Raw genomic sequence first — 72089 nt, forward strand, 5'->3', positions numbered from 1 at the left:
TCGAATGAGTGATGCCACTCCGTTCCGGGAACGTTCTCGTCGCATCGCCCCTCGGGATGTGGACGATGTGAGGAACGCCATACAAGACATGGAAACCGCTGGGATTGTGACGGAATCTCGAGGACCTTACGCGTCGCTCATAGTGGTGGTGCGGAAAAAGAACGGGTCCGTACGACTGTGTGTCGACTATCGAATTCTGAACAATCGCACGATCCCGGATCAGTACAACCTTCCGCGCATTGAAGAGATCCTGAATGCGCTGAATGGAAGTCACTGGTTTACCGTGCTCGATCTCCGATCGGGGTACTATCAGGTGCCTATGAATGCGGAAGACCAGGAGAAAACAGCTTTCGTCTGCCCCCTGGGATTCTATCAATTTACCCGTATGCCCCAAGGTATATGTGGGGCGCCTGCTACGTTCCAAAGGTTGATGGAAAAGACTATCGGGGACATGATTCCACGGGAGTGTCTGGTATACCTAGATGATATTATCGTCTTCGGAAGGACTCTGGAAGAGCACAAAGAGCGATTGTGTAAGGCGATCGACCGTCTGGGGAACGAAGGTTTGAAATTATCCCTAGACAAGTGCCGATTTTGCCATACCTCGGTGACCTACGTGGGGCACATATTGTCCGCCAGAGGGATCGCCACCGACCCTGCCAAGGTAGAGGCCGTAGTGAACTGGCCTCGCCCAGAGAACGTCACAGAGTTGCGATCCTTCCCGGGGTTCTGTGGGTATTACCGCCGCTTCGTGGAAGGGTACTCGAGCAAGGCTAAACCCCTGAACAATCTGTTGAAAATATACCCTTCAGAGACCGGGAAGAAGGCTGTATCGGCCCGCCAACCGTTCGGTGACAAATGGACATCTGAGTGTGAGCAGGCCTTCCTGAAACTGAAGAAGTGTCTGACCGAAGCGCCCGTGCTTGCATATGCGGATCCCGAACAGCCATACGTCCTGCATGTGGATGCCAGTATAAATGGACTAGGCGCCATCCTGCACCAGAAGCACCCGGAGGGTCTGCGGCCTGTAGCTTACATCAGCCGCAGCTTGACACCCAGTGAGCAGAGATACCCCGTCCACAAGTTGGAGTTTCTGGCTCTCAAGTGGGCTATCACCGAGAAGCTCCACGATTACCTGTACGGTGTCACCTTCGAGGTAAGGACGGATAACAATCCCCTCACATACATCAATACGTCGGCCAAATTAGATGCAGCAGGCCACCGATGGCAGGCCGCCCTCAGCAACTACAGCTTCTCCTTGAAGTATAAGCCGGGACCATTGAATATCTGGGCGGACGCCCTCTCCCGAAGGCCCGGACTACTTGCTACCCCAGATGATGAGGAATGGGAAGAACTCCCAGGACCCGGAGTGCGGGCTATGTGTAAAACTGCCGCCATAGTTAATGACCAAGTGGCCTTCTCAGAATTACGAGTGGATGATTCCTTGGGATGCCAGTCGCAGGCTGTCCCAGCCGCCTACTGCGACCCAAAAGGGATGCACCTCACGCACGACAAGGTGTTCCGGTGGAAAGATCTGGTAGACTACCAAATACGAGATCCGGTCGTTAGTATCATCCGGCACGCCGTTGAAAAGAAGAACCCAGCCCTTCTGAAACGCGCACCCAATGACTTGGTGGCCTTGCTCATGCGGGAATGGGACAAATTCAAAATAGACAATTGCTTGCTCTATCGGGTGGTGCAATACCACAACCAGCCGGATAGGCGACAACTAGTCCTCCCTAAGAACTTACAATACCTGGTGTTGAAGTCCCTACATGATGATCATGGACATCTTGGTATAGACAAGACTTTTGGGTTAGTCAGAGATCGATTTTTCTGGCCCAAGATGCGAGAGGCCGTTGAACATCACTGTCGCCGCTGTACTAGGTGTATTCAGCGCAAGACCCTACCTACCCGAGCCGCCCCCATGGGCCATCTAAAAAGTTCTGGTCCCATGGACCTCGTGTGTATGGACTTTCTGTGTATTGAGCCTGATAGCCGGGGAATATGCAACGTGCTGGTCATCACAGACCATTACACTCGGTATGCTCAAGCCTTCCCTACTAAAGACCAGAAAGCCATCGTGTGGCGAAGATATTATGGGAAAAGTACTTTGTACATTACGGCCTTCCCAACCGCCTTCACTCTGACCAAGGACGGGATTTCGAGAGTACATTGATCAGGGAACTGCTCAAAATGCTGAACATTGCCAAATCCCGAACGACCCCGTATCACCCCGAAGGGGATGCACTACCCGAACGTTTTAATCGGACATTACTAGACATGCTCGGAACACTACAGAGTGCTCAGAAATCGGAGTGGAGTCGACACGTGGAAGCCTTGGTGCATGCGTACAATTGCACCAGACACGAGTCAACTGGATTCTCCCCATACTTCCTCATGTTTGGGCGAGAGGCGAGATTGCCAGTGGATGTGCGTCTTAGAGTCTCAACGGATGGGATACATAATGCTACCCACTTCAAATATGTGCAACGACTCAAAGACAGCTTGCAGCAGGCGTACCAGCAGGCAGAGAAATCCACCACTAAGCTAAATGCTGACAATAAGAGGCGATACGACCATAAGGTCAGATATCGGGAACTTTGGCCAGGAGATGCTGTGTTGCTTCGGAACTTGGGCGTACCAGGCAAAAACAAATTGGCCAATCGATGGAGAGACGGAGTATATGAAATAGAATCCCAGATGCCTGGCCTCCCGGTCTATCGCATCAAAGACACTGACGGCCGGGTAAAGGTATGGCACCGCAATCATCTTCTCCCCATTCAACAAGTGGAAGATGAAGAGACAGAGATACTGGCTACACCGCTCAACGGTGAGCCTGACTTATCAGAGCTGGGTCAAGAGACTGTCAATAACGAGACCCACTCTGAAACTCCTGAAGATCCTATGGAAGGACCCTCTCAAAGGGACTGCTCCACAGAAGGGGCATCTCCCGGAGGAGCTACGGGTAAAGGGCCCCGTAGGCCAACGCCTACTAAGGTGGCACAAACAGGCCAGCCTTTGGATCCACAGAGCATGAGCTTTGTGCCTAACAGAGACTGTGCAGAGACATTTCTCCCCTCAAGGGAAGAGGCTCAGCATCAGGACTGTGCTTATTACTCCCCCGAGGGAGTTGCAGAAGAACAACTCCGACGGAGCCACAGAATCAGGTACCCTCCAACTCGGGTAACCTATGATCAGATGGGGGCACCCCATTATGAGGCTCAGCAGTGCTCTCGGAGCAAGATACAATCTGTGATTGTGATGCTCACAGAATGTGTAATATTGTGTAGAGTCAAGCATGTGTTAAGTTATGTTTTCAAATGCATTTTCATTATATAACTGCTGTATATAGTTGTATTTCATGGTGTCCCAAGCGAGGACGTTGGGGATTTTACCAGGGGGAGGATGTAGCCAGGTCCCCCCTTTGCGCACTCACCCCCTCCTTCTGATACGCGAGCCGCGCGTTGTTGGTAGTTGCGGCCGGTTGCTAGGGACGCGGTCGGGCCGGTTGCCGGGGACGCGAGCGGGCCGGTTGCCGGGGACGCGATTGGGCCGGTTGCCGAGGCCGCGATCGCGTTGCTGGGGTCTCAGCGGTCCGCGGAGCAGGGCGCCGCCATTGCAAGACAGCTTGCGCATGCGCAGTTAGAGCAGGTGCGGGAGAACGCTAGTCAGCTCGTGCATGCGCAGAGGTAAGCCCGCGAAGCCCTAGCCTACCAGGGAAGGTATTGGCCAGGGACTACAGATCCCATGAGCCTTAGGGAACCCCATGTGACGCCAGGGAGCCAATAGGGCTGTAGGAGCTCCCTGCTTGCAGGGAAAGGATACATTTCGCGGGGTTTTTGCACACGGCAGTTGGTGACAGAAGCAGCTAGGGGAAGGAGGTAGGGTGCAGGAGTCAGTGACTCTCTGCACTAGGCCAGTAATTCCCCTAGGCCCCAGATAGCCCTGAGTCACACTAGTTGAGTGTTGTAGGGACAGGCCCTAGGTTAGGGACCCTGCCCCATTAGCTATTCGCTAGTTAGGGATCCAGCGGACGCTGTGTTTCCCGCCACGAGGCTTGGGCTCAAACCCTAGCCTTAAAGAGAGCTGGACTATCTGCACGGAGGTCGAGCAAGCAGTGACTGCGGCCTGCGGGCAGCAGACAGATCCTCGCCAAGGTACAGACGGTGCGGAGCTGCGGTGATATTATCCACGCTGGAATTCACCCCACGCGTAGGAGGATATCCCGGCGGATCCAACCCCAGTGGTATAGCGGCACCCGTGGCTGGAGCCCGGGCAGGTAACCCACAAACTCACGTGCACCAACAAGGCCTATCACCAGACATAGTGGCTGCGCAGTCACACACACACATTGGTATATGACTTGGGAGTGCGAGACATTGGGTTGGGGTTACTGGACACAGGGTGGGATCACTCTTTGGAAGGTTAGTGTCTGCCATGACGCATATGGTGTTAGCGTCCGCCGTGACGCATAAAGTGTGGGCACCCGCCGTGGTGCAGAGGTAGAGTGGTGTGGTATACTGTGATTAGTGTCTCCTCTATAGAGGGACATGTGTTATATGAAGTGTGATATATCTGTGTTATTGTGTTCTCAACTAAAAGCTCTTTGGTTATATCACGTATGTGTATTTGGTTATTGGGATTGTCCTGCGAGGAACCACTCCCCCTCTGGTGGGAGCCATCGCAGGTGGAGGCGCTACATTGTTGTAAGTGAGTACCCCTAGTATAATTGCCCCAGGTTCCCCGTGGCGGAAGCTCAGCCTCCTGCGAGCCAACAGGTAATTCACCACACCTATGGTAACCTTGTATATTCCCTTGCACCCCACACTATATCTGCGATTGGGGGAGGGGGGAATACCCGTTACACCTATATACACCAATACGCTCGCTTTGCCATATACAAGGCTCTAACAGTCATACTATGTATGTATTGAAGATCCTAAAAGTCTCAAAAACATCTAGTTACTATGGAAATATTAAAAGCCTTATTTTCAAAATACCTATGCCTACGTTTCTAAAACGGAGCTACATTTAACCTATTATACATGTCACTGCTATTCTTTCACTTTGGTCCTACCAAGGACTGCCCATTTAAATGCAGTTTTTTTCCAAACCTAAAGCAGCAGTGAAGAGAAAACGCTGTTCGTGTACCGTACATCATAATTGCCTCACACCTGCTGGCTTTTAGCAACAGTCTGTTCCTCAAACCACTTGGTGCCACTGCCAATGACCCAATCATTGTGACCAATTATTGTTGTAATTGTTCATGGTATCATAACAAACACACCTCTGTGTGGGAAATGGCACGGATTCCTGTATCAGTTCGGGCAAAAAGGTATGACAGCACTATTTTTTTTTTTAATAAGTTAAACATTCTCTGCAGTGTAGTACAGTATTTGCACTTACTTTCTATTAAATAAACCCATTTTCCAAATGCCGTACATAATGCAACGTTCAAATTCCAAACATTTGGTTGTGGTTAATGCTTTACAGTTAAATGAACAAGAAAAAGTGAACACATAAAAATGAAAATGTCTCGAAATGGAAACTATTTCACATTCATGAACTGAACTACTAAAGACAATGCTTTTAGTTGTATATTCCAATACCCACTTTTATTTGTAGGTAAAGGAACAATACAGAAATTTCTTCATTTGAGCTCAACGATAAATCAAGTTCATTCTGTTTTATAAGTCTTTTAAGACAGCCACTGATACATTAAGCTAAAAACATATTAATCTCCAGAGACAGTCATCTTCTTGGACACTGTAATTACAGTGAAAGATGGTGAGCCCAAAACATCCATTTACTTGCAACAAAAAGCGTGATATTAGTAAGCTACAGGGTCACAACACATTTGTGAAGTGCTGAGATCAGTGGAGATAAACACCTTCATGTCTTTTCTACCTGTTTTCACAGTCATCTTTCTCTATCATCCTTTACATGCACAATAGCTTCTGCATCATTTTCTTGGGTTTCATTTTGCACCTAAACATGTCTATGTAATTCACACCTTATACATCACTCCTTTTCTTGTTTTTCTTTTAACTTGCAGTCCTACCCTTATCACAGAGACTCAGATCAAGTCTTGCGGAGTCCCATCTGGCTATTACTGTGGACACCAGAATTGTATATATGAGTAGTGAGTTATCTGTCTTTTCTCAAAATTAATAATCAAAGAAATTTGGAAGATTTTCTATGACAATTTGACAGTGTGTGGCTTAAGATATACAAAGTTGTTTGCTTCGTGAAAGTCCATTAAAAAAAATGTTTAAGTCATTCCCAAAACATTGACTTTTTTATTCAATGTTTATACTGTTTTACCCATAAGTTCCTATTTTGTCATTCATTCTACAATGCCTTAAACTCAAAAAAGATTTCAATGGAAGATGTATCAGTATTCAAAGACTATTGTATCAGTATTGCAAAGTATTTATTGAAGATGTTAAAATGCGGCAACAGGTAAATATTTTGGGGGCCTTCCTTTAACTTTTTTTGCTAAACTTTCTCTAAATATTGATTTAATTTTTATACTTTGAGTGCCCCAAAAATGTCTTTATACAGTAGATATAGTAATGTGTACAGAGAATATGAAACCTCACAGGCTGTGTGGTTTTAAAAGCCTTAATGCATCCCAAATTTTGACTAATCTACATTACTCCAGGACCAATACACTTCTTCATAAATATCAGATGAACATGATTTAGGTAATAAATAGCATATTATCATCCCTTAACATTGTACGTAACATTGCAATGCAGGTATTAATATGAATGCATAGTAAAACCCCTCTATTTCTTGGCCCCAGACAGAGGTTGGGGCCTGAGTCCTTATGGTCTAAGTCAGCGGTGCGCATGGGGAGGGGCGCTGGATTTGTCTGGGGTGGGCGGTTGTAGAGGCAGTGCGCTCTTCCCCGAGGCATTTAAATTAAATGCCGGGGGATCGCATGAGGCCCATGCAACTCTAAAACGTACCTGGACTCTGCTGGCGTCACTCGTGTCCATGGCAACGCGGCGTCAAATGACGTGACGTCACACGCGTCAAATGACGTCGCAGGGTCATGTGATGTGACGTCACACACGTCAAATGATACTGCAGGTAATGTCACGTGACCCCACAGCGTCATTTGACGCCGCGCGAGGTAAGGAGGGGGGCTCAGAATATAGAGGAGCAGACAGGGTGTGGTGCAGCAAAAAAAAAATTGTGCATCCCGGGTCTCGGTGATATGCCACATGTGGTTTGAGGTCAGACAACAGGAAACGACTGCAAGGTGGGTGTGATATATAACCAATTTTACATAGATACAATATTGATACTTTGGAACCTGGTGATCCTTAACAAAGGATCACCACCATCACATTACAGCACATCAATATAACATTACACATAGACAGGTGTATGTCTGTTTCAATGAGGAAGCGGTCACCCAATCCTGGGTATCTAGGCCTTTGTGATGGTGACGGCCCATCTTTGGAGATCTTTAATGCAACACAGTGTAGCAGGCTTGTACTTCACAAAATACTTCAGTACCACTTTAAATGCACCTGGTGAAAGTCCCCTCAATGGCAATCGCTACTCCGTTCAACTCCCCGGCAATGATCTGCTGGGCCTCTCTGCCTGCTGTGTCGCTCGCCGTCCTGTCGATGTCCGCCCTTGCTTGGCAGGACAAAGACTGGCCCCAGGTCACACTCGATCAAGCCTGAAGTCACCCAGGCTTGTGCAGCTCTCATCTCACGTGCCCTGCTAACCCTCTAACAGTCTCCTCTCTCCTAACTCCCGCCTCCCTCACAGCCTTAGTCATTGGCTGATCCTACCATATGTACTGTACATCATAAGTCACATGTCCATGGCAACTGGAGAGGAAGCTGTCGGAGCAGTGTGAGTGGGTTTGCTTGCATCATATAGGGGGTTACACTTACATTTGATAAGATAATGTATGTTCATTTGCAAAGTCTATTCTAAGACACATGTCTATTGACTGCTTTCACTAAACTGCACATTAGTTTGTGAAAACACCATCCATTTCAATCACATAAATGGAACCCTGCATTTAATTGATATTTCATTGCAGGTTTATTTGGTCTTGAAATTTGTTAAAACCTGTTACAGATCTTATTTACTAATCAGAGCACAGGGGGCTAATAATTTGTACAGTACATAACTAAACTGGACAAAAGTAATCTACTGAGCATAGGCATCTAAAGGTATCTTAACATAGTGTTTAGGACAAGAGAGGCCCTCCTTTATGAGACTACATTTTATTTTGATCACATACACATGCACAAGCTTGAAATCAAATAGAAGAAAGAGTTCTGAACAATCAGAGACAAAATGCTGTCAAATGATATTGTCATTCTTTCTGTATTACCTCTATCATTGTTTAACTTGCTTAAAATTTAAATACAGCATATACTGTAAATGATTGGCATGGGAAGCTAAAACAATTCTTTTATTTGATACCAGAAATAAAAAAATAAAAATTGGGGCTCTTATTTTCTAATCTATTTTTTGTCATCATCTTAGGGCAGCTCACTAATTTGTATTATTTTGCATAGTTACATCTTCATGTTTAACATGTCAGTATACAACATTAATTCACGGTTTTTCCAGTTTGTGTGAATTATTACAATTTACTAAACTCCCAATAGTTTACTTATATACGAGTATTCAATATCTGTAACACCTGCTGGATTACTTTATTGGGGGCCTTAAAGCAGCAATACGACATCCCCCCCCCCACACACACAATTTTCTTCTTATTTGTATATGTAAATCATGGACAATGTATAATTCTACATTCTTACCTACACTGGAAATCGTTTGCTGCTCCTGTTATAAATCCGTAAAAATCCGGATTGTGTGCCTAACATCATGGCATCTTTAGTCAGTGCAACTCAGCAGCTACAATGCATCCTTATATTACTAAGGTAACATTATCAATTGTTACAGTTTGCAGCTGAAACTGCTGGGAATATTGGCAACAAATTATCACAACCAGGAAAGTGTTATAAAGATCTTGTACTGCTGGGGAGGTGGGTTAAAAAGCTGCTATAGAAATCAAAGGAGGCTGTAAAACTCATTAAAAATGGCATTAAGAGTTGAATAAAAGAAAAAACAGTCACTATTATCTAATGCTACAGAACTGCTTTATTTAAAAAAAAAACCATATAAGATTTCACATGTTTTGCTACTTTAACTACATACGCATGAATCTGTACCAGCTCCCAACTAGAGTAGAATAAGGGGCAGCAACTTTCCATGGGGTCTACTTCTGGTTTTGATATATACCGAATGCCACCTCCGAAAAGGTCCCCTAAATCCGTTCCCATATACCACCTGTCATGAACAGCACACAAGTGGGCACGTGACTTAGATATGCATTCACATTTAATACACATGGCTACTCTAGCCAACTCACCTTTCTCCTCCACAAAGGTACCTCCAATTAATATTAACCCCTTACTCATTGCAATCATATCTATACGCTTCCACCACTCCAGAGATGCAAAAATATGTCATTTTTAAATCTGCCGGGGTCTCGGGTCCCTATTTATAATAGAAAAAACTATGCACTTAAGACACATAAATCAGGTGTAGCAAAATGTGTCCAAAAATGTAAATACTCTCTCCAGGGCGTGCAATAAGTTCATTCAGAGCTCAAAGCATCACTTATTAATTTTTGATTAATATATATAAAAATACAGTGCTTAGATTACAGTAAAAAGAATTACAAGAACATACTGTACAATTACAGTAAATGTAGAACAGTTTCTTAAAATTAAAGCATTAAACAGAAAACAGAAAACCCAATACATTACCATATGCCATAGATTTTCCTTAGAAAGATCACTGGCGCAGAAAATGGGACTTCATATGTTTGGTTCATACACACCACTGTTGAAATCTGATTTTCATAACCCTTGCTAAGCTTTAAGTACAATTTTTCCTCATTGAAACAACATAAACCCACCCCAGTCATTAATCAGCTATTAGATTGACAGTTTTACGACAGAGTACAAAAAACCTTACAAACATTGTTTAAATGTGTCCTCAATATTTAAACGCACTCATAATTTTCTTTATGTAATACTTACACACACGTGTGCTACATCAATAGTTTCAGGCGGTCATTACGGATGCAAAGAGACTAATCACGACTGTCTTAATCCTAAATTTGAGAGATAAATGGATATCTGTCCCTAAGTACCCTAAGTCCCTACTAAGCCTGACATGTCTGTTATCATTATATGCAGTGGTCAACAAGTCACCCAAAAATCTACTCGCCAAACCAAAAAATCTACTTGCCACTTAGCCCCGCCCCCAGCCGCCCTTAGCTCCGCCACCAGCCTTGCTTTTAAAAAAAGAAATTGAATAAATTCCTAGTAAGAACTAAAAACATTCGTTTTTGATAACAGTTTATTTATTGTATTACATTTATACTTTACTACAATTAGTCCTTGTTACATAATTACGTGTGTGTATATGTGTGTGTGTATATGTATGTATGTGTGTGTGTGTTTAAATGTCGGATCTAGAAAAAAAAGCCAGATGTGAATGACTAGTTTCCTGAACCCCTTAACCAGAGCCTTGATGCCCCTGCTTCACAATATCTAATGCAGCAATCCCGCCTGGGATCTTACCTGATCCGCAGTCCCTCAATACCCAGGTACCCTCATTCCCACAATGTTATAGATTGGAGGTGATGTTTTCCCTACCTGTCTTCTGGGTTAGGGGGGATTCTGATGTCTCCCGTGTGAAGCTTGAGAGTTAGATCTGGAAGAAAGCAGTATAGGTTATTTCGGTGTAGGTATAGGGCAGTTAAGATATCAGGGTAAATAAGATATCCAGATCCAGAGTGTGAATGACAGAGAGTGAGAGTGTGGGTAACAGAGAGGAGAGAGAGTGTGGGTGCGACAGAGAAAGATAAAGTGTGGGGGAGAGAGAGTGTATGGGTGACAGAGAGAGAGGCAGAGAGAGAGGCAGAGAGAGAGGGTGGGTGGGTGACTGGGTGGGTGACTTTTGATTTGGGTGGGTGACCTTGACTTGGGTGGGTGGGTGACTTGACTCGGTGGGTGACTTGACACTTGACTTTACTGGGTAGGTGACTTGACTGGGTGGTTGATTTGACTGGGTGACTTGACTGGGTGGGTGGGTGACTTTACTGGGTGGGTGACTTTACTGGGTGGGTGACTTGACTGGGTGGGTGACTTGACTGGGTGGGTGTATTCACTCTATACACACACACACACACACACACATGCACGCACGCACGCACACACACACACACACACACACACACTCACACACACTCACACACACACTCACACACACTCACACACACTCACACACACACTCACACACACACTCACACACACTCACACTCAGATAGACACAGGCACACATTCACAGACACACACACACTCACAGGCACATACACGCTCACAGGCACACACACACTCACAGGCACACACACACTCACAGACACACATACACAGACACACACACAGACACATACACAGACAAACACACACACACACACACAGACACGCACTCACACTCACAGACACACACTCACAATCACAGACACACACTCACAGACACACACACACAATACAAGGAATGTCGCACATGAGATAGGTACCGAGGGTTTGATCTCCCCCGGGGGCCCCGCTGTAATTACCTACCCGGGGCTCTCCTCTCTCCCCTTGTCCTCCTCCTCGGCAGCAGCACTTTCACCTGCCTGTGTGACGCACGCTGGCTGCCTGATGGGTGCGACAGGGGAGGGTGCTGCTCAGAGAGGCAGGGGAGGAGGGAAAGTGCTGCACAGGGAGCCGGAGGCAGGGTAATCTCCTGCAGCAACATGAACGCGCCTCCGGCTTTTTTTCCCCCCCTTCCTTCAGTACGAGCGGGGGAAATTAAACAGCAATACGTGCAATTTCGGGTCACCCAAGGGGACCGGTGCCAGGATAAACACATGCAACTCCCAGCATTTTCAGCAGATGACATCACATTTTATTCTCATTTTTAATAAAGTCACTCTTTGGTTGAATACTTTCTTAGCCATGCCCCCTAAACCTTGCAGAAACCTCCAGAGAATGCCTTTGAAGCAAGCTCTAAAAGGATCATGTTTATAAAGTTGCCAAAAGGGCCAAATTTTATTCTCATCTCTGTCAAAACAACTGCCCTTATCTTGAGTCTCTATCAGCTTTATACAACCCATCTAGTACTTTTAGTGGGCCATACATGCAGCAACAGATTTCTAGATCCGCCGCCCCTAGGCACTTACATATGCCGGCCGCCTTCTTTCTGCCGCCGTCCTCATTCCGATTCACAGCGTTAAATGATGTTGCAACATCATGAAATCATTGGACGCCACAACGTCATGTTGCCATAGCAGCGAGATGCTGTGTGACGCCACATTGGTGACATCCGCTGCATCATTTGATGTTGCGAATCGGATGGAGGAAGAGGACAGCAGTAAGGAGACAGCAAGGAGGCGCCTGGCATATGTACACTGGCGACACACTTTATTCGAGCTCGGCTAGTCCCACGAATTCGGGTATACCCGGGTGTAGTGAGGTTTGTGACTGTTTTCTGCCCGAGTGCATTGAGGTATTTTCCAGGCAGGGATTGAAGCATTTTATTCCCGCTGGCTGCAATACTGCACAATATATATATATATACTGCATTACAATTCATAAATTTATGCCATCTGGTAGACACGCGAAGCATTGCAGCCTATTAAATCCTAATCATTATCATTTAACAGATCAGCCGCCCGTCAGCCAGGCATGAACCCAGGCTGGGAAGGCAAACGCAACGGGGCTTGTCAGAGGTGAGGAGCGGCGCATTCCAGGTATCTGCCAGGTACATACTGGGTATTTGCTCTAATAAAGTGTGTCGGTGCAGTAAGTGACTTACCATCAGGCCCAACACACAGAGAGCACAGTAAATGTATATGGGGGCAGACATTTTTGCCACCCTGAAATTTTGCCTCCCTAGGCCCGGGCCTAATAGGCCTAATGGGAAATCTGCAACTGCATACATGATAACCCACCAATTGAGTTCTGTTTGAAACCCAACACCCACCCATGACATATAAACCAATACATGGTATTTTTAAACCCAAATTGTACCTTTTTAACCCCTGAAGAAAAAGATGGATTAAAATACATATTTCACGATATTATCATGACACCGTACTTTGTTGTTCAATGATATTATTGAAAGAGTAAATATTGCAGTTGACTGCGAGGGCAGTCTTTGCAAAGACATATTGATTATTTGGTTATATTTAGAATTAAATCTTTATCATTATAACAAAGACGTCGAGTTTTGAAGAAGACGACTGAGTTATATTTTCTTGTTACTCTTGCATTCCTTATTGTAAAAACGTTCAACAGGTTGCGATGGATAACTCTCTACCACAGTTAGCAATTAAAGATACACAGCAATTCCCATCTCAATGCTAACCAGTAGCTTTTTATGCGGCTTGGTTGTTTTTCCCCATTTCTCCACTCTGCTGCTCCATCTCTTTTTATCCTCTATTTCATAAATGATCAACGGGTGATCTAAAGAATGCTATTGCTTCAAATGTCACCTCTATGAAGATGACCCAACCCTACATAACCAGGCCTGATTTATCTAATACTATGTTCTGTGAAGAGTATATGATTGCTTCTTAGAAGTCTCTTTGTGTGCCCTCTAATGCAAATATAATGATGCATAATATTTTGCACATCTTTGGATTTATAATTAAATTGTGATTTTTAAACTCCATTTTTCTTCATGGTAGCAGTACACAAATATAGAAGTATCATGTTTTTGCCGAGGAGTTATGTGAAGGAAGGTCAGTCTCTCAGATGTGTCCCTTACTTCCAGTATATTCTCATGTTCTACTACAGTAGTGTAAACACTTTGCATTGCTTTTAAGACATAGGTTATAGGTAGAGATAGGCGAAACTGCCCAAATCCGTTTCCCAGACTTTCTCAAATTTCCCCCTACAACACATTTCGCAGTGTAAAATCCACAAATGGATTTGGTCGGTTTTAATCTGCGCTGATCCCTTAAAACCCGCTATTGGACACAACCCGTGGACGGATTTGTAGAATCCAATTGATGGATTGCTGATTCCTCGGAGTGTATTAGTAATAATAATAATAAAAAAGCCGCAAAATGCGAATCACCCTTTTGGTGATTGATCCTCTGAAATCCGTGGACCAAAGGAACCGTCGGATCCGATGCGTATCCAAATCCCCCCCAAAATCCGTCCATCTCTAGTTATAGGCAGCGTAAAGTATTGTACGACTTTACATTTCTCAGAAAATAGCCATTTGAGCATTATGGAAACTGTTATTGACCTGACATAATATTGGCCTTTATGCTTTCTCATTTCTTTCTTTTTTTGAAAGGAAAAACCAGTCTACATGGTGTATGCATGATAGGGTTATAGACCCGATAACTATTACTGGGCAGTAGCAGCTACTAATGCTTAGTGAATTATCACCTAAGAAATAAATAAATAAATAAAATATACAGGATATTATTTGCTTCTCCAGTCCTTACTGCTATGGTAAGGTATGGTATCGACGGCTACATTCCTAAGCTTGTGAGAAATCCCTCACAAAGCTATTTTTATGTCCACATAAAACAACATGCTTTTATAGAATTATCTTGTTGCTTTTAGATTTTTCCCATGTGTAAAAGAACATGCTTTATTTTGATCAACAGCAGCACAGAAATGCCTATCCAGTAATTTCGTAATGTAATAGACTTCTTACTCAAAATGCCTATTTTTAGGTACCTTAGCTTGTAACAAATCAACTTTATTTACTCAATTTAAGGAATGAACCTGATTTTTATATTATTTGTCACATCCAAGTTTGATTTGTAAATTTGTTTCCTTCAAGACTTTCTTCCAGTTCCACTCAATCCAAAAATATCAAATGAATGTTATTTCCTCCCTGTTACATATTTAATTGTCCCTCCTGCTGAAATCTCTCTCCCGGCTTCTTCTCAAATCCTGTATCACACATTCAATTCTCCTCCTCACTTTTAAAGCATTACACTCTTCTACTCCTCCTTACATCTCAACCCTAATTTCTCGCTATACACCATCCCGACTTTTGCGTTCTGCTCGAGGATGTCTTCTCTCTACCCCTTTGGTGTCTAAAGCCCTCTCCCACCTTAAACCTTTCTCACTGACTGCCCCACACCTCTGGAATACCCTTCCCCTCAATACAAGACTAGCACCCTCTCTATCCACCTTTAAGACACATCTTAAAACCCACCTCTTTAACGTAGCATATGAGTAGCTCTGTGGCTGATACTTTACACCTCACACATTGACCTTGACCCCTTGCAGACGCACTTACGAGAACACCCTCCTACTGTCTCTGTACGTTCTTCCTACAGTACCTACCAATTTGATTGTAAACTCTTCGGGGCAGGGACTCCTTTTCCTAAGTGTCACTTTTATGTCTCAAGCACTTCTTCCCATTATGTGTTATTTGTATTGTATTATTTATATGATTGTCACGTGTATTACTGCTGTGAAGCGCTATGTACATTAATGGTGCTATATAAATAAAGATATACATACATACATTGTGATATCCTCTTACAGTATATTATTTTGGAGAGAAGTGAGGTGTGAACTTGCCAAGATTTGCTTCTCCTCAGTTTTGTGCCAACATTCAAAAAGTAAATTTGGCCTTCATGCTTTTTGATTAGGGTACCATTGAGTGCTATAGTGGCTTATTGGGCATGATAAGTCACTAGAACACTCAATGGTACCCTAATCAAAAAGCATGAAGGCCAAATTTAAACAATAATTTAACATAAGCACCTAAATAGCACAATTCAATAAAGAAAAACACTAGCCAACCAATAAATTAAAGCAGTAACCAACTAAACAATGAATTAATTTCAACCAGTAGCCAACAAATCAATTAATTATTTAAACCACCATCCAACACATCACTTAAAAGCAGGAGCAAACACAAGAAATCATTAATTAAAAACGCTAATCAATCAGAAAAAAAACCCAGCAAAATGACAAACAATGACATCCACAGAAAAAAACATAAATAGAAAAAATAACACTCAATACAAAGCAAGCATTTGCTAAAAAAAATGCATTGGCTAATACTGTATTGATCTGTGCCCAAAAGGCCAAAAGGGCACAGATTAATACATTATCAGTCAATGGGCAATGAAAAACATAAAATAAACAGTATACAATCCAAAAACCTGAAAAAAATACATTTACATACATTCAATATTTAACTTACCTTTAGAAGCGTTGGCCCTCCGAATCCAGGGGTATCAGGAAGCTCTCATACCGCGACATCATCCATTTCAATCCGATGCCATCCACCTTGAAGATCCAGACCAGGTAACCAAATTCTTCTTTCCTTTATCTTCTATCAACTTCTTCTTTCTTAATATGTGATTATTTCTTTCTTTTCTTTATCTTCTTTCTTCATCTGTTAATCCAAAAACCCAATGGTAAATCCACAGCACAATGTTAACTCGTCAGCTTCTTGAGCTCAAATGAGGCGTCAAGGCCTTAAATATGGCCTATGATGTCACTTTTTTGCGTCAGATGGTACAGCTCCAATCTGCTAATACATCAATGTTACAAAACGTGTGGCATTATAGGCAGCACTCCAATTTTAAAATAAAAATAGAGTATGTGAGGTGCAGGGGAACAGAGGGAGGGATCCTGGACATTTCCAATACTAATACAGAAAATTGGTGGGTGTTTCCAGCACACAAAAAGAAAATACATGTAAAAATAATAGTTGAACACTGTGATATATTAAAAACCGAAATCGTATTTGTAATGAAACAATTGAAATAAATATATACAGTGACGGATACTGCATGAATACACACATCTAGGGATCAAAGTATAAAAACTGAAGTAAGCCTAATCGGCATAAGAGGGAGGGAGGGAGGGAGGGGAGTGGGAAAAATGGGAAACAAGAAAAAGGAAGGGGGGGGGGAGAAAAAACAACAAATAAGGGGAAAAAATGCCAAAATGTCAGGGTCTCCTATACCTCCTGCCTAGCCATAGTTCTTCTTTGTCCACCGGGTGTGCTGCTGCCTTCTGTTTCCTCTGGGTTCCTCTCTGTCTGTCTGCCTTTCTTCTTGTTGCTCCTCTCTGTCTTATAGCTCTGCTTCCTGTCTGTTTCCTTTGCCTTTGCTTGAAGTCAGACTCCTATGCACATGCCTCTGATTCCTGATCTGTTTCTGTTCCTGTACCTGTATTATAGAAGTCTGTTCACAGTAAAGCCCTTGCTGGTAATCTGGCTTGTTCCTGTTCTCAGTCCCTGCCCCCAGACCTGTCCTTGCTCCCCTGTCCTGTTCCAGTCTCCTCGTTGCCGACCTCTGCTTGTTACCTGACTTCGCTACCTGCCACCTGCCTCGGACCTCTGCTTGTTTCCTGACTTCGCTACCTGCCGCCTGCCTCGGACCACTGCTTGTACCTGACTTCGCTACCTGCCGCCTGCCTTGGACCCCTGCTTGTGACCCCTACTACGCTCGTGCTGTTCCGGCCACCGAGATCCTACCCGCCACAGGAGTCTCTCGTGACACAAAATGGGCAAATCAAGGAACTGATGTGGTGGAATAAGGGGGGCAACGTTTCGGGGCAAGATGCCCCTTCCTCAGGCCCGGTCACACGGATCCTCAAAATGGAACCCGTGACCTTTAGTCCAGGCCTGCACAACATACGGCCCGCAGGCTGCATGCGGCCCGGTGCGGCCCGCGACGGACCCCCTTCAACCCCCCCTACCTTCTTCAACCCCCCCTACCCCCTTCAACCTCCCCTACCCTCTTCAACCCCCCCTACCTCCCTTCCAGAAGGAGCGCGCTCCAGCATTAAGTAGGAGCGCACTCCAGCTGTGTCTGTGTGACCGCAGTGTCTGTGACTGCGCTCTCTCTCTCCCCCCCCCAGCCTGCTCCAGCAGTGTGACGTGCTCTAGCAGTGTAGTGAGACCCGGAACTTCTGGGTCTGCTGCTAGAGCGCGCATCCCTTGCGCTTCCCTGCCGCCGCCGCCACCATCGTCAGGTAAGCATGGGGGGGGGGCTGCTGACATGGGAGGAGGGGGGCTGCTGACATGGGAGGAGGGGGAGGCTGCTGACATGGGAGGAGGGGGGCTGCTGACATGGGAGGAGGGGGTTGCTGACATGGGAGGAGGGGGGGCTGCTGACATGGGAGAAGCGGGGTCTGCTGACATGGGAGGATGGGGGTGGCTGCTGACATGGGAGAGGGGGGCTGCTGACATGGGAGGAGGGGGGGCTGCTGACATGGGAGGAGGGGGAGGCTGCTGACATGGGAGGAGGGGGGCTGCTGACATGGGAGGAGGGGGTTGCTGACATGGGAGGAGGGGGGGCTGCTGACATGGGAGAAGCGGGGTCTGCTGACATGGGAGGATGGGGGTGGCTGCTGACATGGGAGGAGGGGGGCTGCTGACATGGGAGGAGGGGGGGCTGCTGACATGGGAGGAGGGGGGGCTGATGACATGGGAGGAGGGGATGCTAACATGGGAGGAGGGGGGACTGCTTACATGGGAGGAGGGGGGGCTGCTGACATGGGAGGAGGGGGGGCTGCTGACATGGGAGGAGGGGGGCTGCTGACATGGGAGGAGGGGGGCTGCTGACATGGGAGGAGAGGGGGCTGCTGACATGGGAGGAAAGGGGGCTGCTGACATGAGAGGAGGGGGGCTGCTGACATGGGAGGAGGGGGGGCTGCTGACATGGAAGGAGGGGGGCTGCTGACATGTGAGGAGGGGGGGCTGCTGACATGTGAGGAGGGGGGGCTGCTGACATGGGAGGAGGGGGGGCTGCTGACATGGGAGGAGGGGGGGCTGATGACATGGGCGGAGAGGGGATGCTGACATGGGAGGAGGGGGGCTGCTGACATGGGAGGAGGGGGGCTGCTGACATGGGAGGAGAGAGGCTGCTGACATGGGAGGAGGGGGGCTGCTGACATGGGAGGAGGGGGGCTGCTGACATGGGAGGAGGGAGGGGGGCTGCTGACATAGGAAGAGGGGGGCTTCTGACATGGGAGGAGGGGGGCTGCTGACATGGGGGGCTGCTGACATGGGCGGGGTTGCTGACATGGGAGGAGGGGGGGCTGCTGACATGGAGGAGGGGGGGCTGCTGACATGGGAGGAGGGGGGCAGCTGACATGGGAGTAGGGGGGGTTGCTGACATGGGAGGAGGGGGGGGCTGCTAACATGGGAGGAGGGGGGGGCTGCTGACATGGGAGGATGGGGGGATGCTGACATGGGAGGGGGGCTCCTGACATGGGAGGGGGGGGCTGCTGACATAGGAGGAGGGGTGGCTGCTGACATGGGAGGAGTGGGGGGGGCTGCTGACATGGGAGGTGGGGGGGCTGCTGACATGGTAGGAGGGGGGGTGCTGACATGGGAGGAGGTGAGGTGCTGACATGGGAGGAGGGGGGGCTGCTGACATGGGAGGAGGGGGCTGCTGACATGGGAGGAGGGGGGGCTGCTGACATGGGAGGAGAGGGGGCTGCTGACATGGAGGAGGGGGGCTGCTGACATGGGAGGAGGGGGGGATACTGACATCTGCTGACATAGGAGGAGGGGGGCTGCTGACATGGGAGGAAGGGGGGCTGCTGACATGGGAGGAGGGGGTGCTGACATGGGAGGAGGGGGGATTCTGACATGGGAGGAGGGGGGGGCTGCTGACAAGGGAGGAGGGGGGCTGCTGACATGGGAGAAGGGTTGGGGCTGCTGACATGGGAGGAGGGTTGGGGCTGCTGACATGGGAGGAGGGGGGGGTTCTGACATGGGATGAGGGGTCTGCTGACATGGGAGGAGGGGGGCTGCTGACATGGAATGGGCTGAGGGGGCTGATGACATGGGGGGGCTGCTGACATGGGGGGCTGCTGACATGGGAGAGGGGGGGCTGCTGACATGGGAGGGGGCTGCTGACATTGGGGGGGCTTCTGAAATGGAATGGGCTGGGGGGCCTGCTGACATATAAGGGCCTTCTGAAATGGAATGTGCTGGGGGGGCTGCTGAAATGAGCTGGGGGGCTGCTGATATGGGTGTGGGGGGGCTGCTGTGGGGGGCTGCTGAAATGAGCTGGGGGGCTGCTGATTTGGGCTGTGGGGGGCTGCTGTGGGGGGCTGCTGAAATAGCTGTGGAGGGCTGCTGAAATGGGGTGGGGGGGCTGCTGAAATGGGGTGGGGGGCTGCTGAAATGGGGTGGGGCAGCTGCTGAAGTGGGGTTGGGGGCTGCTGTGGGGGGCTGCTGTGGGGGGCTTCTGATATGGGCTATGGGGGCTGCTTTGGGGGGCTGCTGAAATTGGCTGTGGGGGCCTGCTGAAATGGGCTGTGGGGGCTGTTGTGGGGGGCTGCTGAAATGGGCTGTGGGGCCCGACTCTGTTTTCCTGGTTTGAGTTGCAGGAGGGGGGGGGGGAGTGGTGTGAGTTACAGGGGGGAAAGTGATGTGAGGTGCAGGGGGGAGAGTGATGTGAGTTGCAGGGGGGAAAGTGATGTGAGGTGCAGGGGGAGAGTGATGTGAGGTGCAGGGGGGGAAGTGATGTGAGGTGCAGGGGGGGTGGGATGTGTTTGGTGTTCAGGTGGTATTGTGTGATTGATGTGGAGGGGGAGTATTATGTGTATGGGTGAGGGGGAGAGATGGGGGTATGAGAGATCGATTGGGTGTCTCGCAAAGGTTGATGATGAGTTTTGGGGGAGATATGAGGATGATGGTGATGAAGGGTGCTGTGGGAGATATATATGAGGATGATGATGAGAGGTGCTGGAGGAGAGATGATGATGATGACGATGATGATGATTTTACCCGTGCGGCCCAAATCTTTTTTCCTTGGAGCAGTTCAGCCCTTCTCACTGTACAAGTTGTGCAGGCCTGCTTTAGCCCAAACCACAAGGGTCTCCCTCCATAAAAATAATGGAATCACTGATCGTGTCACGTGTGGCCTATGCATTATGCCTTTGATGAGGTATAGTGGCCGTTCTGCTCAATGGTAACTTCTTGACATTATTCATTAGGACTTTTACCTTGAACTTATTGCTTACTATTGGCCAACTGAGTATATGGTTAGTGATTGCCTAAGAGGCCATTCCTCAGAGTGCTTTCTAGCTACTGACTGTATAGATATCACCTGTGACTTATTTCTTTAGAGGTTGTTATCATAACAGTCGTCTCCCTGTCTTGGGAGTACATCTTGGTAGATCCACCTGGTGTAGTGATTCCATTATTTTTATGGAGGGAGACACATGTGGTTTCATTTACATTTATTTTCTTTTTGTGTGCTGGGAACACCCACCAATTTTCAATACATCAATGTTGTATCGCCAACAATATGTCATCATATTTTGGGTGGGTTAAAAATATCGATTCTAAAAAAACAACCCAGAGAGAATCTTGCACATTTAAATGAAAAAATTGTATTCATCAAAATTCGATATGTTAAGAAATGCTATTAACACTTGTATTAGCTCCACTTTTTTATCACCTACTGCAGGCTGACGCTAGCAGGTGATTTTGCTGCTTTTATTGAATTTTAATACCACAGTATTGTAGCAGGGGGTCTCCGGAGCTGAACCGCACTCATTACAGCCTCGGAGACGTCCTGCTTCCCGAGTTACAGGCCCCGATACGAGGTGCCAGTATTTCCGCAAAGTTTAAATGTCCCAGTCACGTGACGCAGGAGATTTAAACAATGCAGGGAGATAACGCCACCCCATACCGGGGCCTGTAATTTGGAAAACAGGAGGTCCTCGAGGCTGAAATTAATGCGGTTCAGCCCCAGAGACCCCCTGCTTTAATACTGTGTTAATAAAATAAAGCACTTCATTACCTTAGCGGCTAGTCGCTAAGGCAATGAAGGGGTTAAACCCGAGTACCTGGTTTATTGCGAGTAGAGGGGGTGGGTGAAGGGGGTAGTTGGACTCTGAGGCACTAATCACCAACTTGCATGCCTACCAGTGATAACATAAGAAGAGCAGAACTGACACATGGGTGACTACAGGTAGAGACGCCTTTCTGGGAGAGTTTTGTGTGTGCCTTCAGGTGCCACCTCAAACACTATATTTTTTATGTGCTTTGTATTTTAAAGCTCTGCAGATGCATTTCCCTTTTTCTATTATTATATGAAATATTATTACACTATACAGTACATGTTTTCCTTCCCCTTTTTATATACATCTTTCAATTGGGACTGTTGGAGGACCTTAGACTGGAAACACCATCAGATAACATGTACCTACTAATATCTACAGTATGTTGTACCTTACAAGCAATACCTTTGTGAGTGTATTTTCTACTAATTTTCTACTTTTCACACTTTAAACAACAGTACTACACTACTGTATGTATTTTTCTCTTTCTTGAATAGGATGTGGTAATTATTCCACCTTCTTGAACCTCACTCTTTGGAAGTAGCTCTGCATAAAGGAAGCAGGTAAGTATGAGAATATGCTTGTTTTCTCTATGTTGCAGACAGATTTTGCTGTGGCCACCTTTGGCAGCAATAGTTTCACTAATGTCATCATCCTCAACTGATTCTATCTCGGTAGAGCCAGTGAGTGTTGATGCTTCTTTTGCCGAAGCACATCTATTGTTTGGACAGATGTGTGAGCAGGAAATGCAGCAGCATGTGTTGCAGGTGGATACAAGTCAGGGTGGAGACAGGGATGTTGGACTATGGCCCAGTATTAGCCTGTTGTGGAACCTCATAACAGGTTTGAAATCAGTGTCCCTGTCTCTAGTATCAGCTTCACCACCTGACTCTGTTACGCCCAACAGCTCCTTTGCTGCTGCTTATTCTGCTCTAGCTTCAGCAGGTGGTAATGTGGCGGAGATTCAGGACACTGGAGGAAGAAGAACTTGGTAGGACAGCAGTTGGGAGAACTACAAGCAGTGCTACTTGAAGCCCAAGTGAGTCTGGTGTGTGAGTCATTCTTGGAAAAGGGAGTGACATTGGGAGTGATGGTGGCTCTTCTATTGACTTGGTGAGGAGCATCCTTGGGAATGTGTGGAGGAGCACACCCACTCCTCTCCCAGATGTCTCAATGGTAGGCCCCAGGCTGGTATTCTATTCTGCTCCCTGAGCTTATAGGCATCACTTGGGCACTGTCATGCATCCAGAGGAGCCGTCTTCTTGGGAATTCTTTGAATGAGTGACTGTGGTGGTCTACTACATCCTTTACCAATCTGGAGTACTGCTGTTCTATTTTTTGGTACAGACACTACACTGCCAGCTTACATCATATGTGCTGATGTTGAACAATGTCCGTCACTCTCTGTCATATTAGTGCTAGTGCAGAATATTATTGTTTTAGTACACCAAATACTAGTACACTGGAGTCACTCCATGCTAACCTTGTCCTGCCACACACTGCTAGCTAGCTATATTAGGCTGACTTATATCTATCATTAATATTAAAAATGATGAGTCTCGGTGTTTACAATTATTTTCCCTTTGTGAGGCCTGGGAGAGGCACCATTTACAAATACATTTCACTACTGTTAAAAAGTGAAATAGCACATTTTTAACTTTGGACTATTATGCTAGAATGTTTGGCTCCAAAAGTTCCAGCACAATTTTGGTAAACTTTTGGAAAGTTTGCTCAAAACTGCGGAGATGCGAATCTCTAAACAACAGGGAGATAGAACTGATCACAAAAAGTTCAATTGAGTCTAGGCAAAAATTTAGGATGCAAAGCAAGCTGCTCAGACATGTAGAGTGGGTCTGGCTAAACCACTCATATGCATAGAGGAACAGGAGGATTTATGCGGCACACTGATAAAATAGCACAAAGTTAAGTGCAAAAATATAGGCTTTTTTTTAAAAAAAAGAAAGGGGTGATCTGCCAAAAGTGCTGCTGCCCTGAAACATTATTTGTTCATTCTTGTCCACTAACCTTCATTAAATAGCCTATATGTTTGCATCTATCTTTGTGCTATTTTAGTTGAGTGCCACATACATTTTCCTGTTTTGAGAAGTGTATTTCAACAGATTTGCACTTCTCTATCAATACCCTCTGTCATTTCAAAAGAATATCAAGTGCTGTGAACAAAAACCAGCATACACAGGGTAATATACCTCCTATAAGTGCTGCTTCCTTACTCTTATCATCAGTACTGCCGCCACCACCACCTTTAACAAACTGTCTCATTTTTGTAACTTTACTATTTAACAAAGGGCCCTACTGCACGTATGATGAACTGTGCATATCCTATCAAAGCTTTGCGAACAGTGGCTTGGTGTATTGACCTAAATATAATTGACCCACCAAATCATGTCCGAATTGTGCCTATGCTGCCCACAGCTAGTAGCTGCCCATTGTGTTGAAGCAGCCCAAAGATCCTCCTCAACCTCAATACCATTAACAGCTGTTGAACCATGGATCACATCATTAGCTCATTTACAGTACCACTAGTAACATCAGTCACCTCCCTCTCCTGCATGTGCAGTTTGTGTTGCACACACAATATCAACTCCATGCTAATCATCATCCTCCTCATCCTTCTCCTCCATCTCTGCCTCTGTACCTCCCTCAGCCATCATTCATCCCTCCTCCTCCACCCAGTCTTGAAATACAGCCCATTCTCCTCTGGGGCCTTTGCACACCTGGGACTGTCAAATTCCCTCATCCTCAGCAGAATCCTCTTCCCTTTCACTCATACTAGCAGTAACAATAACACATGCTTGAAGCTGGAGGTCTCAAGTCGACCCCTACATACCTTCACCCCCATACTGTAACCAATAAGACACAGGACAACTAAGTGGGGTCAAATGACTACAGCTTTATTTTCAAACATATCAATTATTAGCGGCATCATATTGCACCAAACTTGTGTTACTCACATTATTTCCAACTGGATAAAAGATCCATCCTTCCCAAATAAAATAAGAACATGGTCCCCAATGACGGAAGCCATGATATTTTAACACCTAAAATGTGCCTAGCCCCCCCACCAATGAAAGAGCTTCCTCATCCATCCTGCAAACCCATGTTAAAAAATATCCAGGGGTGGCTGAAAGATTAATAACATTTCTGTACAAACCTAAGCCGTCCTCATCCAAATTCTTATGCCTCATCACGATTCTCCTTAAGCTTCCAACAATAGTCTATCCCTTTATTAAACTTCCTTCAACCTCTTTTAGCTGCCCTCACCTCCTTTGCCCCTTGCCATACCCGTCTTGAAACAATTTCCAACCAAACCAAAATTGTCTACCTAAAAGCCAGATGTATTTGGGCTAGATTCCTTCTTATTGCAAAAAAAAAAAATCAATTGCTTTAACCTTTGTAAAAGCCAGTGTAATACTTGTGCATCATCGATTAGCCAGGAATTGCAGTATTTTGAATACCTGCCCTCGTGGAGTTTCTGGCTGCAATGTTACAGTTGTCCACCGGGAATAGTCCAAGAGGATCTACTGTACAACTCTCACTTCGTCCCCGGTCTCCTACTTAAACTCCAGCAAGTCACTCCTTCTGGCATTTTCAACTTGTTTTTTTTGCTCTCCCACATCCCTGTTCCTGTTCCATACCATTGCCTTTGTCCATGTCCCACTCCTGTCCCTGTTTCCATGTTCCTGTTTCCCAGTCCTGTTTATGTACCTTGCCTGCTATCGTGTTTACCCAGGATTCCTTGTCTCTGCCCTAATTAAACCCTGTACAGTATGTTATCATTTTTCTTACTGAGTTCTGTCATCATCCTCAGTGTTCACAGAGCCAGTTCTGCTAAGGACCTTCTCATGCACTGTCCAAACTTCTGTTTCCAGCCACAAGGTCCTCCCATTAAATGACTCCAGGAAAACCTGCCACACCGCCAAGTCATCCCTCAAAAAATGTGTTACCCTAATTAAATTATTTGTGTGATCCCCAAGAAGGAGCCAGGTGCCTTTTAGCTTGTCCACCATTTGGCATATGCAGAAGGCGTGTCTGCATCTGACATTGATAAGGATATATGCATTATATCATTCGCTTAATTTGATGGGACAAATGAGCCAGTGAGGTGTGTCCTGGGTTCATTATTAGCAAAGTTTGATATTGAATCAGTATTCCGTTTTCTGCTGGTCCAAACTTTAATTTGTTGGGGTGTGAGTTGGGGGGGTGGGGGGGTTGGGGGGGAGGGTGGTTAATGAGATCTTTGTTAATGGGATGTTCAATTTCATGTTTTTATTTTAAGTTATTCAGTTCCTTCTTGGATAGAGTTTTGTGGCAGGTGGCGGGGTGCTGCTTTACCGCAACTACTTTCTGTTCGTTGACACGGCTGGTTTGTGCAGTTTTTTTGTTGATGAGTTTTTAAAGTTTAGCAATATGCCTTGGGGTAGCACTGGAAATGGGGAAGGCCGAGGTCCCAATGGTGAGGCTGTCCTTTTTAGGAATTGAGATTAAGTGGAAATGGTCTATAGATAGCTTATGCTGCTAGAGGTATTAGGGAAGATTTATAGGGTGAGATCCGCCATAAATGTTAAAATGAAGCAGGTACATTAGCTGTTGGGGCACCTTGCTTTGGCGTGCAAGGCCCTGCCAATGGGAAGTGTATTTAGTGACCCCACTACCCTCGACTCTCCCTGCCCCCGCCACAGATGCCCTCCAACCTGCCCCAGGTGAACAACTGAGAGCCCTAACTACCATAAGTCTCACTGTCACGGGAGACCAGGTACTATTAGCACCATTATATATTACCAGGATCATTCATTAGGCAGAACAAGATAGTAAAAACAAATGGCATTTATTTTGGTAACCCTATGTACAACAAGGAGAAATACAAAAGGAACAGTTAAAAATACACTTACTGGGGGTCTGGGGGACAAATCTAGGCTTTCCTAAGTGCAGGGCACCCGCTTGGATGAGCTTACCCTGACCGGGATATACCCCCGGTTCTCCTGGTCCACTTTTCTGTTTACATTTCTAGCCGCGACTGCTACGTTCAATTTTGAGAACTTAGGCGCAAAAGACAGGACTTAGTCTCTGCGAGGCAAACTTTTTAGGCTTCCAAAGGAAGCCGGTCGCTCTGTTATTTCGAACAGAGAAACAGAAAAGCCCGCCGTAGCTTCACCGACTCACCTCATTGGTTGGCTTGGATGGACTTTCTCCCTCTCTTGGTCAGCACCTTACATACACTCCGCTATCCCCAAAACAGAGGGGGAAGGATCAGCCAATCGGAGCGTGGGAATTCCTCCCAGTCAGTGAATAGAAAGAGGGACTTGACCCCGTCTAACGTAAGAGGAGTAGGCGTGCACAGCAGGCTCGAAAAGCCAGGTGAGCGGGAAATATGATTTTAGCCAAAAGGAGAGCAGACTTTATAGCTGCATCTTCCTTGGCTAACTCATTGCCACCTGCAGTGCCGGCTCCACCAAGTCTAGAAACTACAAAAGGTGTCCCCGCAGGTTGCTCTTTGTAATCCGGACCTGGCCATTCGCTTTTCCTCGCCCACCAAATGTTTTCCCACCTCTGGACCGCCTCTTGACCGCCTCTCCTTTTTGAACTACGGACTCTATGCTGACTTACTGGCACCTTAACTGGATGCCTGGGCAAGCTGCAGAGAGCCTTATAAGAAATGTATCAAACGTGATAAAACATACTTTAATACATGGGGGGCATAGGGGAGACTCATGACTGTAAGGGACTTAAGACTGGGATATCGAGGCTCGAAACTCAGGAGTCAGGACACAGGAGACAGCCCCAGTGTAATTCTACTCGCGTACCAGAAAATAGTGCTTACACACCGGGTAGAATGAAGGTACTACCGGTGGCTCTGACCCCATCCTGCAAACAAAAGAATTGCATTCTTACCCAAATATCCCACCTAAAACTTACACACAGCAAGTTTCATGAGTCAGGGGCAAAGGGAACATGGAACAGGGACACTTTAACTTTTCATGCCAAGATACCTGGCCCCTGACTTATAGTGCTAGATAGCTGCCAGGCACCCCCGGGAACCAAGGGCAACCAGAGGGCTTAACCTTTATTATAAAGCCTGGTTACCCTTGCCTGTCACACTCACTCCTCCACTTGCCCCCTCGCAACCATCCTCCCTAGTGTGCACCAGTCTCCCCTGTCTTCCCACCTGTCCCCTTAGGCCAGTAGAGGTCAAGATGATATACATCATGCTGATCTCTCGACCCCTCTCTCTGCTGATCTCTCAACCACTCTCTGTGCTGATCTCTTTACCCCCACTCTCTCTCTTTCTGTGCTGATCTCTCTCAATGTGCTGATATATCCCCCCCCTCTCTTTGGACTGATCTATCACCCTCTCTCTCTTTATGTGATGATCTCTATCCCACCACTCTCTCTTTGCTGATTTCTCTCTTGTTGAGCTGATCTCCACTGCCCCCTGCCCTGATCTCTCTCTCCCCTTTGTCTGTGCTGATCTCTCTCCCCCCTCCTCACTCTTTCCCACTCTCTCTCACTCTTCCTCTCTGCCACCTCACCTCTCACTCTCCCTGTCAGGGGGGTCCATGCTTTGCCCACTGTGCCTGTAGCTCTGCCCTTATCTGTAGCTCTGGCCGTGTGCTCCCATGACAGGATGAAAGGTGGAAAGTGTGGATGGGACTGGGAAGAGAGGAACTTGGGGGCCACAGGGGATGCTTCTGTGGGCCGCATGCATTAGGCCTCGGCCATGCTCCCTGCTGGCGTGCTGAGGCGCGCTGAGGCGCAGGGAAAGCGGGTGCTTTCCCTAACCTTGCGGTTGCTTACCGCACGCGCTGTCAGCGGGCCGTCAGGGGGCGGGCCGGGGGCGGGCGCATCACTGGCCGGGGGCGGGCCAGTGACGTCACGGAGCTGGTTCGCCCTCATTGGGCGAACCGCTCACGTGACCGGCCTGTCGCGCCAGCAAGCGGGGGAATTTTAAATTCCCCTAAGACCTGCGCTTCCGCACGCTTGCGGAAGCGCAGGTGAGCCCCTACTAAAGCCGCTCTAATTGCGGCTGTAGGGGCTCAGTGCTGAGCGGGAGCTCGCGTCAGCACGCTTCCGCCAGCAAGCGCTAAACATGGCCGAGGCCTTAGACTATACCCTGTTTCAGCCCCAGGATCAGCAATGGGAGCAGCCTACCCCCCCTGACATCTCACTGCTGGCAGCCCTTTCACTCCCGCCGCCATCATTCTGTGCTCACCAGGGTGAGCTGAATGCCATATTTCCTGCAGTCACTTCGCACCGAAATGGGCGGACCCCTCCTTGATGGTTCCCAGAAGCTGATGCTCCAACAGTGGCCTTAAACTCTCCTTTTCATTCGACCGTTCTGCAGCCTCACAGATGGTTTGAGCTCCACCCATGCTGGACATACGACTCGTGGACCTCTTCAGCGGAATAGATGGTGAGTACTTCCTCCCTCTTCTTAATATTGTCCCCTCCTAAACTACCCCCCTTCCTCGGACAACTACTTTAGTCTTAACCCTTACACATTCCTTTCCCTCAGGGCCCTTTCAGCAGATCTTCACTTTATTTTTAGCTCAATCACTTCATCAGCCTTTCTACTGCTATGACAAATGTCCTTTTTGCTTTCAAACATGTTCTGATAACAGTTCTAAAAAAGTGTATCTATTTGTCAGCTAGTTTACTGGCTATTCGCTTCTATACTCTGATGTCTTGTATTGTCAGCAATGTTAATTCACATTATCTCTTAGACTCTTTACAAACAAGATTCCTTGTTACTCACTTAATTAAAGCGTACAGTAAGAAAGTATCTAATCATTTCCCTACTAGTCAATCACAATATAAATTCCTTCTCTTCATCCTTCTTGGGCTTATTTCCTGATTTTCTATATTGGTCTTATTCTGTGAATTAGGAAGACAATTTGGTTAATCTTGCATTCAGCAAAACTAATGTCCAGTCCAATTTGTGTGAGAAATTCAGGCAGGCTTTCTGTGGCAGACGACACCCACTTGCAAGGTCCCTGTGCTGGTTGTAATCAATGATAACCTTACACTGTGGAACAGAGCTTGAGTAGTCCAGTTTTCTAACAAGTGCTATAGAATCCCCACTCTTACATCCTGTGTGCATTTTCGCTCACATGGAGATTACATTTTCCTACTTACTACGTGTATCCTTTTTTTACAGATACACAGTGGAATCTCGATAAAAACATACTAGATTAATTTACACCTAAAACTTAAATCAATATACTCAGTCTCAGTGATGATTTATCTGTTACTGGAATGAGGATCTCTCTCCAGTTTTAAGGACCATCTTAAAACAGAGTTCTTTAAGTAAGCATTTGGGTAGCTCATTTGGCTGATACTTTACATCTCATATGCATTTACCATAACTCCTGTCACTGTAAATTCTTTCTACTTACCACTTAGATTGTAAGCTCTTCAGGGTAGGGATTCCTTTTCCTAATGTCTACTTTTATGTATGAAGCTCTTATTCCTATTATGTCATGTGTATTACTGCTGTAAAGCGCTATGTACATGGATGGCTCTATATAAATAAAGATATGCATACATGGCCAAGAAAAGGAAGCATAGAACAAACTAGACATACAACAATGTTATGGTGGGTACAAAATATGGCATATTATAATATTTATAATATAAATCATGTGCTAGAATTCTATTATGTCCTATTGAATTCTAAAAAGTTATCAGGGTTACTTTTATGCTTCAATTACAATTAAAAATAAATGCCCATAAAATAATATTTGATAGCTCTGCGGGCGTTGCTGCTCTTGCAATTGGGCACTTTTTAAAAATGCTTTAAATGTTGCCAATATTCCTGAAAGAGAGCACAGCGTGCCTTCAACAGTGTAGAAATCTGTCATTGGTTAAGTATGTAGCCCTGTTTCCCCCTAAACAAGAAGGCTACGGGTGCTGCCGCTACCTGTTGGTTCAGAGGGCCTAAGCCTCCGCTACTGGGAGCCTAGGGTGATATAATAACAGTCTCCGTGCAGCGCCTCCACCTGAGAGGGATCCCAACGTAGTGGGAGGAGCCCCTCACAGGAACCAATAATGATAAAACACAGATTATAATTATAACCTTTACTGTAACACATGTATATCTTAACGGTTTCTACTAAATGCTAATAAGATACAGCTACCCGCCAAGCCTCGCACGGCCGTAACCCACCACTGTGTTCCCAACACCGTGTCCTTAGAGTCCCACACCCGCCACAATGTGTGAGACAGGGCTGCCCACAAGAATAGGTGTAAGGTTGGTGCACTTAGTGTAGTTAGGTACCTGCCGGGTGCTCCAGCACCCAGGTGCACCGACAACGGGATAGATTGGATTAGATGATCCAGCGATTAAGTCTTCTGCGATGAGTCCGCCTTCGTGTGGGGTGGTATCCGGTTGGAGTGTTTCACCATGAAGATAGTCTCTGTGCAGCAGGAGTCTGGTCCCAGACTACCTGTAATCAGGATGCAGCCGCTTCCTGACTGTGTCCCTTACTTTCTAATGCTACAGAGGCAGTCCCTATCTTATGGGCCTGTCCCTGTACTAACCACAATCTGAGGTGAGTCGGGGCCTAGCTGGGGCCTACTGGGGGGTAATCTAGCCCAGTACAGGAGTCACAGACCCATGCACACCCTACCCTACCCTTTTAGCTTCCCAGCTCCGACTGGCGTCGTCTAAGATGCGCCAAAATATCAACTCAAGAGCAGGAGATCCCCGCAGCCCTATTGGATGTTTTGTACCCCCTACCCTACCTCCCATTCTAAAGGACTGAAGAACACAGTCTGGTAATGATGCATTCCAACTGGGTAAAATGTGGTGCTGCCTGTCACATCTCAACTAGAAGTGTCATTTCTTTATTTATTCTTTCATTTTCAAAAGCTGATATCCATTTCTAGTTTAATACAGCAAAGAACACAGATGCAACTGTTATGTATGTTTAAACATTTTGGAAACTGTAGATTAAATCCATTATCATGTCAGACAAAATCTTAAAACCAGACATTCTCGCTAGGTTTAGCCATTTGAAAGAACATATAAACAGCCAACTATTGCCAATTTAAACAGAGCCACTCACAAAAAATGATATAGTATTTTAAATATGCAAAACATGGGTACGGTTGATATAAATGTTTGAATTGGAGACTCGCATATTGCAAACAAGAGACAGAACCACAAATCATTTGAGCACCCCTCTCTTCAGACAAGCACTTATTTCACTTTCAAAGTATTCTTTATTTTGGGATTAACTGTAAGAGAAGAAGAATGGTTTGTACTTAGTACAAGTTATGTTGGAAATGAATGATGCAGAACTTACATATACAGAAAATAAAATAACTGTATACATCTGTTAAGAAATAGCTTCATTTTGTTGATTCATCTATGCTTTTTAAATATTTGCTTGAAGTCCTATTTCTGTTCTTAAATAGTTTGACGGTTTGAGTTTTGCCCCAGAGTGTCCAATCACTAAACTGAGAAAATAAACAAATGATACATTTAATTTAGTATAAGAACGGGACAGTTTGGGTGGACAAAATCCTAGTGGTAATTTCCATGGTTCGAGTCATGGTTCAATGGGCAAAAATCTAAGGCAGAAACTAGGCAAACCCTTGTTTCCGAATCGGACACTGGGAAATACAAGCATTTTCCTCAGGGGACACATAGAAAAGTCAGCATTTTTCCTGTTTCCACCAACAGCAGCCTTCCTTTGTCCACTGGAAGGGAGAAGCTTCCACCTGCAGCTTTAATGTCCATGCCTTACCAGTAAGAGAGAGGTGCAGATTCGATGTATCCCAATCAACCCCTCTTGTCACCAATTCACCCCCATGTCACTCTCTTATCCTATTTTTCACTATCCCCCCGTGTCAATCACTCCCTCAATGTCACCCACTACCCTCCATGCCACCCACTCCCCCATGTCAGTCCCTACTTCCTACATCACCCACTACCCATAGCACACACTCCAGGTCACTTTCTCTACCTCATGTAACCCAATCTCCCCAACTCCCACCTATGCCCCTCTCTCTCCCTCCCATCACTCTCTCCCCCAAGTTGTTTTCTCCCCATATCACTGTCTCCACTGTCTATGTAACTATTTCCCCCAATCTCATTCTCTGCCCATCTTTTCACTCTCTTCCTCCCCCAAAGTCAATGTCTCCCCTGTGTCACCCACTCTCCCCCCCTATTTATATAATAACCCACCTCAGTGCCAATGGTTTTTACCACTACCAAGATAAACAAATTGCTGATGATGCGGATGTTCTCTCCATCCTGCCATCATCATCTGGAGATGTAATGGAGATGCAATAGAGCGGCAGCATGAAGACAGCCAACCACACACAAAGCAGTGTGGGAGTCTGTACCGCAATGCATACAGCCACTAAAATCCACCGTTTGCACCCCTACCTTCTGCCGGTCTAGGAGGTAGGAAACTGGTGGGTGAAAAATAGTACAGTGACCTTCTTCCTCCCATGAACTCCTATAATTTCTGATTCTCCACCCCCCCCCCCCCCAAGTGGTGATCAGAGTTGCAGGGTGCAGGGAAGAGGAACCCTCTGGTTCTAATTATTTTTTTTTTTTATTAAGTAGAGTTTAGTAGAGATGGACAGATGAGCAGATCCAGCTGACAAAGGCAGAATTAAAGTCTGCACAGGGAAGGGAAAATGTGCAGGACATACAACATACTATACATCATAAAAGATGGCAGCTCTTATGACATACATTGTACATCCATAGGTTCTAAAATTGTGTCGTAGAATACTTTTTTGAACCAAGACACCCGCGAAAGAGCCCACCCTTAATTTAGTGATACTCAACTGACATCTATCATGGCATATAGAGTTAGAAAATAATATGATTTACTTTTAGCAAGATACATTTATTCCAATTGGGAGACTTTGAGCAGATACTGTAGTGTAAATGTGATGAATGCAATATGAGGGATTAGTGTAAAATCCAATGTTATTTAGCATAACTTAACCAAACTGGGAATTTACTAACCTTTCACATGATTCTCAGATGACAAGAAGAAGTGGTCTTGTTGTAACCTCTGTCTGTCTCACAGGAAAATATAGATGTAAGTAGGGGACATTTTAATGTACCTGCTGTAGATGTACGCACAAAAAAGGCAGATGCTTTTCTGGCAAACACTATTCAAAATAGTAAAGATATTTTGCACAACATCCATCAGTTATATAGTCAGTCCAGTTTATGGACATGTACTCCATAGGTTGTCTGACCTCTTCTCAGCAGTTAGCCCCTTTGGATGGGAAATCCTAATTGAGCTACCTAATTATTCAAGGCCCTGCCAAATATTTTCAACTAGTTTTCTGGATCTAGGACTGCGTTGTGTGTTGTAAAATACAGTACATATAATATACAGTGTTCATACTATACATAGAGAAAATATGTTACAAGCCTCATCACAGACTAGGCTACATTTGGTAGAACTCTCATCTGTTACATTTATATGAGTTAATAATATAAAACCATTTTACAAAGGCACATTAAAAAAGGAAGGATTTATTAGCACACTAAAATGAAAAGCCAGAGGATAGACTATTTCATCTCTTGTTGCATAAAAGCAATACTGTAAGCCCAAATCATGCTTTTTTATTTCTAAAGATCGAGAAAACAAAGAGTGCTTAAAGCAACTTTATTTAATGGAAAATATTTTGCCCGGACTTGTTTGAAAACATTGTAATCTAAACTTTAAGGTTGGATTATTGCAGTTACTGAAGCTGTATCTCTTTCCCTAATATACAGTATACCCTTGGTGTCTGGATAGTGAGGAGCTTACTAACCAATTCCTCATAATTAAGTGGGAGACTCTTTTGCAATTATCTTAAAAATTAATATTTGTTTTTCTATGCTGAAGAGAAGCTGTTTTGTTTTTGTATGCTGACAAGAAGCTGTTTTGGTTTTGTGTGCTGTATTTTTTAAGGCTCAATAAATAAGCCTTATCAAGAAAAACAACATATGGTGTCGGAAGTGCCGGGATTTTGAGAGGCCCCTGCAGTTGAAGGGCCACACACACAAAAAAAATAAAAATAAGAAAAAAAATGGAAGAATTTTTAAAAGAGTCTCTGTGCGATCAGGCTCGACTACAGGCGGAGAGAGATGAAAGATTATTTCAGCAGAAAACCCAGCTCCTAAGCCAGCAGCAGGAAGCACAGGATGAGCGGATGGCCAGGTTGCTGACGCAATTCCAGGGCTCTGCCAGTCCAGAACTTATGAACAAACCCCCGGTCCTCCTGAGGAAAATGGCTCCGAACGAGGATCCAGAGGTTTTTTTACTGACGTTTGAAAGAGTTGCCGAAGCCCAGGGCTGGTCTGCAGATCGCTGGGCAACCGCTTTGGCCCCGCTCCTCATAGGAGAAGCCCAGGTTTCATATCAGGGCCTCCCAGCGGACCAGGCAATGGATTACAAACAAGTAAAAGCCGCCATACTGGATCGCTTAGGTCTGACCCCAGAGACCTACTGGCAGCAATTCCGGAGCCTGAAGTACACCACTTAGATGAGACCCCGGGTCCTCGCTCAGCGGTTATTGGACTTGTGTACTCGCTGGATACAACCCGAGGAGCGCACTAATGAGGCAATTCTTGAGCAAGTTGTTTTCGAACAATTCCTACAGGTAATACCCCCTTCTGCACGCTCTTGGGTAAAACGCCATGCTGCTGAAACCCTAGCTTTGGCGGTTCGACTCGTTGAGAAATTCCTTGGGGCCGAGGACCAGGCGAGTGTCCGGGACAGGATGGATCCGACTACACCGGCACTTGCGGACGCCCAAAGAGGGAGACCACAGCAACGGGGAAACTATGGACCATCCATACGCCACCGCCTAGTTCCACGGAAGGAGTTAGACCTTCCAACAATGGACAGGTCCAAATGCCAGTCACCGCCGAGAACCTCCTCCACTTCCTGATGTTGACTCTCCGCCACTTGAGAGGAACTTCAGAGGACGTCGCACACAGGACCCATCGAGAGCCTGGTCTCCAGTTTCCGGCACAGCTGAGCAATATCCGCGTCACCCTCCGGCGAGGTAACCCTCTCCATATTCTGCTTACGGAGAACAAGGCCACCGTTATGTGGACTGTCCACAGATGGATTGTTCCTTCAGCAGGACCGTCGCCTCAGCCTTCACCTGAGAAAATTACAAGCCCTGGCTACTTCCAGCCCAGGTTGGGGGTAAATCCGTCCAGGCCCTTGTAGATTCAGGCTCTGGGAAAACTCTGGTCTTCCAGGAACTGTTACCTCCTAACGTGTGTTCTTTTGACTCCCCATGGAGTATAGAATGTATACACGGCGATGTAAAACAGTATCCGACGGCCAAAATACGGCTACAGATAAAAGGTCAGGAGGCATACCTCGAAGTAGGAGTCGCTCCTTGGCTCCCTGCCCCCGTTGTGCGCAGCCGGGACTGGCCTTTCTTTTCAGACCTAATGGCTCCAGTCTCTCATGAGGAGCCTTATTCTATGGCTCAGGAGAACCCTGATAAACTGTTCCCCTTCTCGACAGACCTTTTCCCCAGTATACACCGGGTTCAAAAGACTCGGAAGCAAAGACGCTCTGACAAACAGGACTGGTTGCAGAAATCTGTGCCTCAAGGTGACCATACTAGTAGTCAGAAGTCACAAGAGATGACTGGGGAAGGCCAGAAGGAGGGGGATATGGGCCCTGGAGATTTACCAGACCTATACCTCCCTGATTTTTGCTAGAGGCAAAGGGAAGACTCAGCCCTTGCTAGACAATATGATAAAGTGGTAAAAATTGATGAGCAGATATTGAATGCACAGGGGGTGATAGTATTCCTCCTTTTTGAATTATCAAATGATATCCTGTATAGGTTGAATAGGCAGATACAAATAGGTGAGGTCACCAGACAGATATTGGTTCCCAAGGCGTTTGTTAAATCTGTGTTCATTCTAGCCCATACTGTCCCTTGGGGTGGTCACCTTGGTAGGGATAAAACATTGGACCGTATTTCTATTTCCCGATTCTATTGGCCAGGGATGCATAGTGATATTGCTAACGTATGTGCGGCATGTCCTGAGTTACATGTGGGTATATCCCAAACAGGGCTATACATACATAAATACATTGGCAATCAATGGGCAATGAAAAAAATACAAATTAAAAAAATACTTTAAAAAACCTGCAAAATTAAAATAACATATATTCCATGGTTTTTCTTACCTTTAGATGTCTGCACCCTCTGATTCCAGGGGTCTCAGGCAGCTCTCGAACAAAGCCAGTATTCTCAGGTAAAGTCCAAAGTCCTTTTCTTCTTTCTTTATCTTCATCTGTTAACTGTAATCAAATTGGGTGTCTTCTTTCTTCTTCTTTATCTTCATCTAAATCCATCTTCATCTGTACAACGCTTACAATCCAATTGGGGGGAAATGTTGCTCCTTGGGCTTCTTTTCTTCAAATGAGTCTTCACAGGCTTTTATACGACCTGTGACATCACATTTGAGTGAAAAATTGTTCCCACGCCATCTGACTGGCTGGGATAACCATGTGACTATTTTTTTATGTGATGTCATATAAGGGAGTGAGCAAGCCAATCAGAAAGGCTGTGCTTCCTCTCGCTTTAAGATGACGTCACCAAAACCAAGATGGCTGCCGTCGCATGTTACTTCAACTAATCAGATTGTGAGATGTATATCCCCAATCTGATTGGTTGTAGTAAACCATGTGACAGAGTCAATTATTGAAAAGGACGTGACGTCACTACCTTAGGAATGGATAGTACTCACTGAATAGTAGTCCTTGGCTCAAAGGCGTGCTTCCAGCAGCCGATGATAGTTGTGTAGTCCAAACAAAATGGCAAAAGTGGTGCACAGCATTGGGAGAAAAAACGGAGTATACTCTAAAATACAGTTTCACATATAGTACTCATATAAAAAGATGAGACCCCCTCCTCCATATCTCCTGGTTTTATTTAGAATCCTCCTGGGGTCTAAACCCAGAATCCTTCACCCCCAGTATTTATATTAAATGATGACATAATGGGTCACCATAGTTACAGGGGAGTGGTTTGGCTCCTCTAAACTACTCCCATCCTTGGTGACAGAGTAGATTTCTTTAAGAATGTAGGGGGGCGGAGCTTACATTTCATTTGGACTGATATGCAACAATATATGAAAGGTCACTACTTCGCAACATCCTACAATAGTTAACCCTTTATATACAAAATAGTAAGCCCAACAGGGGGGTTACATAAATATATTATGGATAATATAAATGTCTGAAACGCATCACGAGATGCATTTGATAATGTGGCATGAAGTTCATGTAATAAACTATACTATGGTTTTTAGTAATTAAAGTGAATGTACGGTATGTTTGTCTGACCTAATATGTTATACAATCTTGACTACAATAAGTACATGTTTGCCGAATGGCCGTTATTTCTGCATATTAATAGGTTTGTGAATACATGTTAAACTGAGGAAAACTAACGGACATGACTTATTTAGATAACGTCATATAAGATTTATGGACCTCTGAGGATCTACCCCATGGTTTATAAATTGGAATAAAGATAAGAAGTAAAAACGCAAACAATAATGTAGATATGTCTAGAGAGCAGAATATGATACGTGCACAGACTGATATGCCAGTACTTGATTGAGTTGCACCTATTCTATATTTATTCATGTATCTACTTTATAGGAAAAGAGCCCCCCCCCTGATTTCATTAGTAACATATGTTTTCTATTACAATAATACCTTCACTTTTTCAGACATTGATGCCAATAATATCAGATATTCTGATAATGTTGAAACTATTTTTGGCCCGGATACACATACAGAAGTGTATAATAACCATGTAAAATATAACATTTATTTACGTGACCTCACCCTTTCACATTATCATAGGAATACATTGATACCGCAGAGTTTCAGCATCAAAAACCAGACCACCATTGGGAGAAAGTACTGTATCCTGGATTTTGTAAAAGCCAGTGTAACATTTTAAATAAATGTTCACCAGACCTCATGTTGTTGGTCATTTAGCACCCAACTAATGAATTAAACAATGCTAGAACAGAGATTAGCACGCTGATATAAAATAAACATAAACAGACACTGATTGCAGATAGTTCCACTGATTGCAGTGATAAACTACATAAAATAATAGCTACAGTACAGAGACAATCTACTACAATTCAAAAAAGAGAAATTAAAACCAGCCGAGAGGGATTGTAAGGGATACAAAGTATACAGATGGTTACAGAATGTTAATGAACCCTGACAAGAAAGGGCTGTTAGACGCCGCCCATTGCGTAAACCACACACTCAAAGCTTGTTGAACCACTAGTGATACAGATTTCTCTGATAATCAGGACCAACATCTGGTAGCCCTGCGCCTTTTTTAGTGCAACATCTAATGCAAACCCAAATTACAATATTAAAACACATCACAAGTGCAGGAGGGGAGGACATAAACCCCAAACCCCCTCACTACACACGTGTCACATGACCCAAGGGTTATAAGCTATGATCTTCATTTATCATCCCATTCCTTCTCTAATTATGTGATGGTTATACTTAGTAAGGGACTATCATTTGTGCCTTCATGCAGGTTGGATCCATTCAACTGGGAGGTTACTGAATTTCACCTCCATAGACAATTCAAATTTTTTAAAAAAATTGAACGCACTCTGATTCTCAAACTATGCAAAACGCCTTTCCTTTAAGAACAAAAAAATAATTTGAACCTTTTAATAAAAATCCACATATCACTACATCCATGAACTCCCAATAATTTATTATTGATGGCAAATTTAGCTATTTTAACACTACCAAAAAGGAGTTTAAAGCCATAAAACATTTAAAAAAAATAAAGAACACATCCTTTAACCTGAAGAAAAGGGGGGTGGTATCGTAATTATGTTAAATATTGTGATGAATTATTAAGTACATTGAGAGATAACTCATGTTTCAAACAAATATTCTTTGACCCTACCTAGTATTTCAAAAAAGAGATTGGTGATGTCATCAGTTTGGTCTACTTGAATGGTTGAATCTCTGAGGAAACAAAAAAAACTTCCTTACCCAACAATATATAAAAAATACCCATTATTTATTTATTACCCAAAATCTAAAAAAAATCAAATTGCACCACCAGGTAGGCCAATTATCTTAGCAAGGGGTTCACTTTGTCAACTGATCTCTCACTTGGTTGACGATTATCTACAACCCATGGTTAGCAAAATTAAGACATATCAGAGACTCCACAAACTTCATTAACAATATTCATTCTATTAACACAGTTTAAGAACACATTTTTTTTATTTTGGTTACTCTTGATGTTTCAAAATTTTACACAACATTTCCACATACTGTACACTGGCTAAATAATCAATTTTTTTTTCACATGTTACATCCGAGACTAACTATACTGGTCCCCTTTGTTATTACCTGTTATTACTCATATAAATTATTTTGAATAAGATCTACTTTAAATGTGAACAAAATGTTTTTCTTCAACTTTGAGGCACTGAAATGGGGTCTGTATGGCCAAATATGCCAATGTGTTCATGAATCAGTATGAACAGTTACACATACTAGCAGACCAATTATTCTCACAACATATCATGTTTTACAGATGCTACATTGATGATTTTGACATGGTACGTGTAGTTTTCCTGTCAATTAGCTTTGTAGGGAAAACATAGGTGTAGCTACTGAGTCCAGCAGTGAGCTGGTTAATCTCAGCCTGAGAGGAAGCAAGGTAATTAACTAGCTTTCACCTGGCTCATTAGGATGGTTTAAAAGTCTGGATCTGCCTACAGTCTGTCTCCCTCTGGTCTGCATACAGACCACACGTGTGTCCTTGCCTCCTAGGGACACATGGGCATACAGGCCTATATGGACTTCAGTACACTGGGAACTGAACTTTGACCTAGGAAAGCCCTAACCTGTATTTTGCTACCCTGATTTTGCTGCATCTGGGCAGAGAAAAGCTTATATATTTGTTTATGACGTTTTGGAGAAATATAAGCCTGCATTAATTTTCCCCAAAACTGTGTCCTGTTTTCACCTCCGCACGCAAGGTAGAGGTAGCAAGCCTCTGTACTTTATCTCCTAACTCCCAGATAATTGCCCCACTGGCGGAATCAAAATGACTGGTAGGAGTGAAAATTACCTTGAGAAAAGACTTTGCATTAAGGAAAACCATAAAGGTTCAGAGGCAGAATGTTCTAAGGTTGAAAAGGAGAAGTGACAAACTCCAGCGCTGGCCTTGAACAGTCTCAATTTTCACCACTCTTACAGCCCTATTGTAAGGACCCTAAGGGCTGGGTCCCGCTGCGTCCGACGGCGTGCGAGGCTGTGTGCGCGCTACTCACCATCTCCTGATAACCTCCCGAGACGGTCCCAGGCCCTCCTCACTGCACGGCTAACTATGCGCTGTGACGTGTCAGCCAACAGGGGATACACGAGGATCGTGTTCCCGAGCGGTGACGCATCACGGGGTCAGCACCGGTGGCTGAGCTTCCGTCACCTCCAAAGGCCCACCGGGCTGAAACGCGTCAGAGGATCCACCAGACTTTTACCATGATGTTCTATTAAAAGTTTTTCTATCACCACCATTGCCTGTATGCGGTTTCCTTCCACGGCTGTGCATCGCTTCTACCTCCGGCAGGAGGTGTGTGTGTTATTGCTGTTCGTCATCGGTGGCACGCCAGACAGCTGTCTTACCTGTTCAGTCGGCAACTGCGGGGGAAACACCCATCGGCACAGAGAAGTTACCTGGCCATTTGCAGGTTGTCTGTCTGCGGCTTCATTTTCTACTACCAAACGGTCTTCACTGCTCCCCTAACCGTGAGTCTCCACATGCACTCCACTTGTGCTCTATGGAGAGCTAGTTGTTAAGAGGAGAAGTTTACACTCATAGGTTTACTTTGGAGCTTGTCCAGGACTGTATTTATTTATTTATTTATTTACAAGCAGGACACAGCTATCTAGCTGACTCTTGAAGCGCCTGAGTAGCTAACCTCTTGGTTACCTGTCACACATTTGTTCTCAGTTGGATAGAGGGGCATTGAGGGATAGTTTGGCAATCATGTTATGTTAGAGATTTTACATTATAGGTGGAGTTCCAGAGTAATAAAATTACACTTGTAAAGGTTCTGGTGTCTTGTTCTTTGAGTCTGACTCCTGCCTCTCCATGGGTCAGGTTGTTGGTGCTTGTATCCTTGCCTGGACGAGAAGGACAAAGGAATAGATAGGAGTGAGGTGACGGGTAAATAAAACCTCCCTTCTTCCTATACACCATCACACGTTTATGACCCTTTTTCAGCAGCAAGCCCCTCTGGACTGGGAAATCCTAAATAAGCTATATAATTATTCAATATCCTTTTTCGGCAACAATCTCCATAGACTTCAATCGGTATTTTTGCCAAAAACTGCTATAATTGTCGCTTTGGACAGTAGTATACTATAGTATCTCCAATATACTGTACCATGAATGCATATGATCATAATTAAACAGCTGTATAAGTTGTCCTTAGCTATCCTATTCATTTTTGTGTGGCAGCCTAACTTAGTGACCTGCAATTTTTAACATCTTATGTTTTCATTGAATGTATGGTCAAGATAAGCAAAGATATTTAGCCTGTGTATGCTTCAATAAACTATTCATGCATTAACGTCATGCATTCACATTGCTGCTCCCCCTAAATAGTTAACATCTAAAAATGTGCTTTGTTTTGCACAAGAATGTTGGCATCGTGAAGCAAAAATACATATCAAACAACAATCTTTTGTACAAACCCCACCTGCACAATTTCACCATCAGGAAAGGCTTTTCATATTTAAACATGACACGCTAAACCATGCATAACTGGAAAAGTTGACAACTTTAGAACCTATGAAAACTTTCAGGCTTGAAAATGCATTCACACAATTTAAAAACTAGTCATGAAATGCCTCTGAAAAGCTTGTCATTGTCTTTGTACACGGAAAGTGATTTCAAGTAATTAAATATAAGAGTCAATGAAACAGAAAATAGAAAATTGCTAGAATAATTTAAACATATTCTTCCATTTGGAAACAAAATCATCTGTTTGTAGGTAATGGAAATTGACAAGAAGACCTTTGTCATATCTTAGACAATGCACTTTCAATGTGTTTTGTATATATTTTTTTAAATTAATGATTTATTATATTGGCTCTGGATTTGACATGAATGACAGATGTTACTTAGTAATGGAGACGTGGAACAAATTTCTTTATGAAGGGATTGTGCCAGATGTGGGATTATTGAAAGATACACTTCTTTTGTCATTTACTTGTGTTAAAATACTGCTGCTAAAAATATGTGTACAGCAAATTTGAAAATGAGTCATTATTAAGGACAAACCACTGCATTTTATAGATACCAACTGTGGATAAATATTAAAGGCCTTCCAATATTTTTGTCAGCATGGTATCAGATTTATATCTTAATACAAATCGTTTTGAATGCTTCAGAGTAAGATAGTTTTGTTTAATTACTACTGAATTAAGTCATGTTGCTTTATGCAATCAACACATTTTTAATAATGTGTCATCTTATTTGTTTCCCACAGAATGTTGTTGAATGTTTTGTTGCCATGCAGGCGGAATGGTTATATGTGATCCTAAATGCAATTATGTATCATAATTAACTAACTGTTTTAGGGTGACCTCTAACCTTCATGGATTTTCTTTAGTACACCTTTGGAAATCCACTAAACCCAGCCTGAAATTTTAAAGACAAAGTACACTCGAGCACATCCACATGTTCCATACATGTTCCATACATTTTTCTCTTGCTGCCCCAGTCCCAGAAACATAATATTGGTGGTCAGCTGAGCACCACTTACTAAATATGGACCATAACATATAAAACGGCGTACATTTATTTGAAGTTGAAACATGCAACCAACAACATACAATGTGTAATGTTTATGTTTCCAAATCCCTTTATTAGAGATTTTCCCTATAGCTTCATCTTTTGCAAGTCTTTGTTATGGAAGTACGGAGTCAGCAGCTAGTATTTGATCCCTTCGGACTCATGAGCTGGAGCTTGGATGCTGATTCTACATTGTGAAATCTGTGATATACTAAAAAGTAACTAGACACACAATATGGATATTGTAGATTAAAAAAAAAACTTTTGAAAGTCCCATACAAGACACAGTTAGACAGAAAACACTCAAAATGGCCTGCAATAAAAGTGAGAAATGAGAGCAGATATAAAAAGGGGCAGGGGAGTAAAGAGCCTTGGAAGGGAGGATTTAGTAGGTGCAATTGAATTTAAAGGGAAGCTAGCTAAGGGATTCAAAGGAGAGAGGCAGAAACATATCTCCAAAAGAGTGTTATATTTCTAGCCACAGATTTGTTATATATATAAGTGGCTTATCACATAGGCCCCTAAATTTAAGCCAGCAAGTGACTACTTAGGACACTGTTGCTGAGAGGACTAGATAGCAAGTGTAAATGCAATGGTTAAATATATTTGTACATCATAAGCATAAGTCATGTTTAAAGTAAGTATTTCCAAACTGATTAAAACAAATGTGATAGATTAGGTGCTCTCACAGAGCAGTGAAAAAAAGGTGCAATAGTGCAATAATTATTTAAGCAATAATGTGCAAAATATGTGATTCCCCACCACCAAAAAAAAATTATATATAATTTATATATACATACATACAACAAGAGATAGGGGTGCCCAATGCTTCATCCAATTGACAAAACATATATGGTAATAAGTATAAAGTACAACTACTTTAATAATAATATTTTCTTGGTTATTTAGTTAAACCCTTTGGCCAAAGCGTCATAAGCCTGCATACCAAAGTATATCTGCTTCGCTTGTGTGGCCATCACTGATCACGATACTTTCGTATTTCTCTCTTTCAGTTATTTATTATATGTTCATGTTATATTTTTATATACCTGTAACAACACCTACATTGGTTTTGGGTTATTCATATTTTATTCATATTTTTGCATGAATGTATGTTTATTCCTATTCCATATCCACCTCTCTTCCCCCTCCCTCCCCCTCCCCTTCTCACCCCCCAGTCACCGCTCAATCCTTCACCCTTTTCCCATCTTTCCCTCTATCTCTTTCTTTTCTTCCCCCCCCCCTTCCTATTCCATGTTTTTAATATTTGGTTATGATACCATGATTGTCCATCCTCTGTTCTCTCTGAATCTCTCCTTTGTTATAATTTTAAGGTACATTCTACAGTACATATATTATCTGTCTATTATGAATTTATCTATTTTAATATCTGTTTTCATTTATTTAGCCTATGTGTATATTTGTTGTATTATATACATATATTGTGTATTTCCATAATGTCTTGTACATGTATCTTTATATTTTGTATTGCCATTCATATCAGCATTTTCCTATGTTGATATATATATATGTATTTTTTTATTATGAATGGACATATATATATATATATATATATATATATATATATATATATATATATATATATATATATATATATATATATTAGATTAATGCTGTATATTAGACTTCTATGTTGTTTTCTCAATATTTTATGTATATTCCAGTTTTTGTATTCCAGTTAGTATAGGGGTTAATCTAACTCCCATTTAGACATCTGGTATCCACTTTGCAATTAGTTCCTCTGTATTTTGATTGGTCTAAATCTACTATAAAATTATGCTTCACATCTATGTTGTTAACCCCTGATGAAGTCTTTCAGGATGAAACGCGTAGGGAGTGCCTTGCGGACGTGATACTGTCCAGTTTTAGTAAAGACTCACTACTCCATTTACGGGACTATTTATATTGTGTTTATATACACTTATCCCAGCGAGCCACTTGCTATTCTTGCGGGGACTGTTACCATCTGTCTGGTTAATAATGTGACGTCATTGAGTTCTCGCAGGATTTGGATCGGAGACTCACTGCAGTGACGATGAATCTGGATTAGGGTGGCATTCCTTACCTTCTCCGGTACACGGAGTACATTGTGGAAGTTGCTGCAATCCCTCTATACCGGACGATTTCACCGGAGTCACCTGGTTACCTGGTTCCTGCATCTGGCTGGTGATTGAGTATAGTTCATAACTGCTTTAATTTCCGTTTGTTTCTGAGTGTATTTTTTAAACCATCTACTCCATAAATATTTTGTTATACTTTTTTACGCTATGAGTGCGACTGTTTTTTGTCTGTCTTTATATATATATATATATATATATATATGTATATATATATTATGGTCTGATAATAAAACACATGACATTGGGACATATATTAAATGGTAGAAACTTCTTCTAGCAAGGTGGTATGACAATGTGAAAATTAGAAGTGGCTTTTCAAATTGAAAACTCCTATACAGTACATATGATATGGTGGGCTTTTGCGTTTGAGCTTACAGGGAATGTGTGTGTTATATATATATATATATATATATATATATATATATATATATACACATATACAGTATATATATATAGCACCGCCAGTAGTGTTTATATCTTACACTTCACCTTACTGGTTATAGCACTTTTTACTTTGGTCTGTTGCAGGTTGTTTCTTGTGTTTCATATATATATATATATATATATATATATATATATATATATATATATATATATATATAGTGCGCAGTGCCCTGAGGAAGGTCCTTCTACGAGGACCGAAACGTTGGCGGCCCTGTGTTCACAATACACATTTTTGGACTACTAACTACTACATATATATAAATAAATCAGTTGCGACTCCCTGCTCAGACCCTCTGGTAGGGACTTTCTCCGTCGGTCCCATAAAGCTGAATGTTTTTTCACAAATTCAGGGGGAGCATTGGAGATATTCAACATGAAATTAAAAAGAATAATACTAAGTGCTGGTGTCTTGTGCAATAATGGAAGGATTCCATACTGGTTGGCATGAAAGATAATAGGGAAGAACTGCTTAGATGTTGAGACAGCTGTTGTAATTAAATGCATTCAAATACATAACATCAATATATTTATGCTGTATCTTAATGTTCCAGGGACACCAATAATTTAGGCTTCAGATAAAAAGCATCCTGTATTCTATTTACTTTAGTGGGGGAAACAAAAATGAACTATTTCCAAAGCTTATAGTCCATCAGTTGGAAAATCAATATAAAGCAAGTCATTACAGTGAACCAGTTCATGCACATCCTAAGGGTTTGTAAAATCCTGTGGGATAAATGAATTCAGTTAGCATGCTTAAATGCACTGAATGTTTAATATTTTTCAGTCCACCACACAAAAGATAGTATTTTATGAAATGCAAAGATAGCAACAGTGCCATAAGTCATGTATTTATAGTTTCTGCTATTGGTGCAAAATGGAATCATTAAAAAGATAAAACTAGATTATGTCTTACATCTGGTCTGATAATAAAACACACGAATGGGAAATAGTGCATTTAAGCAATAATTTATTGCAGACATCAATAGCATCCAATCAAAATAGTTATGGACATACACATTTTACGTTGTGCATTCAGAATGTATTTAACTTTTTTTCCTCCTTTAAATAACTATCTAAATATATGGCTTCAATGTATTTAACAATTATCTTTCATAAGGAAAACGTATGTTCCAGGAGATTGCAAAATCAATACTGCTTTTAGGGACATATATTAAATGGTAGAAAGTTCTTCTAGCAAGGTGGTATGACAATGTGAAAATTAGTAGTGGCTTTTCAAATTGGAAACTCATGTCTTATTGCTGTAGTGCTGAAAATGCAATTTAATTCAAAATTCAGATATTTTGAGGAAGTCCGCTCACCAGTAAAAAGTCTTATTTCAAAATGCAATCAAAATTAACTTATAGCTGACACCTTTGAAGTTCAAACCACCCACTGTGAGCAATAAGTTTGTCAAGACCATTGGATTTTAAACTAGCCAAACAGCCAAAAGAGAAAGACCAGATACCACGATTAGGAGGAAGTAACTGACTTTATAGAAGGTTAAAATGTTTTTTCTCTTTTGAATACTATCACATTATTAAATCTAGTGGTTTGTACAATCATACTTTCAAAACATTAAACTTCATTTGGTCATTCGACTTTCTACTAAAATGGATGCTTGAGAGGGAGAACATTCTGAGCCCTGCGAACTCCATATACCCAAGTTAAATCAAATGCATTATTTATGCATCTGAATCTGAGGCAGACACGAACCCTAACCCTGTTTTGCATTTGATTCTTGTTCAGGTGCCCCCCTTTAATCTTTTAAAAATGACCTTACAGACTTCCTGCCCATGGATCCCTGCCTTCTCTTGTGCCACTGTTGGGTTCTCAGAGTTATCTGCACATCAGAGGCTCCCTTTCTCTCTCTGGCCCTACTTCCTCTGACACAGAGGACTGCATCATCAGTGAAGGCAGGGCCAGCAGTAGAAAGAGAATCTCCGATCTGCAGTTAACCCCTGTGGACCCTACAGCTGTGCTGGAGGCAGTATGAACACTCTCCTCCCCATGTTGATCACTCTCCCCCAAGTCACTCTCTCTCTCCAATGTCTCTCTCTACTCCCCAAGTCACTCTCTTCCCTGTCTGTGTCACGGAGGAGACTCCAGAAGCGTGTTGGACCTTGGTGGCTGGAACAGCGGGGAGCAGGCAAGACTCATGAGGGTCGCAGGCAGATAGCGTGATCGAGGGTCACAGGCAGAGATTGGAGGCAGGCAGCAGGTGGCATGGTCGGGTACACAGGCATAGGTCGGAGGCAGGCAGCAGATAGCATGGTCGGGGTCACAGGCAGAGGTCAGAGGCAGGCGGCAGGCGGCATGGTTGGGGTCCAAGATGGAGGTCGGAGATAGGCAGCAGATAGCATGTTCGGGGTCACAGGCAGAGGAAGGCAGGAATAGGGCTAGAAGCTGCTCTAAGAATTTTCAGATTTCATCCAACTTTCTTTTGGTCGTCTTGGTCTTTTGATATCCTTTGGAATCCAGTCGAGTACCATCTTTGTCCAATGATTCTCATGTCTTCTTTGTGATATGTCCTGTCATTCTAACGTTTTCACACTGGTAATGATGTCACTGACTTTTTGCTTTCTGACCCATTTGTTCTTTTTACCTTCTCTTTGTGTAACACCCAGCATATATCTCTCCATACTTCTTTTAGTTGTCTGAAGCATCTGAATTATCTTTACATTTTAGGTTCGAATTTCACATTTTTGTGAGCACAGGCAGAATACACTGGTATTCAGAGAGAAGACACAAGTCTAATATTGGTGCTTCAGAGATTACTGAGGATAAGCAATAAATAAATTCTTTCAATTCAATAAAGCATAACCATGGATAAACAAATGGTTGTGTTGAGTGCTTTCCTCAGATATAAAGGGTCACTGGGGGTAGGTGAGTAAGTAGTCAGCTGTGGTAGGTGGTAGTCTATGGCTGTCAACTGGTCAGCAGCCACATAATTCCCTCCGCAAACACTCCAGTGTCTCACGTTTTGCAGCAACATACCAAACATGCCCAGAAGATTCCATTACTGGTATAGAATGTAAGTGAAAAAGTGGGCTCCCGGCTTGTATGGGAATACTGTGTACTCACAGAACTTCAGTAATTGTAGAACTCAGTGAGCGTAGAACTCAAAAGGCATGCTCTCTGCCGGATAAATCAGCAGGAGAAGAAAAGAGAAAAAGGCAGTGCACAGCAAGAATAAAAAATTCAAGGGCTAGAGTGCAAAAATACAGTTCAAAGTTAATTTCTTCAGCATATATAGAAAAATGAATAGATAGAGGCAAGTGGGTCTCTAACGCATTTCACGCCCGCATTGGCAGTTTTATTATTTTAATCATCATATGTTTCTAAAATACATTTTGTTTGGGAATAGGAAGTACCAACCCAGGCCTCTGTGAGGGTACTCTTTATGAAATGCTACATTTAATGTCAGATAGGAGGCATCACAGCTTTACAACATGATGAGCAGCTTCAGAACAGATGGTGTTCCAAGGTACAAAATGTGCCTGGTGCTGAGTACATTTAAGTACCACCCAAAGTGTCAGTGGTTGTTGTAATAAGTCTATACTACGTAGGAAGTGGTGAAACATTAATTTATACATTTAATTACTTTTTTTGATATTTGCAGCATGTTAACCTTCTTGAAAAGCCTCTTGCTTGTGAAAAAAATAGGGCTTCTGTGTGTTGAAAATTTCGACACATTTTTGTGAAAATACAAAGATTTTTGCTAGATAAAAAAATAAATAGAATTTGTCATATAAAACCGAATACTTACATTATACACTCTTTTGCTTCTCATGACACTCTTTTCTCATACATTTTGTTTTATTTCAAGGGCTCATACCTTGAATAGGAAATAATTGTGCATGCTGACGAGTATTGAATCCTTTTTTTCCAGAGAAGCTTTTCGTAGATTGATTGCCCCCCAAGAAAAATACTGTATCCAAGTGCAATTTAGCAAATATGCCAATGTTTTATGTACTGTAGTGACATGTCTTTTGAATGGTTCTCTCTTCTGCTTAATGTGAAAAGGAGTCAGGAGTTTTATTCCCTGTGGCAAAATTAACTTTTTGTAAACATTCAGATGATTTCTTTCATTCAATGGGGATCTTCACTTTTTTTTCTTGAACATTCATTGGATTGTGCAAATCCACTCTTCATCTACAAATTACAAAAACATTAATATCAAAACAGAGGGATTTATTGAGAAATTATCATAAGCACAGATTTTACTTAATTTTGTATGTTGTGCCACATAAAACAATTCAAACTTTCTCAAGAGAGCAAAAACATTTCCAGTCAATGCAAATCCTTCTAAGTAAATACATTCGTATTAGATATTACATTGTACCTGTTACCAACAGTATTTTCTGCGAGATTTTTTTTCTTCCTATTATGGAAGCATTCATAGAAATGTTTACTTAGCAGAAAATGAGCCTGCTAGCTGGCTTTCCATGAAGCTTGGAAAAATTAAACTGCAAATGTCAAAAGTGGTGCAATCTATCAATTAAAACTAGAATCAAAATAACTTTGTATGTGTTGGTGCCTTATTAAATCCTAACCTTATAAGACTGGAAGGCATTTACCAACCATACAGATTAACCATTTGAGTGCCCCAAGACATAGTCACCACATCATAAGGTCTGGCGCTCCAGGAGCCGCATAACTTATTGGCTTGCCCAGGTTTGATTGCGTCTTACATTATTATGGAGCACAGGATGCGATCTCCAATATTGGGGAATGGAAGGTTAAGAGTCCTCTTCCGTTTGAGCGCTGCAGCAGTCATGTGACAATTTGAAAGAGCGGTCAAGTGACCGCGCTATGCTGGAGATTTTCTTTCACTTGGAAGTAAATATGTACATCTTTAAAACCAGAGACAGAACATGAAACACAGACAGAGCTCAGTGCACATCCAGTGAAACCTATACACGGTACAGTGCCTAAATATATATGTATAGATATCTATGAAATAAAATGGTCTTTTAGTTTAACATTTTGGCCATTGTGACAAATCTAATACAAAGTGCTTTTCCTGGTAATGTACAGGTTAATAAAAGCATCAATCAGACTTAGCACTATGCAACTAATTTTGACAGATTTATTATAAATCATTCTTCCTGGTAATGCACAGGTTATTAACAATTTATATTAGTGTTAGGGACCCTTGAGATGTGGTCTGCCGTGTAGTGGCTCAGGGGCTTACAGCACTTTGGCCAAAATGTTAAACTAAAAGACCATTTTATTTAATAGATATCTATACATATATATTTAGGCACTGTACCGTGTATAGGTTTCACTGGATGTGCACTGAGCTCTGTCTGTGTTTCATGTTCTGTCTCTGGTTTTAAATATGTATCGCCATGCTCAGTAGCACTCCTCTGTGACACCTATATGCTTATATATATATGTTGTGGTTATTTTGGGGGTTCAATATGAGCTTGCAGGTGTCCTGTATGTTTTACATAAATATGTACATGGCATTAAAGCACTCACCCATGCCTGTCCCTAGGCATACTTTAGGTAAGGCACCGCCTAGGGTTTATGTCTAGGTCTATGTCTCAGGGACAGACAAGAGGGAAAGTGTACTAGCAATGCTGCTTTCCTTTTTTTTTTTAATGTTTTACATTTTAATATATGTAAGATTGAAGCAGCGGCTCCCAGAGCCGAAACTAATGCGGTTCAGCTCAGGGGACCCCGTGCTTCCGGAGATACATACCTCCTTAGGGGGTGCCAGTATCTCCTGCTCAGGTTTAAAGCACATGGTCCCATGGGCCAATCGGAAGCCAACTATGATGTTACAACTTCCTATTGGCCCATGTGATCGAACAGCTAAACCTGAGCAGGAGATACCGGCACCCCCAAAGGAGCTAAGTATGTCAGGAAGCAGGGGTTCATGGTGCTAAAATGAATGTGGCTCCGCTCCAGAGACCCCCTGCTTCTTACCTAAGGGGGAAAAATTGGGGGAATTAAGGAGGGTGCTTGCCTAAGGGTGGCACATAACCTAGGGAGGGGCCGGAATTCACCCCATAGATATTACTCGCTCACAATATGAGAGGACAATTATTGTTTACTGTACAATTGTTTTCACTGTTATGTAAATATTTTTTAAATACTCAAACTATATTCAACACTAATTACTATTTCATACGGGGGAAAAAAGAATGAACATTTGGTTCATATAAAAGTATCCATAAAATCTATTTTGTTATGTTGGTTTGAAGAAATCTTTGTAACTACAGATGTTGGCGTTATTGCTCCTTTTAACAGTCCATGTCAAATCATTTTGCATATGCGTTAACATCTCGCATTGAATAACGAGCTCGCTTTGAAACAGAGAATTGCCTTATCGGGTGCCATAACATTGGCTAAATATGTATTTGTAGCTTATGTAGGTAGATGTAGATTTTATGTCCTAAAAACCTATTAGTATAAAATGTTGTTAACCCATTAAAAGGTATCACAATAAAAAAAATCCCATCATGACTGTTGATATTTTCTTCTGTATATTCGATTTGTCTAATTAGCCTACAACATTATATACAGTTTAGCCCTAATCACATACTGTAAATGTAGCAGTTATGACCCTGATATAGTCGAGGAAATACAATTTCAGATAGACTTGACACTATAGCATTGGTCTGCATAACTAGTGAAATAAGCATGTTTTCTATTCAGTACACAATGAGAAAAGTGAGTGAGACTGGGTGTAGTACCTACTATAAATCCTAAACATTTTCAGTCTAGCGTACATTTAGTAAGTGAAGTCAGAGAAGTGCTTCCTGGCCAGAGCTAGTTAACAGAAAACCACTTGTCTCCACAATCATATGCTCTTCTTTTAAAAGCCTCTTTCCAAATATTCACTTCTTTTGTAGCCTAATCTGTTATTTGTGTGTTTTACGGCCATACTGTACAGTACCTGCACTGACGAGATGCATTTATGACTCACTTGTTATTTATTTTTTTGTTTTCTTTCTATTTAACTGCTAAATGAAGTGATATGTAAATGGAAGGATGTGGCTAGAATAAATCATTATTAAAAAATATAAACCTAGGAATGACAATTTAATTTGAGTCTTTACCAGGAATATAATGCAGATAGCGACAAGCCACATATCCTATACAGTCAATGCATATGTTAAACAAATATCTGTCCTGACGACAACAATGTCTTCCACTGGACAGAATGCTTAAAATTATATATAGATGTAATTTTCATTCAATAGAAGAAACGTGTAGTAGCCTGTTTACCTGTCACTTTTTCAAAACCTTCCCAGTGCTCAGTGATTGTCTTTTTACCATTGACAGGCATAGATACCGTGTTCAGGAAAAAAGGGACCCCTTTAGTTTTTCATCATATCATATTTTTCTCGCTGAATCCCCATGAAAATGTGCACAATTGTAGGCCTAGTATGTATATTAACACTGTATTAAAAACACAATGATGACAATCAACTGATGTTAACTAAATTGATGTCACTGTATTATGTTACCAAGTACCAGATACACTGCGGAGGTTCATGTTCATTAAACGAGAAGTATATATACACCCGCGTGGACCACCTGAGGACCCACGGACATCTGCAGGGACCACCTGAGGTCCCCCGGCCTTTGGTATCAATCATGTGGGGATAGAGGATGTGGGTATTATTGTTGTTGTGTTTTTTATGTACTGTATATTGTGGGAAGCAGCTGTTTAAATATACATTTTAATACTAGTGTATGAGCAGGGGATCTCCGGAGCAGAACCGCGTTGATTTTAGTTCCGGGGACCCCCTGATTCCCGAGATACAGGCCCCGTTATGGGATGCCGGTATCTCCTATGCATTTAAATGTCCCGCGTCATGTGATCGGCTGCTCGCTGTTTTGGGAATTTTGCTATCAAATGTAATCTCTCAAAAAACAGGCGATTTAAATGGCCCGGCAATTTTTTTTGAGCGCTTATAGCATAGGCCACGAAGTTGGATTAAAGTTGGGAGTTTCTGCATTAATATTAGCTTTGGAGACCCCTGCTTCAATCCAATGTAATACAAATACATCTACACGCAGCTTCATTACCATAGCGGCTAACAGCTAAGCTAATGAAGGGGTTAAATTCCATTGTCCGGTTTATTGGGGGTAAAGGGGGTGGGTGAAGGTGGTATTTGGTTGATGGTCCGTGTTTATGCCTACCAGGAGGGTTGCGGTGGGAGTTAACCCCTTCATTACCTTAGCGGTTACAACCGCTATGGCAATAAAGGGGTTAACCCCTCCTGCTACCCACCCGGTAGGCATAAACCCCCCCTCCACGGGCCAAATACTACCTTCACCCAGCCCCTCTACCTCCAATAAACATTAAAACACAATACTAGTCAATACACCCATTGATTGCCAGTGTGGTTACCTATGCCCACAATAGGAGCAAAGATAACACCAATGGCAATGAATGGGCCCCCTACTACCCACCTCCTTTACTCCCCGTAACCCCACCACTCCCCCAAACATACAGTACAATAATGGGCAAAATTACTATTATCCATTTATGGATAATAGCACATTTGCCCATTTAAAATATCACATCCAGCCAGCATAAAGAAAATCAAAGTTGCACGTACTCCTGCCAGGATAAAGGCCATCCTCGTCTTCCTCCTCCTCGTCCTCTGTGGGCAGCAACATTATGTCACGCTGTGCTCACCATAAACAAGACGAGACCCTCAGTACTGGGGTGGGAATAGATATAACGCCACCGACGGGCACGGGGTCTGGTCTGGAGTGTGGATTGTAGATAAAGCCGGGTCTGGAGTGGAGAGGGCAGAGTCGTCGTAATACTTGCCAAGAACTGGGTAGGAGTAATCCGTAACAAGAGGGTACTAGTAGCCGAGGTCCGCGCTGGAGAGGGTAGAGAGGTCGATGTCCGAGAGCCGAGTTCAGGGTTGGAGAGTAGCGCAGGGTCGAGGATAGCCGAGATCAGTATTCCAGAGAAGCGGTAGTGCGTGACGCAATCTGGAGTCCAATCCCGCGATGCGGTAAAGGGCGCCGCTCCAGCGGGGGAAGCCCTGCGCATGCGCGAGGAGGTGCGTGAATTTGCAAGAAGCCGGCAACGGGTGCTGGAGTGGAGCGCGAGTGAGCGCGAGTGCATCTGGCCTGCGCAGGGACTCACGTGAGTCCATGCGGCTCACGGGACCTTACACATTGCAATGAAAAACAAACTACTGGCGTTATAACCGCTATTGTAATTGAGGGGTTAACCTCCCTCGCTACCCACCCGGGAGGCCTAACCACCCTCCCCAGGGCAATTACCCCTCCTCCTCTACCCACTGATTGACACAGTGCTAAACCATGGCCATATTATGAGCATGGTTTGCCACTATGGCAATGAATGGACACACCAAAAAAAAACAGGCACAAAATAAAACACGACATTTAAATAGAAACACAAATTTCACAATAAAGCCATTGATTGTGACTGTGGTAAACTATGCTGACAATATAGGCATGGACTGACACACTGACAATTAATGGGTAAGCAAAATAACAAAACACAAAATACATTACATTTAAATAAATACAAACATTTGTCAAAAAATATGTTGCTTGTTACTGTGATTATCTATACCGGGAAAGGGGCATAGATAAACACATTAGCAGTCAACGGGCAACCTAAAAAAAAACCACATAATTAAATAAAAGCCAACCAATGTGTTTCTTACCTTTGCCATTTCACAGTCCGAATCCTACTCCAACAGCAAATCTTGACCCACAAAGCAATACTCCTCAAACAGCCAATGCGAAGAAGACCATGATCATATGTTGATTGAAGAGATGTCTCCGGTAAGTTCTTCCTTCTTTTTTTCTTTCTTTTCTCCTTTGTAATCCAATGGGGCGGATGTTGTCCTGTCGTCTTCTTGGGCTCAAATGAGAAGGAACAGGCCTTATATAAGGCTTGTGACGTCACATTTGAGTGTCAAATGGTACACCCCCATTCCAATTGGCTAGTGTAGCATGTGACAGAATCCCTTTTTGTTAAGGATGTGACGTCATCAAAAAAAAGGTGGGGGGGGGGGCAGCCAATCAGGTAGTATACTTCCCTCCCTTTACGATGACATCACTTCTGTAAAAAAAAAAAATGGTCGCCAACATATCACACAGATATCAGTGTATGTATCATGTGATGCCTTTCCTTGTGACGTCAGCAAAAAGGGAGATAAGATAGCCAATCAGGTAACATGCTTCACCTCCTTTCTGATGACGTCACTGCACTCCAAAAAAGGAAAGGCATCACATGGTATATACAAAAACATGGCCGCTGGCAGCTTTAATGGGCGCAGGATTAGAGTTTACACTGGGCCCCTCATGTCAGCAGCCTTGCAAGCACCCCTCTTACACTTCCCCCCACTTTGCTCTTACCCCCTCCATTTCTCTCCCACGTCTCACACCACCATACCCCCTGTATCTCCCCCCTCCCACTTCCTCCCTTACACCCTCTCCCCCTCATATACCCTCTCCTCTATCTCCTATTCCCCCTCTCCCCCTCCTTACGTATACTTGAAGAGTGAATGCAATATTTCTAAAGAAGCTAATTACACTGATACGTTTATTAGATTGATACTTTCTTTAGATATTTTTCTTGAAAACCCCAGGATTTTTGGCACACAAAAAAGGTATGGGATAAGGATGAGGAAAAAAGGTATAGGGTAAGTTAAATGGGAGGGAAATAGGTACGGGGGATATGTACTGTACAGGGTAAGAGGAGAATAAATGGATAAGGGGGAAAATAGGTATAGGGTAAGGGGGAATAGGTGCAGGGTAAGGGTGGGGATAAATAGGTACAGGGTAAACAATTAGAGGGAATATGTACAGGGAAAGTTGGGTGGTAGGTAAGGTAGAGAAATGGGAAAAGGGGGGAAACAGGTATAGTGAAAGTGGGTATTGGTTAAGGGTGGAGAAATAGGTATAGGGTAAAGGGGGAGAAATAGGTATATGATAAGGGGGAATAAATAGATATAGGGTAAGGAGCGGGAAAATAGGTATAGGGTAAGGCTGCGCTTATAGTGCCGGCTATGGATGACGTCTCCCGTCTCCGTAGCCCAAGCAAAAGTTGTAATTTGAGTTTGGGAGACGTCTCTAGCTACAAGGGGAGTGACAGAAGGCAGATGGGTGGGACAAGAGCAAGGGGGAAGGTTGAAATGGAGAGGAGTTGTAATTTCTGTTTGTATGTTGAATTTATAGTACTTTTACTTTAAATTACGGGAGAATGTACTATGTTAAAGTTGTTCGTATAGTGTGTTTCACTTGACAGACACACAGACACACACACACACAATCATAACTGCCAACAGAAATCATGGGGCCCAGGACAAATGAAAGGAGCAGCTCCCCCCCCCCCAACGTATAGCACACCTACTACGGAAAAAAAATTTTTAGCGTACAATTTTTACTTAACCCCCCAATACTTATAAAAATACACCCCCAACCCCCCAATACATCTAAAAATACACCCCACACCCTAATACATATAAAAATACAACCCCAATAATAAAACGCTACACCCGGTAACGGGTCGGCAGCGGCGGAAGTCAGCTGGGCTAAGCTTCTGCCTCGCCGGCGTGAGAGGGAGGCCCGGCGCACACACGAGTAGCCATTGTGGGACTGAGAGGTGCCTGCAGCGGGGCCCCTGCTACCGCCAGCCCCCCGCAGTCCCTCCAACTGCTGGGCTACCACCACCCACCGGCCCCCCGCAGTTCCGCCAACCACCGGGTCCCCACCCCCCCGCTGTCCCACCAGCCGCTGGGCCCCCACCACCACCCCCCCCCCCATCGTCAGCCACCAGCCCCCCACCACCACCACACCACCCTCCCCCTGCAGCCACCGGCCCGACCTGTGATAATCCCCAAGGCAAGCCTAATTTGTATATGTATTGGGGGTGTATTTTATATATGTATTGGGGGGGGAGTGGGGTATATTTGTAAATGTATTGAGGGGGAGTGGGGTATATTTGTAGATGCATTGGGGGGGAGTGGGGTATATTTGTAGATGTATTGGGGGGAGTGGGGTATATTTGTAGATGTATTGGGGGGGGGAGTGGGGTATATTTGTAGATGTTTTTGGGGGTGAGTGGGGTATTTTTAGATGTATTGGGGGGGGTGGTGTGTGTTTTTGTATGTATTGGGGGGTTACGTAAAAGTTACGCGCTAAAAAAATATTTCCGTGGTACAGTAGGTGCGCTATGGGTTGGGGGGGGTCTGCTCTTTTCATTTGTCCTTGGCCCCATGATTTCTGTTGGCGGCCCTGATCTCACACACACAATCACGCACAATCACACAAAATCACACTCCCACACAATCCCACACACACACAATCACACACACACACACACACACACACACACACACACACACACACACACACACACACACACACACACACACACACACACACACACACACACAATCTCCACCCCCCCACACACACAATCCCACACACAATCCCACACACAAAATCCCCCACACACAACCCCCCCCCACACACACAATCCCACACACAAAAACCCACATACACAATCCCCCCCACACACACAATCCCCCCCCCTCACACACACACACACGCACACACGCACACACGCACACACGCACACGCACACACGCACACACGCACACACGCACACACACACAATCCCACACACACAATCACTCAATCACACACGCACACACACACAATCCCACACACACAATCACTCAATCACACACACACACACACACACAATCACACACACACACACACACAATCCCCCCCCCCCCCCCGCCCTCTCCCTGCACTCACACACAGACACATTTCCCCTCTCCCTGCATCAGATCAGAAGCTATCTGGTTACAGCCTGTCACATGAGGAGACCGTCTCTGTAAAAATCAAATTCTACTGACTACAGAGATGCAGCTCCGTCGCCCCTATTATAAGCGCATGCTACAGATTCAATGCATTTGTTTTGAAGCAACGTTGCGTTGCTGTCGCCTTCGCCGGCACTATAAGCGCAGCCTAAGGGGGTAGAAAAAGGTATAGGGTAAGGGAGGGAGAAATAGGTATGGCATAAGGGGGGAGAAATAGGTATAAGGTAAGAGGGGGGGGGGGGGGGGGGAGAAATAGTTATAGAGTACCGGGTGAAGAAATAGGTATAGGGTAATGGGGGAGAAATAGGTATAGGGTAAGTGGGAGAGAGCAATAGGTATAGCAAAATGGGGGGATAAATAGGAATAGGGTAAGGGGGGATAAATAGGTATAGGGTATGGGGGCAATAAATAGGTATAGGGTAATGGGGGAGAGAGCAATGGGTATAGCGAAAGGGGGGATAAATATTTATAGGGTATGGGGGCGAGAAATAAGAATAGTGTAAGGGGGTTGGGGACAAATAGGTATAGCGTAGGGGTAAGGAGAAATAGGTATAGGGTAAGGGGGAGGGGAGAAATAGATACAGGCTAAGGGGGGTAGATACAGGGTAAGGGGTAGAAATGGGTAAGGGAGAAAATAGGTATAGGGTAAGGGGTAAAGGTAAGGGGTAAAAATGGAAGTAGGAAAAGAATAAGGGGGGAAATAGTTATAGGGTAAGGGGGGAATATGTATAGGGTAAGGGGGAGATAAGACTAGGGTAAAGGGGGGGAAATAGGTACAGGGTAAGGGGGGAGAAATGGGTATAGGATAAGGGGGGAATTGGGTAGGGGGGGAATAGGTATAGGGTAAGGGGGAATAGGTATAGGGTAAGGGGGAATAAATAGATATAGGGTAAGGAGTGGGAAAATAGGTATAGGTTAAGGGGGGAGAAATAGGTATAGGGTAAGGGGGGAGAAATAGGTATAGGGTAAGGTGGGAATAGATACAGGGTAAGGGGGAAGAAATATGTACAGGATAAGTGAGTGGGCGGAATATGCACAGGGTAAGAGGGGGTATGTACAGGGTAAGGGGGAGAAATGGGAAAAGGGGGAAAATAGGTATATGGAAAGGGGGTATAGGGTAAGGGGGGAATAGGTATAGGGTAAGGGGGACTAGGTATAGGGTAAGGGGGGGAGAAATACAAATGCAACTGTCGGTTTTGGCCCAAATTCTGAGGAATTCCATGAACAAGTCATGGAAAATCCTCTGCATAGTCCATAGACGCTGTAATGGCCCATCGGATTAACACAGTGGGTATCCCTGCGTTTGAATGGGACTCACTCCATTAGAATCCTACCGGGCTGCGAGTCCCATTCAAACACAGGGACCATTGCTGTGTTAATATGATGGTCCATTGCAGTGCCTATGGACTATGCTGCAGAGTGTTTGCAAGATGCTTGTGAATTTTCCACACACGCTGGCTCAGAACCGGCAGCTGCATCTGTAGGTATAGGGTAAGGTGTGTTGGGGGGGATAGGTATAGGGTAAGGGGGGAGGAGGTGGTGAAGTAGGTACAGGGTAAGGGGAGGAAATAGGTACAGGGTAAAGGGGGGCAGAAATAGGTCTAGGGTAAGGCGGTAGGTTCAGGGTAAGGGGGAGAAATGGGTAAAGGGGTAAAATATATATAGGGTAAGGGGGTACAGGGTAAAGGTGGAAATAGGAATAGTGTAAGGGGGTGTAACAGGTGCTCACCACAAACAGGACAGGACCATGAGGCTGATGTGCAACCAAGTCCAGAGTGCAGAGTGAAGGTCGTGTAGCCGGTTCAGGGTAGGAGATGTCGGGATGGTCGTGGTACTTGCCGTGGTCTAGGGTTGGAGAAATTGGATAGTCGTAGTGCGGAGCCGGGGTCCAGGAGTAGAGAAGGTAGAAATCCAAATGCAAGCTGAAGTCAGGGATCAGAGCAGGCGAAGGTCCAGGTACAAGCTGAAGTCAAACAGGAGCAAGGAAGGAAGGGCAAGGGTTAAAAAAAGGCAATAGCAAGGCAGCACGGTGCTTGGGGCAAGCACTTCATCACATAAACAGAAGTTTATGCTCAGCCAATTAGCAGCAGGGTTGGCTGAGCATTTAAGGAACAGGTAGCCAATAGCTGGTTAGTACAAGGCTGCAGGGTGATGAATGAGAACCGCCCCCTCAGAAATATTCAGTTCACTGATAGGCAGTGGCGGGGAGAAGAGCAGGTGTGGAATAATTACCGAGAGCCAGACTTCTCAGAACCGTGTGGCGCCTGTGCGTAGCCTGCGTGCGACGCACATCACCAGTGATGTCGCGAGGGCAGAGCCTGAGCACGGTACGTGCAGTGTCACCCAGCCTGGTAGTGTGGCATGCATCATGTGTCTCATCATGCGGCGTGCCATGGGGGCGGAGCCTGGGCAGTGTGGCGTGCGTCAGCCGTCTCATTACAGGACGCATCAGGGGGGCGGGGCCAAAGCCCAATCCTCACAGGGGGGCAATAGGGCAAAGGGGGGGGGGGATAAATATGTATAGGGTAAGGGGGTGAGAAATAGGTATATGGAAGGTGAGGGAGAAATAGGTATAGGGTAAAGGGGGATAAAAAGATATAGGGTAAGGAAGGGGAAAAAGGTATAGGGTAAATATAGATAGCCTTTATCCTTGCAGGGCTAAGTGCAACTTTAGTTTACTTTATGCTGGCTGGATAATGTTTTATTTTAAATGGGCAAATGGACAATTATCCAGATTTGGATAATAGTAATTTTTCCTATTATTGTACTGTATGTGTTGAGGGGGGGGGGGTGTCTTGGGGATAGAGGAGATGGGTAGTAGGGTTGTTGTATTTTAATGCTTCTTGGGGGTAGGGGTTGGGTCTAAGGGGTAGTTGGATCAGGGTGGGTGGTTAGGTCTCATGGGTGGGTAGCGAGAGGGGTTAACCCCTTCATTACCATTGCGGTTCCCTCCGCTATGGTGGTGAAGGGGTTAACTCCGCCCGCAACTTTCCCGGTAGAAAAGAAACGAGAGTACATCCAAGACTCACGAGCAGAAAGACAAGAAGATAAGTGGGCATGAAGAGAGTCAGAAAAATACAGAAAAGAGATAAAGATCTGATGATCACCAGCAAATAGATGATCTTGAAAACCGAAAGAAGAAATAAGATCACCAAGGGAAGAAGTATAAATTGAAAAAAGGCGGGAACCGAGGACCAAACCATGGGGAATACCAATAGTAGAAGAACAAGGGGTACGAGCGAAACCAAGACAGAACTGAAACAGATATACAGCAGAGCCCCGGGCATACGGCGGTTTCCATTCTAAGGGCCAGCCGTATAGTGAAAATCGCCGGAAAGTGGAACAGGTGATTTTCAGCTGTGCGCATGCGCAACCTGGCAATTTCCCCCTTGTGCATGCGCAACCCGGCAATTTCCCCCTTGTGCGCATGCGCGACCTCCGTTCGGCGCACGCAATCTATGTTCTGCGACTCCGCGCCAGTGGCAAAAGCCCATTCTGGGCATGCATTACCTCTGAGGAGACATGGTGGCTCCCTTCTCGGTGCCGCCATATCAGCGGATCGCGGAAAAGCGTGGCGCCGAAAAACGGGGCCTTGCTGTACCAAGAGAAAAAAAGGATATCCAGAAGAGTGATCAACGAAGCAGCTTAATGTGTGGCTCAACTTCATTGTACCTTCTCTCCATTTTAGCTGCCCTCTTGAAAGACTCCTCCACTAATTTCTGATTGTATTTCTTTTCTTTGAAACAGGTTTTCAAAATGTTGGAATCTGCAATTAAATCATTATCTCTTGTGCAGTTCCCTCTGACTCTTTAGAACTGCCCAAAGGGGATATTTCTAATCCTATTGGGATGATGACTGCTTGTTGCTTCTAGATATCCATTGCAGTCCACTGATTTCTGAAAGCGTTTACTTTAAATGATGTTATTATCACCATAGAAAAGTTCCACATCTGTGTCTTACTGGAACAGTGGGTGAAAGCTAAACCCAATTAGTTGGAATTTAAATATAAAAAAAAAAGGTTAAGTGAATGCTCATCCCCCTTCCAAATAATGTGTGCACCCACAGTTCATCTTTGCCCAGTTTTTAATTGCACTAAATCACAAAAGCATATACTTCATTTATTTAAACCCTTCAGGGTCTTTTCACATATTTCACAAAGTTTAGTCCATAGGACAATAAGAAGTTACACATATTCAGTGTAAGTACTTGCTAAATAGAGTCTACATTGACGTGGTTGGCAGACTTGACTCACATTTTGCAAGAGGTAATCCAAAAGTAATTGTATTGAAACAACAGTTACACCATTGCCAGCGTTTCGGTCCCACAGAGAGACCTTCTTCAGGGCCGTGCAAAAGCCCTGCACGGCCCTGAGGAAGGTCTCCCTGTGGGACAGAAACGTTGGCTATGGTGTAACTGTTGTTTCAATACAATTACTTTTGGATTACCTCTTGCAGTTTGCTGTCTCCTTTACTGGTCTTTGGGCTGGTTAAGTTGCTGTATGTGTGTCTGTATATATATATATATATATATATATATACAGTGTTCGACAAACCTATACATTTGCTCGCCCCGGGTGAGTGGATTTAACATCGTGGCGAGCTCCTATTGGCCCAAGCAGCACACGTTTGGTACTAGGTGGCGAGTAGATTTTTTTGTGTGGCGAGTAGATTTTTTGGTGATTTGTCGACCACTGTATATATATATATATATATATATATATATATTATTATTATTAATAAATAAAAAGTTAATCAATGAATCAGCATCCAAAAATGAAGAAACATTCTTAAAGTGTTTGTGCTAAGTATATATCTAGGTAATGTTACCTCAGAAACCCCATAAAGTACATTACAAGCATCTAAAGTGTATACTGCTTTTGAATATATATACTGTAGGTGGCAACAGCCCTACATTAAGAGCAGGAGGGATGTATATTTTCTCAAATCTTCAAACACTCTAGCGTCCACAGCAAGCCCTTAAAAAACCTTATATTGTCTTATGTACAATGTCTTTTGAATGGAAGAGAGAAAAATAGGTAAAGTGTGTAAAGTCAAGTTATGCTTACATTATCTACTCCTGTGGATAATACAGTAGGTTCCACAGCTAGAAGTCGTGTAGCTGGTTCCAATTCTCCATTAGTTGATTTAAACAGAAAGACTGGATTACACACTTGTCTCCAGATCAGTGTAACTGAATATTCACTGCAAAATCACCATCAACAAGGCTTGGGGGTATTCTCCGACGTCTCTCACTTACAGTTGCCCGGTCATTGTAGGCAAAAAGTAATCCACAGTATCAAGAAGCTTACATTTGTCAGTGCTTCTGTACTGTGCACTACCACATGAAATGTACAGAAGATGACCAGGTCTGGGCCTCGATTCCTCGCAATCATCCATTGGTGTTCAATGCGGCGTTCTTCACAGAAGTATTATGCTATAGTGCAGGTATAGCCAGGTCACCTGGGGCTTCTATTCTGCCCTTGGGCTGGCAGTTAACCTTGGTACAATCAGGTTGCCAATAGTTGGTATGGGGTTTCTCCCCTTCCTTTTTGAACTGCTCTTGAGGGGTGGTACATCCTGTAGTACAGGGGGTGGTACATCCTGTAGTAGCTGGGTCAATGGGGTGCCCATCTCCTGGCTGTACTTAAAGGCAGGACCTCCCTAAAGTTAGTAGTTCCTTCCCCCTCTGAGGAAGGCAGGTCACACAACTGGGAGCCTGAGATTGGGGCCTTCCCATGTGCTCTTCCCTCCGGGGGAGACTGAGTGAAGACCATACCTCTGCTTCTACTAGGGAGGTGGGGAATAGCTAGGATGGCTGTGGGCGCCCTTGGCCTGTAGTGACGGTCCAGGGACCATTATTCAGTGAGAGCTAAGTGTACTGCATCGGGCAGAAGCCTGCCGTGTAACTTGTGCTGTACAGAGTGAATAAATCGTTCCTGTTGTTAGATACCTCCTGTCTACCTGCCTATCTATAAACACACACATACACAAAATGTGGCATGGGGAGGAGAGAGTGACAAGGGTGGGGGGGGGGGACAAGAAATTGACAAAGGGAGGAATGGCATGGGGGTGGGGATAGTGTGATATTTGGAGGAGTGTCCCTAACTTATGCAGTGTTACTGTTGGCACAGCAGGGGTTAACGGCAGCTGAAAGGCATCATGTGTGAGCTGAAACCACTGAGACAGGGATCAAATCAGCAGAGGAGGAGGCACCTGCAATAGAAGGCATGAGACAGACCCATGCTGCCCCTCTGCAACACAGAGGGAGGAATTTTTAGGGCCAGTAGTTGAAGAGGAGGTTCCCTACCCCCTTCATTGATCTCTGATTCCAGCCTCTTCCCTAAGCCACAGGGGAGTATCAGAAGGTCACAAGTGACACGAGGTACCTGAATCTTCATTTGAGGAATAAATGTGTTTTGGTTTAATTTGTGTGGCTGATTCGGATTTAAAATTAAGAACTCTCTGTTTGGATTAATACGAACCACAAATGTTTTGGACAGTGTGGGCTCTGAAGTGCTGGATTTGAGACCCGTGAATGTGCCAATCCTTACTTTGAAGGTTTAAAATATTGACAGACGGTACACCTTCCACATTGAAACTACCTCTAACTTCACTTTTCCCTAGCCAGGTACTCTTGGCTTTCATACTGGGGACAAAGTGACTTTTGATCCGTAAATCTTTAAGATTGTTTATCTAATTTAGGGTGTTCCCCTATTACCGTGCTGAGATCATCTCTTGCTTTAGCAAAGAATTTCTGCAGAATTCCTCCGACTTTGTTCCAATGGAACCATAACTACTGTGTGTGTGTTAGTTATATAATAACTGATAATATGATTAAAAACAAATGGCTGACTAGATAAAAAATGGAAAACGATACCACAATGTCTGCGCCCAGCAGAGTATATAATTGAATATACAAATGGCATCAATGTGTAGCTAGTATCTATGGCAGTTATGGGTTGTGTGGGGGGGGGGAGGGGAGGGCACATGGGTGATCCTGTCTTGTGGCAGGTGGGCTCATAGTGTCCCTCCACTTACTAAGAATCTTCATGGTTGGACGTGATCCACTTTTGAATACAACTCAGCATCCCACAGCCCTGCAAGCCGTTATTGTCCGACCCTCTCTCCTACTTTGGCTAGAACCCAGATTTATAGTGGAATCCTGGGATCCATCTTCTGATGGCCCTACTAGCCGGGCGAGCTTTGGCAAATGCGGGGCCCTGTGCGATATCCTGTGCACGGTCCTCCTGTTCCATGGACAGGTACTCACTATTGTCGGTCCTGCCCATGAAACAGGTAGCCATGGACTGATAAAAGTGAACACAGAAATACAGTATTTATCAATCGTTAATTTATTTTGTTTATCTCCCATGATTTGAAATGAGATTTACATTTTTTTAAGAAATGTAATACATACATATATCAATAAACATACATTTATTTAGCAAAATATAGCAGTATTAATGTACCGTAAAGACAGTTATGAATCAAGCAAGTGCCGCTATTACTGGGTGTAACAGGGACTTATCACTGTTTGATAGAAACTGTCTCTAAATCCAGCAGTGTGCTGGTTAATTGCACACAGGCAATCAACCAGACTCCACCTGGCTGTTTAAGACCTTTAGAAAAGCCTGATGTGAGAAACAGGAAAGAGATTCCTTAGCTCACATTTGGGCTGACAGAAGGAGAGAAGAGAAGCCTGCACACATACACTATCTTGAGCACAAAGGCTGTGCTGAGATTAAGACACCCAGACACTCAGAGACCTCTATTTCATGGACACAGAGGACACAGGAACCTGCCAGAGGCTGACACAGAGGGCCACCTGCTTAAGGTACTTCCTGAGACTTTGGGGTGATAGGGTCTTGGGAAGTAAGTTAGCCCTTACAAAGGGATAGGGGTTTGTTATTTTGCTGTTTTTGTATGTTTTGCCTGGATAAAGGAAAAGGCTCAATAAAGCCAAGATATACTGAAATTTCACCCTAAAACAGTCTCCATTTGCATACCACTGCACACATCTCTTACATATAGGTGTCAAAAGTTGGGATGAGAGTTTTTGTACTTTTGAATGCATAAGGCCTCGTACATGGTCAAAAAGACCGTGCTGAGGCGCGCTGAGGGGAAACATTATCCCTATCAGCGCGGCTTTAGACGCGCTTCCGCATGCTTCTGCAGGCGTGCGGAGGCGTGTGGAAATGCAGGTGACAGGCAAGTTTAAATTTTGCCACTCATGCAAGCGCAGGGCCGGTCACGTGACTGCCAGAAGCCAATGGCAGTCTGTGACGTCGGCGCCGTGACGTGGCGCGCTAGCACCGCCTCCCGATCCACCTCCAGGCCCGCCTCCCGAAAGCCACCCACCCGGCACATAAGCACGCTTGCTGACGCTCATGCAGGGACAAGAAAAATCTCCTGCTTGAGCAGGAGAGCATGAGCATCAGCGCTGCCCAGCGCCACTCCCTGCACCATGTCCAAGGCCTTAGTTTGCCTGCAGCAGCCTTAGCAGCAAAACAAATTATCACGTGCAGAAGTGACCAGAATTAAAGGGCTACACATTCAGACAGGAAAATTACAACTGCACTGGAGAAAGCCACAACGCCACATTTTGACTGGGAGGACTATGACAGATGGTGACCCAAACAAGGTACTGATGCTGTGACCAGAGTCTACCCCACCACTTGTGTAGAAAAAAAACCCTATAGGATTTTAAAATGGCCGCCTAGCTGAAGTCAAATACAGACTCTGAAGGATGGAGAAGAAAATATGTTCCTGGTGTAAAGAGCCCAGTCACATGGAACAGTGTCCCTTCAGGCCTTATTCCAATGATGAGGATGATGCATATGTGGCCCCAGAAAAAGGGCAGCAGCCAGAAGAATATATTTTTAAACGTGCCAAGGAACTGCAGCAGCAAGCAATGCACTGTGGTCACAAGGAAAATGCAGACATTTTTCTTAGCAAATGTACATCCAATATCACTAATGAGAAAGAATGTGTGCACAGCACTGCTGATGTCTCAGAATCTGCAAAAGTAAAGAAGAAGAAAAAGTCTAGAGAGCCGCCTGTGAGAGCTAGGAACTCTGCAAGCAAAGTCTGCCCACTTGTAAGACTACCAACTGGGGTTCTAGCAAATACAGTGAAAACAGTTGCAATAGCGCCTCCTTAAGTCAGGAAGAAAAATACACCTGATACCACAGAAAAGGAGGACAAGATGTGACATTCCTGTAATGAACCCTACCCCTAGAGTGGCTCTTCCGGTCCTATGAGGATCTGGATAAGGATGAAGATATCTCTTATGGGGAACCCGAATCGAGTCACAGCCACAAAACATCCCAAGGATGGTGGAAGTGCCTAAACTCGGTACGCACCGAACAAACAGGTCTCTATGACCCTGAATATTCCTGCCAGCTAATGCAACTGCAAGAAAAGTATGGTGGATGCTGTGAAACTGCTGAAGTTTCAAACAAAGAAGGAGACCGCAGTACCCCTGATGGACCGGAGCCGTCCAAAGCAAAAGGCGGAAAAAGAAAAGAGGTTCAGCACTTACCATGGAAGTATCAGACATGGCCGCAGATCCCGTGGAGAAAAAGGGGGGCCAAGATGCCCTGCAGCCTAGAACAAATGGATAATTTGTCCCACTGATGACAGAATATCCAGAGGGCCCAAGGCATAAGTCGTGTACCCCAAAGAAGTGTCTTTCTGGTACTGAAAGTGAGAAACCCTCAAACTATATCAGGGAAATGGAGCCAGAACCAATGTGTGATGATCCCTTGACCAGCCCTGTAGATGAACGTATGTATCAGAGAGCAAGAAACCCAATTGAAGCACTCAATTCCCTAATCTGAATGTTAAATGAATGATTTAAAATAAATTCTTTAATGGTCATCAAGTTATAAGAATGGGGGTTAAAATCCAAAAAATGGACACACACATTTGAATCCTATGTCGAGTGCTTAGGGCACTCTGGATTGTATATAAAACGAAACAATTGAGTGGTATTAAATCAATGTTTCAAAGGGGGCTGATATGCAGCTTGCCCATACTGAGGTGTGGAACAAGGAAAAACCCGGGCGCTCCCTGGTGAAATTCTAGAACAGGGGAAATATAGCAATGAGTGTTACAACCTTATAAACAAAAGGTCCCCTCAGGTTCGTCTTCTCGTCCTATGGCTCTGACCCCAATAGGATCCTTATCCAGGATCCTTATTTGTACAGGGATATAGAGAGAAAAGGGGGAGCACAGGTTGAAGAATTTGGGGTATGTATAGTATCTAAATAGATATTGGTGGGTGTGCTTGAAAGATATATCAAATCACTTACACGGCCTTGTGTAAATGCTCTCACAGCAAGGTTTCATTGCGGTTTTCTTGTCTTTATGTTCCCTTGGTTGGTTTCTTTCTTCTTTTCAGGGCTTGGTTTTCTTCCTGGAATTCTTCAACAGTCCTCAACTTCCAGTGAGGATGTCCCCCTCGGAGTGAACAGATTTAAAGACAATTGTTAGAGGAGAATACAGACGATATATTATAATGTCCAATGCTTTCAACTCTAAAAATATACAAAAGCAGTAAATGCTGCAAGCACTCACACGGGCAAGTGTGAGTGCAATCCTAGGTGTCTCTGAAACAGTTGAGGTGTGTGTAGAACAGCCTGTGGAGATGGAATGACCACAGAGGCTTTATCACACAGGGCTACTGAAGTATATCTGTGCCCTCAGAATAGTACCAAGATTATACCCTATGAGGGCACCAAACAGTACCAATACCGAAAGTATGCCAGTATATGGCGTGTGAGTGATCAAAGACTCCAAAATAAGTGAATAGCTTCTGATAGTGCCAGTGGTCCTAGCGTGCAGCTGATCACTGCACAGTAATGACTCAGCTAAAGAAGTGCTAGCGTACAAGTACCAGAAATGCAGTGTGGCTAATAAGTATGCCTATGCCCATATTAAGGAATGGGCTCTACCGCTAGGTACTGTGCGAACACTATAATAACAGCAGGGAGATCCCCTGGGTTGAAGCTATACAACACCTCACTGATGGGGAGGGTCAACACTCACGCATACCAACTGTATTTCACCGGTGTGGCAATGTGTATGCCGATGTCCATATTGATGAATGGACTCAACCGTGCATTGCAGTGGTTAATGCACCACACAGACTAGTCCACACCTACTGTTAGGAGAATATACACCGTGACTCCTGCTCAAATGAGTATTGTGCAGCCGCGAGGTCTGGCAGCTGCTCGCTGTGCGATACTAGATGCTGCCACGTCAGTGCTAACCTCGCGCTTGCACGTGTGAATGGCCGACACGCGCATTTCGTGTGAGAAACGCTTTCTCATTACAGCCTTCTTTGTATTGAAAAACTCATTAAGCGCCTATTTAGTCATAGTTCAGAATTACCAAAACATAAAACTCATTCAGTATGATTTTGAAATAATGTCAAAAAGAACATTTAATTGCCTTTTCCTCAGTACTCAAAGAATGTAGTTAATAACTTTTACCTCTACAACAACGATATATAGTGTATATTCTGTCCTCAGCACTGAGCAACTATACAGATATCTAAAAACCCGCTTCAACTTCTTAAAGAAAGGGTGTTGTTCTGAATTCCAAAACATTTATTAGAGGATAGATACACAGTTCAGTACATGAAATATTTATAAGCAATAATCAAAGTTGGGTGAAAAGACAAAGCTTTTCTAGGCCAAACATGAACAGATAGTCTCAGATGCAAAAAAAATTCACATGCTGCAGCTCCAGTAATGAAGGATACACAGGTACTGTAACCATTGACCTCTGAGCTCACAAATCATAAGACTGCAAAGCTCTAGACCAGGGGTGGCCAGCCTTTCTCTGGCAGGCCAATAAATGGGCACACATTTTTGGGCGGACCGCTGTCCTACCACCCCCCTGCATCCGGTTTAAATGAATAGCTAAACCTAAACAAAATAATGCCTAAAGTAAACAAGGATAATAAAAACTTTTAAATATTACAAACATTTCTTTATTGAAAAGAGAACAAAATACTTGAAATCCTAATAAAAAACAGAATATGAATTTAAAATGTCTCAATGTGATTTCTGACCGTGCATTTCAGTTACCAGTTTCTCAATATTAGGATTGAGTTTTGAGGTTGATAACAGAAACAGACTTTGCCATATGAACGTCTGTCACTACAAAGTTCATTGCCGAAAACGTCTGCTCACAAACGTAGGTGGATCCAAATTTGCATACAAAATGCAATGCAAGGTCATGCATTTCTAAGTAGTCACTTTTAAGAACAAATTTACAGAAGGCTTTCAAATCAAGGGAAGTCTGTGACACACAAAGTCCTCAACTTTGCTATAAGTCCTGAATGATTTTTAATATCTGCAATTTCCAATTGGATTTTGGGTGAATATCTCCCTATTTGGCTGTCCAAAATGGAGAATGAATTCATGAAGTGAGTGATGCCATTTTGTTCAGCTTCAAACTCTTAGGCCGCGGGCATGGTCAACGCTTAGGCGCTGACCCGTGCTGACCCGCGCTGATGCTCGGCAGTGAGCCCCTGAAGCCGCAATATGAGCGGCTTTAGCAGGGGCTCGCGCACGCTTCCGCAGACGTGCGGAAGCGTAGCCGACAATCCAATTTTAGTTTTGGCGCTCACGGGAGCGCAGAGCCGGTAACGTGAGCGGTTAGCCCAATGAGGGCGAACCAGCTCTGTGACGTCACTGCCCTGCCCCCCGGCGCGCGTACTAAGGCCAGGAAAAGCACCCGCTTTTCCTCAGCCTCAGCGCGCCTCCGCACGGCTGCAGTTACCATGGACTCAGCCTTAGAAACGGGAACTAAGTGACTTACAGTAGCTAGTTTTGTAATATC

Source organism: Ascaphus truei, chromosome 3, assembly GCF_040206685.1.
Source record: "Ascaphus truei isolate aAscTru1 chromosome 3, aAscTru1.hap1, whole genome shotgun sequence".
In the NCBI taxonomy this organism is placed as follows: Eukaryota; Metazoa; Chordata; class Amphibia; order Anura; family Ascaphidae; genus Ascaphus; species Ascaphus truei.